General features: G+C 42.5%; 2 protein-coding genes across 3 annotated transcripts; one reads left to right on the top strand and one right to left on the bottom strand.

Moving 5' to 3' along the window:
- Window positions 1-9,283: 9,283 nt before the first annotated feature.
- Window positions 9,284-51,682, top strand: LOC139386450 (zinc finger CCHC domain-containing protein 14-like). Of its 2 annotated transcripts, none has more exons than XM_071132136.1 (13): window positions 9,284-10,667; window positions 18,767-18,893; window positions 36,808-36,878; window positions 37,109-37,180; window positions 37,912-37,997; window positions 38,601-38,707; window positions 39,456-39,492; window positions 39,730-40,009; window positions 40,399-40,487; window positions 43,994-44,106; window positions 46,570-46,719; window positions 46,823-47,980; window positions 49,480-51,682. In XM_071132136.1, the coding sequence occupies exons 1-13, from the start codon at window positions 10,026-10,028 to the stop codon at window positions 49,533-49,535; spliced, it is 2,988 nt and encodes a 995-aa protein (XP_070988237.1). In that variant the 5' UTR covers window positions 9,284-10,025; the 3' UTR covers window positions 49,536-51,682. The 2 variants fall into 2 exon arrangements, with proteins under 2 accessions (XP_070988237.1, XP_070988153.1); XM_071132052.1 differs by having other exon boundaries at window positions 43,991-44,106.
- Window positions 51,683-66,586, bottom strand: LOC139387193 (microtubule-associated proteins 1A/1B light chain 3B). The gene is made up of 4 exons (XM_071133300.1): window positions 66,274-66,586; window positions 54,712-54,767; window positions 53,632-53,738; window positions 51,683-53,484 (listed from the first exon to the last, which is right to left on the bottom strand). The coding sequence occupies exons 1-4, from the start codon at window positions 66,311-66,313 to the stop codon at window positions 53,310-53,312; spliced, it is 378 nt and encodes a 125-aa protein (XP_070989401.1). The 5' UTR covers window positions 66,314-66,586; the 3' UTR covers window positions 51,683-53,309.
- Between the last annotated feature and the right edge of the window lie 485 nt (window positions 66,587-67,071).

Below are 67,071 nucleotides of genomic sequence, written 5' to 3'. Positions count from 1 at the left end.
TCAATGTCAGCAAGACAAAGGAGCTGATCGTGGAATTCAAAAAACGGAGTGCCGAGCACGCCCCCATTCACATCAACAGGGCTGTAGTGGAACGGGAGCTTCAAGTTCCTTGTTGTCCACATCACTATGGACCTAACATGGTCCACACACACCCCGCACAGTCGTGAAGACGGCACAGCAGCGCCTCTTCCCCCTCAAGAGGCAGAAAATATTTGACATGGGCCCTCGGATCCTCAAAAAGCATCACCGCTTGGTATGGCAAATGCACCACCCTTGACTGCAAAGTGCTACAGAGGCTTGGTGCGGACAGCCCAGTACATCGCTGGGACCGAGCTCCCTGCCATCCAGGACTTCTATATCAGGCGGTATCAGAGGAAGTTTCGAAAAATTGCCAAAGACTTCAGCCACCCAAGCCATAAACTGTTCACTCTGCTACTGTCTGGCAAATGGTACCAGAGCATCGACTCTCGGACCAACAGGCTCCAAGACCGCTTTTACCCCGAAGCCATAAGACTGCTAAATAGCCAGACTCCGAAATAGTAAATGAATGGTACCCAAACTATCTGCACTGACCCTACGCACATTCAGTAGACTATATATACAAACCATATACACACTCACTCATACACACTACATTGACACTGCCAAACAAAACCCACCCACCCACATTCACATACACATACACACACATACACAACACACACACGCAGACCGACACAACACAAATGCACAAACATACACATTATACACCCACACTTTTCCACTCATTATTTGCTGCTGCTACTCTGTTCTTTATTTTACTCGCCTAGTCACTACCCTGCCTTCATGTACATACAGTATATACCTCAAATACCTTGTACCTCTGCCCATTGATCTGGTACTGGTATTCCCTGTATACTGGATACTGTAGCTCCATTCTTGTGTATTTTATTTTATTCCTCATGTTACTATTTTATTTTTAGTTTTATACTCTGCATTGTTGGGAAGGGCTCGTAACGGTAAAGTCTACACCAGTTGTATTTGGCCCATGTGCCAAATAAAATTTTACCTCAATTATCTCGTACCCCTGAATATCGAATCGGTAGTGGTACCATGTGTATATAGCCAAGTTATCGTTACTCATTGTGCATTTATTATTATTTATTTTATTATTACGTGCTTTATTTTTCTATTATTTCTTTATTTTCTTTCTCTCTACACTGTTGAGAAGGGCCCGTAAGTAAGCATTTCACTGTTAGTCTACACCTGTTATTTACGAAGCATATGACAAATACAAATTTGATTTGATTCTAGTCTCTCTTCAGGTGCTCTCCCTATCACACGCTCAGCTGGCATGTTGTCGATGTGTTTATCCTGTCAATTACCTGGGATGAGATCAGACTGAGCTGAGCTGGGTATAAATAGAATGAGAGGACTAACACGCTAACCTCACCTCTCTCAGTGTTGTGGGTTGTGCGGTTCCTCTAGTCCAGTGGTTCTCAACCTTTTTTGGTTACTGTACCAATCACATTTTGCGCTGCCTGGAGTACTCCAGAAGTACCCTCTCATTCTTTCTACCAGTAGACCTATGGTTGTATGAGTTTTTTCAAGTACCCCGAGGATAGCCCAAGTATCCTGAGGGGTACACTACCCCTGTTTCCGAACCAATGATCTAGTCTATACTCTGGACCCAGATAGGCAGTGTAGGCGGTATGGGACTCATTACTGGTCCCTCCCCGGAAAAATAGTGTTTTTGTACAGTAGGCCTCTTATCAAATCAATTGTGTGCCCTCTAGCTCACCTATCTCAGGTTCTCGCCTTCATTGGGTGAGTCCCAGCAGATATTATCTCACAATGGCTTCCAGGGCCCATAGGAGCAATTATGTCCCGACACCTTTGTCCTTAGAGCTCCAAAACACACACATACTCAAGTTACAACCCAGCAGCCAAAGTTATTGTCACACCTCCAGTACGCCAAATCAGACACAATGTCCAATAGGTTAACAAATGCCATTAGCAAAATGTGTGTGTGTGGGGCTGTGAGGGAATTTGAGCAATTTGTCAAAGGCATGGAGCGCCTGTGGTTCGGCTGAAGCCACACAGCTGATAGCTACTCTCAATGACCGAATGACAGTCACCATCCTCCATGGGGAAAACATACCATGCTGATTCTTACTCATCCTCATCACCCTCACCGAACATTCTCTCTGAAACATATCCGTGGACCTTTACAAACAGTCAACAGCAAAGAAAGGGTTCCCTATGTTGTTGTCAAGTGAAATAACAGCAAGGATATGTAGACCAGAATTGAACAGAAACCTACTCTCTTGACCTGCCATCTGTTTAAAACGATTATCAAGTGCACATCTTAGTTGTTTATTTTATCTAACCTTTATTTAACTAGGCAAGCCAGTTCAGAACAAATTCTTATTTACAATGACGGCCTACCAAAAGGCAAAATGCCTCCTGTGGGGACGGGGGCTGTGATTAAAAAATACAAATATAGGACAAAACACACATCATGACAAGAGAGACCACAACACTACGTAAAGAGAGACCTATGACAACAACACAGCATGGTAGCAACACAACATGACAACAACATGGTAGCAACACAACATGGCAGCAGCACAAAACAGGGTAAAACCATTATTGGACACAGACAACAGCACAAAGGGCAAGAAGGGAGAGACAAATAAAATAAAATACAATCGTATTGGTCACATACACATGGTTAGCAAATGTTAATGAGGTGTAGCTAAATGCTTGTGCTTCTAGTTCCGACAATGGAGTAATATCTAACAAGTAATCTAAAAAATTCACAACAACTACTATCACGCCCTGTCCGTAGATTGCTTTGTATGTTTCTAATTTCAGTTTGGTCAGGGTGTGATGTGGGTGGGTATTCTATGTTGTATGTCTAGGTGTTGTGTTTCTATGTTTAGGCCTGGTAAGGTTCCCAATCAGAGGCAGCTGGTTATCGTTGTCTCTGATTGAGAACCATACTTAGGCAGCCTGTTTTCCCACTATGGGTGTGGGTAGTTGTTTTCTGTTTTGTGTATTCACCAGACAGAACTGCTTCGGTTTCGTTTCATTCTCTTGTTGTTTTTGTCATTCAGTGTTCTGTTCTATTAAATAATCATGAACACTTACCACGATGCGCTTTGGTCCTCACCTTCTTCCACCTCCAACAGCCATTACAACTATCTTATACACACAAATGTAAAGGGATGAATAAGAATATATACATATAAATATACGGATGAGCGACGGCCGTGTGGCATAGGCAAAATGCAGTAGATGGTATCGAACACAGTATATACATATGAGATGAGTAATGTAGGAAATGTAAACATTATTAAAGTGGCGTTATTTAAAGTGACTAGTGACACCTTTATTAAGTCCATTTATTTAAATAGCCCGAGAGTTGAGTCTGTATGTTGGCAGCAGCCACTCTGTTAGTGATGGCTGTTTAACAGTCTGATGGCCTTGCAGTTTTTCAGTCTCTCGGTCCCAGCTTTGATGCACCTGTACTGATCTCGCCTTCTGGATGATAGTGGGGTGAACAGGCAGTGGCTCGGGTGGTTGTTGTCCTTGATTATATTTTTGGCAATCCTGTGACATTGCGTGCTGTAGGTGTCCTGGAGGGCAGGTAGTTTGCCTCCGGTGATGCGTTCGGCAGACCTCACTACCCTCTGGAGAGCCTTGCGGTTGAGGGAAGTGCAGTTGAGTGAGTGTTTTAGGTGACAAGACAAATTTCCTGAGGTTGAAGAGGCGCTGTTGCACCTTCTTCACCACGCTCTCTGTGTGGGTGGACCATTTCAGTTTGTCCATGATGTGTACGCAGAGGAACTTAAAACCTTCTACCTCCACTACTGTCCCGTCGATGTGGATGGGAGGGTGCTCCCTCTGCTGTTTCCTGAAGTCCACGATCATCTCCTTTGTTTTGTTGACGTTGAGTGAGAGGTTATTTTCCTGACACCACACTCCGAGGGCTCTCACCTCCTCTCTGTAGGCTTTCTCCTTGTCGTTAGTAATCTGGCCTACCACTCTAGTGGTGTCTGCAAACTTGATGATTGAATTGGAAGCGTGCATGGCCACGCAGTCATGGGTGAACAGGGCTCAGGAGAGGCCTGAGAACGCACTCTTGTGGGGCCCCAGTGTTGAGGATCAGCGGGGTGGAGATGTTGTTTCCTACCTTCACCACATAGGGGTGGCCCGTCAGAAAGTCCAGGACCCAGTTGCACAGGGCGGGAACGAGACCCAGGGTTTCGAGCTTAATGACGAGTTTGGAGGGTACTAAGGTGTTAAATGCTGCGCTGTAGTCAATGAACAGCTAGGCCACTCCAGGACCTTGAATTGCTTCTTACGAAGCCACTCCTTCGTTGCCCGGGCGGTGTGTTTGGGATCATTGTCATGCTGAAAGACCCAGCCACGTGTCATCTTCAATGCCCTTGCTGATGGAAGTAGGTTTTCACTCAAAATCTCACGATACATGGCCCCATTCATTCTTTCCTTTACACGGATGAGTCGTCCTGGTCCCTTTGCAGAAAAACAGCCCCAAAGCATGATGTTTCCACCCCCATGCTTCACAGTAGGCATGGTGTTCTTTGGATGCAACTCAGCATTCTTTGTCCTCCAAACACGACGAGTTGAGTTTTTACCAAAAAGTTATATTTTGGTTTCATCTGACCATATGACATTCTCCCAATCTTCTTCTGGATCATCCAAATGCTCTCTAGCAAACTTCAGACGGGCCTGGACATGTGCTGGCTTAAGCAGGGGGACACGTCTGGCACTGCAGGATTTGAGTACCTGGCGTCGTAGTGTGTTACTGATGGTAGGCTTTGTTACTTTTGTCCCAGCTCTCTGCAGGTCATTCAGTAGGTGCCCCTGTGTGGTTCTGGGATTTTTGCTCACCGTTCTTGTGATCATTTTGACCCCACGGGGTGAGATCTTGCATGGAGCCCCAGATCGAGGGAAATTATCAGTGGTCTTGTATGTCTTCCATTTCCTAATAATGGCTCCCACAGTTGATTTCTTCAAACCAAGCTGCTTACCTATTGCAGATTCAGTCTTTCCAGCCTGGTGCAGGTCTACAATTTTGTTTCTGGTGTCCTTTGACAGCTCGTTGGTCTTGGCCATAGAGGAGTTTGGAGTGTGACTGTTTGAAGTTGTGGACAGGTGTCTTTTATACTGATAACAAGTTCAAACAGGTGCCATTAATACAGGTAACGAGTGGAGGACAGCGGAGCCTCTTAAAAAATAATTTACAGTCTGTGAGAGCCAGAAATCTTGCTTGTTTGTAGGTGACCAAATACTTATTTTCCACCATAATTTGCAAATAAATTCATTAAAAATCCTACAATGTGATTTTCTGGATATTTTTCCCTCATTTTGTCTGTCATAGTTGAAATGTACCTATGATGAAAATTACAGGCCTCTCTCATCTTTTTAAGTGGGAGAACTTGCACAATTGGTGGCTGACTAAATACTTTTTTGCCCCACTGTACATCAATGTTATTGTCTGAGGCTATCCGGAATGTATCCCAGTCCACGTGTTCGAAGCAATCTTGAAGCCTGGAATCCGATTGGTCAGACCAGAGTTTTATATACCTTTGCACGGCTGTTTCCTGTTTTAGTTTCTGTCTATAGGCTGGGAGCAACAAAATGGAGTCGTGTTCAGATTTGCTGAATGCAGAGCGGGGGAGAGCTTTGTAAGCATTGCGGAAGTTAGAGTAGCAATGATCCAGAATGCTACCAGCTCGTGTCGCGCATTCGATATGCTGATAGAATTTAGGAAGTCTTGTTCTCAGGTTAGCTTTGTTAAAATCCCCAGCTACAATAAATGCAGCCTCAGGATGTACGGTTTCCAGTTTACATAGAGTCCAGTGAAGTTCTTTCAGGGCCGACGAGGTATCTGCTTGGGGGGTATACACAGCTGTGACTATAATTGAAGAGAATTCTCTTGGAAGATAATGTGGTCGGCATTTGATTGTAAGGAATTCTAGGCCAGGTGAACAAAAGGACTTGAGTTCCTGTATGTTGTTGTGATTACACCATGAGTCGTTAATCATAAGGTTAATCACCCCCGCCCTTCTTCTTACCAGAGAGATGTTTGTTTCTGTCGGCGCGATGCATGAAGAAACCGGGTGGCTGTACCAACACTGACAACATATCCCGAGTGAGCCATGTTTCCGTGAAACAGGGATTGTTACAATCTCTGATGTCTCTCTGGAAGGCAACTTGTGCCCTAATTTGTGCCCTAATGTAAGAAATAATACATAAAAAAAACGAATAACTGCATAGTTTTCTAAGGATCTGAAGCGAGGTGAACTTCTCTGTCAGTGCCATCTTACAATACATCACGCAAAGCAGCCACAACTGTCAGTAACAGTGTCCATGATTGAGTCTTTGAATGAAGAGATTGAGATAAAACTGTCCAGTTTCAGTGTTTGTTGCAGCTCGTTCCAGTCGCTAGCTGCAGCGGACTGAAAAGACGAGCGACCCAAGGATGTGTGTGCTTTGGGGACCTTTAACAGAATGTGACTGGCAGAACGGGTGTTGTATGTGGCAGATGAGGGCTGCAGTAGATATCTCAGATAGGTAGGAGTGAGGGCTAAAAGGGTTTTATAAATAAGTATCAACCAGTGGGTCTTGCGACGGGTATACAGAGATTACCAGTTTACAGAGGAATATAGAGTGAGTGAGAGAGAGAGAGCTTCCTACTGCCTGAGCTATGTTGTTGATGTAAATTGAGAAGAGTGTAGGGCCTAGAATCGAGCCTTGGGGTACACCCTTGGTGACATGCATTGGCTGACAAAGCAGATGTTCAGATGTTCTGAGGTAGTTAGCAAACCAGGCCAAAGACCCCTCAGAGACACCACTACTCCTTAGCCGGTCCACAAGAATAGAATGGTCTACTATATAAAAAGCTTTGGCCAAGTCAATAAAAATAGCAGTACAACATTGCTTAGAATCAAGGGCAATGGTGACATCATTGAGGACCTTTAAGGTTTCAGTGACACATCCATAACCTGAGTGGAAACCAGATTGCATACCAGAGAGGATACTATAGACATCAAGAAAGCCAGTCAGTTGATTATTGACAAGTGTTTCCAACACTTTTGATAAACAGGGCAAAATAGAAATAGGGCTATAACGGTTAGAGATCAGCTTGATCTCCCCCTTTAAATAAAGGACGAAACGTGGCTGCCTTCCAAGCAATGGGAACCTCCCCAGAGAGGAGAGACAGGTTTAAAAGGTCAGAGATGGGCTTGGCGATTATAGGGGCAGCAACCTTAAAGAACAAAGGGTCTAAAACATCTGAACCAGATGTTTTTTTGGGGTCAAGTTTAAGGAGCTCTTTTAGCACCTCGGACTCAGTGACCGCCTGCAGGGAGAAACTTTATAGTGTGGCAGGTGAAAAAGAGGGAGGATCATCAGGGCTAGTCGCATTAGAAGGGGTGGGAGAAGAGGAAATGTTGGACGGGCAAGGAGGCAAACAAATAAATCTAGATCTGTGAATGTTTCTGACCTAAGTGAATTTGTGTTGGGATTTGGATGCTAACAGGGATGGCAGCAGAACAGAATCAGCATGATCGATCAGGGGAAATTGGCTATGCTGCTCTATCTGCTGAACCGAGTGCACTGACATGTGACCTCTGGTAATGTTAACACAGTCACAATTTACACTTCCCACATGTCATCACAGTTATATCATCAGTTAGGCAAACCTCATACTTTTTAGGCCTTCTTTTGTACTTCATCCATAGTTTTATTCAATGTGATATTCAGTCTGATCCAGAGGGGTTGGGTTAAATCCGGAAGACACATTTCGGTTGAATGCATTCAGTTGAGCATCTGACTCAGTATCTCCTTTCCCTTCCCAGTTCATTAACTTTAATATGCAGTGCTTTCATATGATAACATTTGGAATTTGGCATATAATGGAGTTGGAATATCTTTGTGCACTGTGCTCAGCATTTTGAAAATGCTATATTTGAGAATAGATTTTTATTAGCGTGTGTGTGCTGACCCATCAGGTTTTTGGTACTGTAGTGCAAAAAAAGCTTTAACTAATGGTGACATCTACTGTTTTTTTATGGAAAGTGCAAGGCCATATTTTATCGGGGGAAAAGGCCCCACAACAAGCTCAGAAAACTTGAAAATCTCATTAGGTGAAATTCAAGATTACCATATGCAAATAGCCCTTAATGTTTATGATTACCAGTTGTATGAGGTCAAGGAAGGAAATGCCATTAGATAATACTCAAACATCAAACAAGTGCATATTTATCCATATATGAATGCAGAGATTCGAAATATGTGTGCATAATATATTTCTAAAGACGTAGAAGGGTAAGCCTACTTTTTTAGGCCATAGTCCGAACAAGCTACTGTACAGCTCAACTGTATATAAAGGCCATGTTCATGGACCAAACGTACACAGACAGAGTGACGCAATGAAAATGGCAATTCCAGAAATTCACAAACTTCACTCTTCTGCTGCTCCTCTTACACTAATATCAGTTTGAAAAGACATTTGAAGACAAATTATGACATATGTGTCTGTCTTAAAAACAATCAACTTCTTCAACTCATACACTTTAGAGATTGACTTGCGCTTTACAAAGTACATTCTCGTTTACCAAATCGGAGACGTAAATATTATGAGCGCATGTGAAAAAGATGTGTAGGCTAGTGCAGATACTTTTCTGACCAATCACACCAGCAGCTGGGGTTACTGACAAGCTGTAGTACACCCAATCGAAGTGTATGTTTTTAGCTGATGGGTTTAGCTGGCAGTTTGGAATAATGTCACGTTCAAAACAACTGGGAAATCGAATAAAAAACGAGCTTCGACTGGGAAAATATTTTGAACGGTCATCCAATTCGGAATTGCAAGCCGGAAACTCTGGCATCTTGTTAGATCTCAGACTTTACTACCTGAAGATGACTTACATCATGATTTGACCTCGTTTTCCCCTAAATTCATACTTCATTACTTGAATTGCATTTCAAAACAGCTACGGGGTCTTTATAAAAAGGATAGGTCTAAACATTTGTTTTGTTCAAAACCACTGGGAACTCAGAACTCGAAAATCTCCGACTTCAGTGCGTTCAAGAGAACTGGGAAATCTCCAACTGGGAAAAAAGTTTTGAACGGTCATCCAACTCGGAATTCGCTGTCGGAAACTCTGGCATATTTCTAGAGCTCCGGCTTTCCGACCTGAAGATATCTGACGTCATGATTTGACCTCGTTTTTTCCGAGTTCCCAGTTGTTTTGAAAGCACCAATTGTTGTTATTCGTCTGGAACAAATCTGAACGCGTTCCTGGTTAAGTTTACGACCAATAGGATTTAACTGAATCGTTTGCGTTTAAACTTTAACCCCTAGGTTACTGGCTATAGTTTATAGGCTACATGCAGTTTATGGTCTTCTTTATTGGCAGACACTCAGAATTTCAAAGAATACCGTGCGGATTCCCATCGAAAATGATTTTCTTACACTGGAAGTAAATTATCTATGTGTGTAATACTCATATGGTGTTTTTGTTATTTAAATCTACTTCATGTAGTACTTGTTCCATAATCGACTGACGTGGGGACCTCGGAGGGCTGGTCGAGAAAGCCTGGATGACTGGATACTACGCTGAGCCTCGCAGTACAGTAATCCTACTCATGCTTTTGTTTATAGACTTTCAAGTGATTATCGCATTGGTTACATATTTCAACAATGTCGCAACTGGCCTGTAAACAAAGAAAGACGACGTGCTGTAATTTATTTTCCCGAAAACTCATGGTCGTGGATAGTCTACATTGAATACGATTATTGTCAACCAAATAACCAGCGTCATTGACCCAGGTGGACGTTTACTAACTGTTCAGGCAGGTTTCTGCACGCTCTCTGTTTAAAGGTTAGGCTACTTGTACCGTAAATGGAGGTTTGTCTTGACTAATTTTTGTATTGCCATTTTATTATTGTTAGGCCTAATCGCAATCAACAAAATAATCCATGTTTAAACGTGTGAGTCGATTTTAAAATGGTTGAAAATCGATGCTCCGTTCAAAGGGAAGGGGTCTACCGCTGGTTTTCGATATTGAACTCGGCCCAGAGAGCTGAGTTCATTTGTGGGCTTTTGGACCTCTGTGTTCCCATCGAACTACGCTTCCTCGGGTCGTGCTTGGAAGATTTAGCCCGCAAGGACTATCACTCCCTCAGGGATGCCGAGATCAAAGCCAACAACCCCGCTGACCTCTCGAACCTTACCAACATCACGGACGAGGTCGTGAGGAGCAAGCTGCTTATCTCCCTTGCACTTCTCAGCTCCGACAATCGAGAGGCTGCGAGTGTTCTCTTCCGAACGCTCACGCACATCGACAGCATCATAAACAACTACGGCCTGCAGCTCAACGATGGACAAACGGATGAGCAGTTCCTTCTCCTCTTCACCATGGCATCCAATCACCCGGCATTCAGCTTTCATCAGAAGCAGGTGCTAAGACAGGAGCTGACCCAGATCCAGGAGATCCTGCAGGTCACCTGTGGAGAGCAGCAGCCCGGGACTGGTGGCTGCGACGGGACTGGAGCGCTGGACACCCTGTCTCCCGCCACTAACATCCCAACCTACATCACTGCGCCCACCCTCGACTCCTGTCAGGTCGGGTGTCCATGTTCTCATAAGGTAGGTAATATATTGTCCTCCCTGTTGTCACTTGATGGCCAGATATATGAATGGTATTGTGTCACTTACAAGTTTGAGCAACCATCCAAAACACAAAGTTCTAGGATAGCCTACACTTGTAGAAAATAGGTGCTATCTAGATCTTAAAAGGGTTCCCATATGAGAACCCTTTGAAGAACCCTTGTTGGTTCCAGGTAGAACCCCTTTGGTACCAAGTAGAACCGTTTTGGGTTCCATGTAGACCCCAACATGGATCCCAAAATGGTTCTACCTGGAACCAAACATATTTTTTACTTGGAACCAAAAGGCATTCCCCCATGGGGACAGCCGAAGAACCCTTTTGGAACCCTTTTTTCTAAGAGTGTACCTAACAAGCCAAAAAGTTAGTGAGTGTCAGTGCTAGGAGGCTAACCAGAATCATTCAACAGCTCCCTACACTGTTCTGGTTCTGGGAGTGATGCATCTTGTGGTACAGGCAGCTATTGTACCCTCTTTTGGATGAAATGATCAAACAAGGGGAAATTTTTTTGTACATACACTGTTGGCCTACATTATTTATAACTGATTGAGAATAGATTGTTGTTACACTGTAATTACGCTAATACGCCTACACCTTTTACTTGTGTGGGTTTTTCCAAAAGTAGGAAGAGAATGATAACATTCTAGCCCTTCCCCCATTTCTAGGTCATGTTGAGACATACTAGGGCAACTCTACGATAACAGAAATGATGCCGAGACTCAGATAGTTGACTTTAAAATGTGTGTCAAACAAAAACCACTGATTGCAAAGTTAAACAAACCATATAACTTAATGCACAAGGACGACTTAATAATTTCCACAGTAAATTTGACAAAAACACATTTACAATTTTTTTTGTCATTTAGCAGACACTCTTTTCCAGAGCAACTTACAGGAGCAATTTCTTCACCTAGTCAGCTCGGTGAATCGAACCAGCTACCTTTCAGTTACTGGCCCAACACTCTTAACCACAAGGCTACCTGCAGAACAGTGCAGATGCAAAGTTTGGTAACACAATGACTGCACAAACAGCACAAAACGACATTCTGTTATCAAAATGTGCATCTGCGTTGTTCTTCAAGTGTGTTTTTGTTAAGTCTTCATGGACACTTTTTGAAGTGGTCCTGGTGCATAATAGTTGTTTAACTTTGCAATTATTGGTTTTGGTTTGACATACATTTCGACGTGAACTATCTGAGTCTGAGCGTCATTCTGTTATCATGGAATTTCCCACTACTAACAAATGTGACCTAAAAGGAATTAATTGAACTAAACAAACATGCTTTTTTCTGGTCCCCCCAGGGGCATATCTGTCTGTTGTCCTCAACCATTGGTGTCCTGAACATTCACTCATACACTCTGTACATTCAGCATGACTTTTTACCTCTTTGGACAACCAGATGTTAACACAGCAATGTGGGATTATGAAACCTTGTTAACAAAATATACAGCTTTCTTTGCTTTTAGGATTGTGACATTTATTGCAAAAAGTTATAAATGATATTATGCCATTTTAAGGGTCTTTTGTCATGCATCAGGAATATTATTGTTGATAAAATAAACACCTCAAGAAACATCTGGAAATGTCATTACCCTTCTATTTACAATATTACAGTGTGTGTTTTGTGTGTGTGTATATGTATGTGTGTTTGTTTGAGAGAGAAAGAATGAAGAACACATAAAAGGCTAAATGTAATGCTTCAAAAGAAAAGTTAACCTTACTACTTCAATTGGATTTGAATACATTGGCACACAGACACAGGTTAACTTTTTTCTATTCTTAAACAAAGGCAGGATCATTACAAGTGCCTGTTTGTCAATGTGTTGAATCAGAGACACCCAGCAAACACACAGGGCTGTTCAAACATGTGTTTGAGGGGAAAGTACCCTGGCAGCTCAAAGGAAGGCGCTTGGTTGTATTTAGTGTTTTGTTGGTCTTGGCCTCCATTAAGTGCAGGTCAGCACATTTCTCAATGCTGAAATCAATCCTGTGTGAGAGAGACTCAACCCTCCAGTGAATCACCAGGAAGCTCTAGTCTCACTGCTGCTCTCTCTGACTGTTTGGAGAAGCCTTTACGTTAACCCTAACCCCGACCAGACATGAAACATAGCTAAACCACACACACTTCTTAGTGGTGTTTCATCTGCCATGACCTGTGCTACTGCCATGTCCATTTCGGTTCTAAATCTAGCCCAGGCAGCTAGCATCTCTCCTAGCAGCAGGACCTTCCCTTTCCCCTGAGAAAAAGAGCAGATTTGGCAGGAATGGATGCGGATGTGGCAGTAGCACACTGTAAAGAACGCTTAATTGGTTTCAGAGCTCGTCTGTGTGTTGCTGTTGCTGCTTGGTTCAGCACGTGTGCTGTTTTACCTCTGCTCTTATACACATCAGCCTCACCACTTACAGGGCTTCAAAGAGGAAAGATGCAAAATACATACAAAATATTTGGCTGGAATGAAGATATTTGAACTGCACAACCTTAGCTAAGACATTTTTAAAACGTCTCTCCTTTCCAGGAAACTAGTTAGTTATATGTAAAGCCCTGTGTTTTGGTTTATCATGTCACATGACGTAGATTTGATCATTTGACAGAAATTAGAATTGAAACAAAAATGAAAGCAATTATCTGAGGATGGTGCTGGACCATCTGAAAGAAAAAGAAAATAAGACAGTATGTTGAAAAACCTTTAATAAAAATCCAGGTCATGTGACATGATTAACCAAAATACAGGACCCTAGTTCAGAGTGCAGTGGCTATTACTCTCCCCTAGCTGTCTTGACAGCCTTTCATGATACCTAATCACAGAGCAAGCAGCACAGACACCTGCTCAGTGTGTCACAACAATACACCGTCTATGGCCATAACGTATAAATCAATATAGACTATATGATACTGCAACAGAGCTACAATATTGTGAGAATCAGCTGCCGTATTTGTGGTAACATTTTACTAATGACAGCTTTTCTTCACTTAAAGATGCACTCTCAAACTTTTGTACAATTTCAGTTTCAGTTTTTTTGTACTAAGTCATCCACTTGTGTACTACACAGGGCTCAAAAGTGTGTCCAAAATGTTGCTGTGCGAACAGGACTTTTATTTTGGGAGCAAAAAAAAAAATCCAATAAAAAAGCAATGCCTAAAAATATTTAATTGCAATACTCTTCTCTTCACTGCTCAAATAAGACAGACTGAAACATTGTTTACAAATCATAACCAATCATAATGCTACAAATGTTTAAATGCAGCTAATTCAACCAATCAAACACCAGTCACAACCCTTTTCGCAGAATTCTTCCCCCAGAACTGTGCCACCCTTTTCTGTCAGCTAATTAATGGCATTAGCTAGCAAGATAGCTAGCAAGAACAACGCGTGGAATTTTACCTTTATTTAACTAGGCGAGTCAGTTAAGAACAATTGAAGCTTTCTTTAACAAATTATGAAATGATCAATCACAACCAGAAGAAGATGATGATGAGGACAATGTAGCAGATGCTGCTACTGGACCACCTCCTCAGAAAAATAAAAATATCTACATGTTTCTAGAGGGGTTGCTGCACAATGTTCTGTGAGCACAATGTTATGTGAGTACTGTAAAACATGTGGAGTAATAGCAGCAGGGAGGACTTAATTGCCACAACCTAAAACACAAGTTTTTGCTAAAATATAACTTTAAGCCAAAAGCACATCAAGTGCCGGGACAAGTACATCGGGGCAGGGGCTGGAGCAACATACCTATGTCTACCAGCCGTATTTGACAGCCAAGCTGGTCAACAGGCAGAGCTAACTGACCTAGAGATGAAATGTATCACCGTTTACCACATTGCCAAAGAGGAGATGGCCTTCACCAAATTCAGACTGATGTTACTCACCCAGAAAAATAGTGGATTTCAAATCAACCCGACATATGGAACAAGGTTTATTGGCACCATCCTTGGGACGTCCCTAAACTCTAACCCTAAAATAAAGTTGTTTTATAAGGTAGATTCTAGATCAAAGAAATTGATTTGTTCATGTGACTGGAGACTGAACATTTATTTCAGTATCCACGTATCAGTTCATAGTCAGCATGTTACATTACTATTATTAGCTACATAGTTAGAAAAAGAAAAAATTATACAATCAGCTGAATGCAGTATATCATAACAGTTTGTGGTTGGACTTTTAAATACAATAAAGGTTATGTTTTAATCACCTGTATAAATATGTTTGTTGTTTCACTTTTGCACACAATCAATGTTCTGTTTTGTATATTACATTTGTTTGTCCAAAACTAATCACCTATGTAAATATGTTTGCAGTTGCACTTTTGAATACAATAATTAAAATATGTTTTTATTCGAATGTCTTGCCAACTCTCTAGTGATGCGTTCTACATCATCAAAGTAACAACAGATGACAATTAAGAACGATAGGACAGTCATTTGCAGTAAAAAATAAAGTAAAACATTTTCTGGTGCTCCTACCTACCAATGAATTTATTTAGAGCCCTGGTACTACGTCGTCTATTTCATGTGATATGTTTCGAATTTTGCAATTTGTATGATATGTTATGAATCCAAGTTGTGCAATATGACACAAGGTAAAAATCTGTCGTTCTGCCCCTGAACAAGGCAGTTAACCCACTGTTCCTAGGCCGTCATTGAAAATAAGAATTTGTTCTTAACTGACTTGCCTAGTTAAATTAAGGTAGAAAATGAGGTAGTCACCTGGAATGCATTTCAATGAACAGGTGTTCCTTGTTAAAAATGTATTTGTGGAATGTCTTTTCTTCTTAATGCGTTTGAGCCAATCAATTGTGTTGTGACAAGGTAGGGGTACAGAATTTTTACTAGGATTAAATGTCAGGAATTGTGGAAAACTGAGTTTAAATGTATTTGGCTAAGGTGTATGTAAACTTCCGACTTCTACTGTAGATTTTCAAGCAGATTTAAGTCAAAACTGAACCCTGTTTGGTAAAATACCAAGTCCGTATTATGGCAAGAACAGCTGAAATAAGCAAAGAGAAACAACAGTCCATCATTACTTCAAGACATGAAGGTCAGTCAATACAGACATTTTCTGTCGAGTTGTGATGATGTGTGGGTGCTTTGCTGGTCACATTGTCTGTGATTTATATAGAATTCAAGACACACTTAACCAACATGGCTACCACAGCATTCAGCAGCGATACGCCATCCCATCTGGTTTGCGCTTAGTGGGACAATCATTTGTTTTTCAATAGGACAATGACCAAAAACACACCTCCAGGCTGTGTAGGGACTATTTGACCATAGAAGAAGAGTGATGGAGTGCTGCATCAGATGACCTGACCTCCACAATCATCCAACCTCAACCCAATTGAGATTGTTAGGGATGAGTTGGACTGCACAGTGAAGGAAAAGCAGCCATCAAGCACTCATATGTGAAGGGTATCAAGCACACATATGTGGGAACTCCTTCAAGACTGTCGGAAAGTTATTCCTCATGTATAAAGTTATTCCTTATTCCTCAGCTGGTTGAGAGAATTCCAAGTGTGTGCAAAGCTGTCATCAAGACAAAGGGTGGCTAGTTTGAAGAATCTAAAATCTAAATTATATTTAGATTTGTTTAACACTTTTTTGGTTACTACATGATTCCATATGTGTTATTTCATAGTTTTGATGTCTTCACTATTATTCTACAATGTAGAAAATAGTAAAAGTAAAGAAAAACCCTTGAATGAGTAGGTGTGTCCAAACATTTTTTACTGGTACTGTAAGTATTCACACCACTGAGTCAATACTTTGTAGAAGCACCTTTGGTGGTGATTACAGCTTTGAGTCTTGGGTGTGTCTGTATACGTTTTACACATCTGGATTTGGGGATTTTCTTCAATTATTCCTTGCAGATTTTCTCAAGCTCTGTTAAGTTAGATGGGGAGTGGCGGTGAACAGCAATCTTCAAGTCTTTCCACTGATTTTCAACAGGATTCAAGTATGGGCTTTGGTTGGGTGACTCAAGGACTTTCACATTCTTGTTCTGAAGTCATTCCAGTGTTGCGTTGGCTGTATGCTTGGGGTTATTGTCCTGTTGGAACGCAAATCTTCACCCTCCCAGTTTAAGGTCGTTTGCACTCTGAAGCATGTTCTCATCAAGGATGTACCTGTAAAGTGCATTCGGAAAGTATTCGCTTGATCCACATTTTGTTATGTATATAAAAAAAAAATCTGCATCTATTTACAAACAATACCCCATAATTACAAAGCAAAAAAAAGGTTTTTATAAATTTTAGCAAATTTATAAAAAATAAAAAACAGAAATGCCTTATTTACATAAGTATTCAGACCCTTTGCTATGAGACATTAAATTGAGCGCAGGTGCATCCTGTTTCGATTGATCATCCCTGAGAACAAGATTGAACTCTTTTGCCTGAATGCCAAGCGTCACGTCTGGAAGAAACCTGGCACCATCCTTACATTGAAGCATGGTGATGGCAGCATCATACTGTGGAGATGTTTTTCAGCGGCAGGGACTGGGAGACAAGTCAGGATCGAGGGAAGATGAACGGAGCAAAGTACAGAGAGATCCTTGATGAAAACCTGCTCCAGAGCACTCAGGACCTCAGACTAGGGAAAAGGTTTACCTTCCAACAGGACATCGACACTAAGCACACAGTCAAGACAATGCAGGAGTGGCTTTGGGACAAGTCTCTGAATTTCCTTGAGTGGCCCAGCCAGCGCCCGGACTTGAACCCGATCGAACATCTCTGGAGAGACCTGAAAATTACTGTGCAGGAACTCTCCCCATCCAACCTGACAGAGCTTGAGAGGATCTGCAGAGAATAATGGGAGAAACTCCCTAAACACAGGTGTGCCAAGCATGTAGCGTCATACCCAACAAGACTCAAGGCTGTAATCGCTGCCAAAGGTGCTTCAAGAAAGTACAGGGTCTAAATCTTTATGTAAATGGAATTTTTAATACATTTGCAAACATTTCTGAAAACCTGTTTTTGCTTTGTCATTATGGGGTATTGTGTGTACATTGATGAGGGGAAAAAACGATTTAATACATTTTTGAAGAAGGGTGTAACGTAACAAAATGTGGAAAAAGTCAAGGGGTCTGAATACTTTCTGAATGCACTGTATTTTGTGATTTGTTAAGCACATTTTTACTCCTGAACTTATTTAGGCTTGCCATAGCAAAGGGGTTGAATACTTACTGACTCAAGACATTCTCTTTTAATATTTTTTATTTATTTCTAAAATGTTCTACAAACAAAATTCCACTTTGATATTATGGGGTATTGTGTGTAGATCAGTGACACACAATCTCAATTGAATACCTTTTAAATTCAGACTGTGACACAACAAAGGGATGTGGAAAAAGTAAAGGGGTGTGAATACTTTCTGAAGGCACTGTATTCCTCATAACAATTCTATCTCTGAGATCTACAGACTGTTCCTTGGAATTCCAGATAATTGTATTTCTGGGGTGCAGAGATAAAGTAGTCGTTTAATAATTATGTTAAACACTATTATTGCACACCGAGTGAGTCCCTGCAACTTATTCTGTGACTTGTTTAGCACATTTTTACTTGCCATAACAAATGTTGAATACTTATTGACTCAAGACATTTCAGCCTTTCTTTTTAAAATTAATTTGAAAACATAAAAAACAAACATAATTCCACTTTGACTGTACGAGGTATTGTGTGTAAGCCAGTGACAAAAAAAAATCTAAATTGAATACATTTTTAATTCAGGCTGTAACACAACAAATGTGGAAAAAGTCAAAAGGTATAAATACTTTCAGAAGGCACTGTATGTGATGACAATGATTTTCTATGTTTTGTTTTGAAAAAATATAGTGTCCTAAGAAAATTACCCCATAGGATGTCATCAGAGGTCATTTTCAAATAAAGTCAGTGATTTCCATAAGACTGTGAGTGTGATCCTGTCTCTTACCTCTGTAAGGCATAATACATGAGGGAGATGATTATATGACAGTGAGTGAGTAGGGCAGTCTGAATGACAGTCAAGGTGCTGAAGGTTTAGTAATCCCTAACCCTCTGACCATGATATTAATCTACTTGACATGACCTTTGGCCTATGTTTCACAGACACTGCACCGAGACGTCGGGGCAGGGCGAGGGAACGAGGGAATTGTCCCAGAATCCATGCCTCACATGCCATCTCTCTCATGCAAGGAGCTGCCAGTCAAGGTGCACGTTGGGAAACCCAGCAAAGGTGAGAAACATAACTTTTCTCTGTCACGCTTATCCACAGAACTCTCTCACACTAATTTACTCTATATACGAATGAGACAAGGACAGGACATTACAGAGACAGTAAGGGTCAAGGTTCACTCCAACAACGTCACACATGGGAATCTGTAGTACTATGGGATTCTTGAGATCACAGGTGTTGTTGCTCATAAAGTACATGTCTTTGGAGGAAGCAGTTCAGTTACAGATGTAGGATCTTAATTTGATCACTCATTTGTTGCTTAGAATTTTCCTGCACAGCTGGAAATGCAAACTTGTAGTGTATTCAAGGTTTAAAAAGTATTCTAAAGTTTGTAGTTTCCACTTTAAAATGCCAGACTTGCTTTGCCCTAATGAAAAATGTATCAACACCTGCAAAAAATATCCATTAACTATAATCCACATAATAATATCCATTTCCTTTGGCTGCAGGATTATTTTCCTTTTGAAGCAAACTGGCTGAAATTAAGATTTTACATCGGTAGTTGTCAGACAGATCATGCTTTGTAGTTGTGTCAGCCACTCACACATGCACCCAGAACAAGAAACCACATGCTGAAATACCGATATCGACCAATCAGGCTCCCTGAGGAATGTGGAGGCATGATTGCCCTATGGCCCTCCCCCAATCAGAAGGAGAGAGAGAAGGTTGCTCATTAATCTAGTTCTCAACCTGAGGGAGTGCTGGCCGTGTGCCATGAAGGGCATCAGTGTTATGTTTTACACACTGCTACGCTGCTCCAGTCTGGAGGGAGCAGCTGCTGCAGGAATCTCCCATCATCCTCTGTTTCACACTTCTGTACATACTACTGAACCGTTCCACTGCTATGTGGAATGATGTTTAAAACTTTTACTCTACTAGAGTGTCACTTAGGTAATGAGGTAGTTGTTTTGAGGGGGTGTAGCAGATTGTTCTTCTTCTCCTTAGTACAATATTTGTAAATATTTGCTGCCATAGGCCTGAATAGACAACTTATTCGCATGTACAGCCAGAAACAAACAAACTCACAAAAGGCCATGCTTGTTTGGATTTGAATGATACTGTTGCTTGGGATTGTTTTCAGGCCACATACACTACAGCTATAAATATTGTATGTTTCTTAGTTGTCTGCAAGTTTTTTTTTTTTTTTATATATATTTTTTCTTGTTGACTAGACCAAAACCCAGATGTTCACTCCAAGTGTGGTCACGTGTTACGTAATTCACAAGCCACATTTTCTCCTCCAGTTTTGGAAAGCTTTACCTGGAGGTAGGAGTGGCTTGGTGGACAATGATGACCTCAGCAATGTCATTTTTCTCTGAAATCCTGACAATAGTAGGAAGTAGATGTTACTACAGTAGAAGAGATCTAAATCTGTTTTAGATTCTCCTTCTTTTATACACTGTGTCTTATCTTGAGGTCCTTCTTTCTATACTATAGGCACCACTTGACTGGTCAATGAATTGTACAGTAACATTTGCAGCGACGTGTTGTTTTAATGTCATATAAGAAAACAATGTTGAACATCCTTTTACTGTCTGTCTATAAGTTCTTCCAAACTCTCTCGCTCTCTAAGACAAATGGTCATCAAAGTGACCCTTCACACCTAGGTATGATACATTGTTACGTCATAGGACTGCAAAAGGACTCTGCTGTCTCCCATCTCACTCTTTTATCCTGCTGGACTCAAGTTGGACCTCTCTCGAGGAGGGAGGTGAACCTCCATCTTCAGTAGGCTGACCACAGGGCCTGGACCTTAGCCTCTAATGACAAGAACTGGTGAATTTAGCTTAGTGAAAGTACATTTTAGGGAATAGTACCTTTAATCCAGTACAGACATTGGTGCGGAAGAGCCCATGCACTAAACAGTCTCAGAAGGAGACAGTCTTTAAAGAGCTAGTGTAGCCTGAACAGTACATTTAAGCTAACCTTCTTCAAGGAAAGAGGGAGAAAATGATTTAGAGCACAGCCTCTGCAACTCAAAGGAAGAGCCAGCAGACAGAGCCAACAGGGACACAACCCAGAGGAGCAGCCCACGAGGGACCTTCCAAACTCAGAGGAAAGGAGCGAGAAACCACCACCAAGGAACCCCTCAACTCAGGACTAAGGACACACCGCCATCTTTCCTTTGTTCACTTCCATGCGGCCTAACCAGAGCCAAGGACAACAGACTTTGTTCACAGACTGAGTATCACATCTTTAATATTCAGATATCTTGAGGTCTCTTTCTTGTCTTTCGTTCTATTTCCTACCTTTTCATGATCCCTCTCATTATGTTTGTAAATATTTTGATTAGCGTTATTGGCTGTTGATTATACAGTCGTGGCCAAAAGTTTTGAGAATGACACAAATATTAATTTCCACAGAGTTTGCTGCTTCAGTGTCTAGATATTTTTGTCAGATGTTACTATGGAATACTGAAGTATAATTACAAGCATTTCATAAGTATCAAAGGCTTTTATTGACAATTACATGTAGTTCAAATCAAAGTTTATTTGTCACGTGCACCGAATACAACAGGTGTAGTAGACCTTACAGTGAAATGCTTACTTACAGGCTCTAACCAATGGTGCAAAATAAAGGTGTGTGTGTGTAGGTAAGTAAAGAAATAAAGCAACAGTAAAAAGACATTTGAAAAAAGCTTAGCAAGGCTATATACCTGTTAGTCAGGCTTATTGAGGTAGTATGTACATGTAGGTATCGTTAAAGTGACTATGTATATATGATGAACAAAGAGTAGCAGAAGTGTAAAAAGAGGGGTTGGCGGGTGGTGGGACTGTAACGATCTTCTTCATCTGAGGAACAGGAAAGATCGGACCAAAACGCAAGTGTCCATGTTAATTTAATATCACTGAACACGAAATACAAAATAACCAAGGGGAACAACGAAAATCGAAACAATCCTGAAAGGTGACACAACACAAAACAGGAAACAACTACCCACAAACACCAGGTGGGAACAGGGTATGGTTCTTAATCAGAGACAACAATTGACAGCTGCCTCTGATTGGGACCCATACCAGGCCCAACACATAGAACTATAAAACACAGAACAAACATAAAATGCCCACCGCAACTCACGCCCTGACCAAACTAAAATAGAGACAAGAAAAAGGAACTAAGGTCAGGACGTGACAGGGACACAATGCAGATAGCCCGGTAAGCCAATGTGCAGGAGCACTGGTTGGTCGGGCCATTTAGGTAGTATGTACATGAATGTATAGTTAATGTGACTATGCATATAAGATAAACAGAGAGTAGCAGCAGCGTAAAAGAGGGGTGGGGGGTGGCACACAATGCAAATAGTCCGGGTAACCATTGGGTTACCTGTTCAGGAGTCTTGGCTTGGGGGTAAAAACTGTTGAGAAGCCTTTTTGTTCTAGACTTGGCACTCCGGTACCGCTTGTCATGCGGTAGTAAAGAGAACAGTCTATGACTGGGGTGCTTGGGGTCTTTGACAATTTTTAGGGCCTTCCTCTGACACCGCTTGGTGTAGAGGTCCTGGATGGCAGGCAGCTTTGCCCCAGTGATGTACTGGGCCGTATGCACTACCCTCTGAAGTGCCTTGTGGTCGGACGCCGAGCGATTTCCGTTCAGGCAGTGATGCAACCGGTCAGGATGCTCTCGATGTTGCAGCTGTAGAACCTTTTGAGGATCTCAGGACCCATGCCAAATCTTTTTAGTTTCCTGAGGGGGAATAGGCTTTGTTGTGCCCTCTTCACGACTGTCTTGGTGTGTGTGGACCAATCTAGTGTGTTGTTGATGTGGACACCAAGGGATTTGAAGCTCTCAACCTGCTCCACTACAGCCCCGTCAATGAGAATGGGGACGTGGACTCCTGGGTGGCGCAGTGGTTAAGGGCGCTGTACTGCAGCGCCAGCTGTGCCATCAGAGACCCTGGGTTCTCACCCAGGCTCTGTTGTAACTGGCTGCGACCGGGAGGTCCATGGGGCGACGCACAATTGACCTAGTGTCGTCCGGGTTAGGGAGGGTTTAGCCGGTAGGGATATCCTTGTCTCATCGCGCACCAGCGACTCCTGTGGCGGGCTGGGCACAGTGCACGCTAACCAAGGTTGCCAGGTGCATGGTGTTTCCTCTGACACATTGGTGCGGCTGGCTTCCGGGTTGGATGCGGCTTGGTTGGGTTGTGTATCGGAGGATGCATGACTTTCAACCTCCTGAGCCTGTACGGGAATTGTAGCTACTAACAATTGGATATCACGAAATTGGGGAGAAAACGGGGTTAAAAAAAAGAGAGACTGGGGACGTACTCGGTGCTCCTTTTCCTTTAGTCCACAATCATTTCCTTAGTCTTGGTTACGTTGAGGTATAGGTTGTTATTCTGGCACCACCCGGCCAGGTCTCTGACCTCCTCCCTATAGGCTGTCTCGTTGTTGTCGGTGATCAGGCAGCAAACTTAATGATGGTGTTGGAGTCGTGCCTGGCCATGCAGCTGTGGGTGAACAGGGAGTACAGGAGAGGACTGAGCACTCACCCCTGGGGAGCTCCAGTGTTGAGGATCAGCGTGGCAGATGTGTTGCTACCTACCCTCACCACTTGCGGGCGGCCTGTCAGGAAGTCCAGGATCCAGTTGCAGAGGGAGGTGTTTAGTCCCAGGATCCTTAGCTTGGTGATGAGCTTTGAGGGTACTATGGTGTTGAACGCTGAGCTGTAGTCAATGAACAGCATTCTCACATAGGTGTTCCTTTTGTCCAGGTGGGAAAGGGCAGTGTGGAGTGCAATAGAGATTGCATCATCTGTGGATCTGTTTGGGAGATATGCAAATTGGAGTGGGTCTAGGGTTTCTGGGATAATGGTGTTGATGTGAGCCATTACCAGCTTTTCAAAGCACTTCATGGCTACGAACGTGAGTGCTATGGGTCTGTAGTCATTTAGGCAGGTTGCCTTTGTGTTCTTGGGCACAGGGACTATGGTGGTCTGCTTGAAGCATGTTGGTATTACAGACTCAATCAGGGACATGTTGAAAATGTCAGTGAAGACACCTGCCAGTCGTTCAGCACATGCCCAGAGTACACGTCCTGGTAATCCGTCTGGCCCCGCAGCCTTGTGTATGTTGACCTGTTTAAAGGTCTTACTCACACAGTCGTCCGGAACAGCTGATGCTCTCATGCATGCCTCAGTGTTGCTTGCCTCGAATCGAGCATAGAAGTGATTTAGCTCGTCTGGTAGGCTCGTGTCACTGGGCAGCTCGTGGCTGTGCTTCCCTTTGTAGTCTGTAATAGTTTGCAAGCCCTGCCACATCCGACGAGCGTCGGAGCCGGTGTAGTATTATTCAATCTTAGCCCTGTATTGACGCTTTGCCTGTTTGATGGTTCGTCGTAGGGCATAGCGGGATTTCTTGTAAGCTTCCGGGTTGGAGTCCCGCACCTTGAAAGCAGAAGCTCTACCCTTTATCTCAGTGCGAATGTTGCCTGTAATCCATGGCTTCTGGTTGGGGTATGTACGTACAGTCACTGTGGGTACGACGTCCTCAATGCACTTATTGATAAAGCCAGTGACTGATGTGGTGTATTCCTCAATGTCATCGGAAGAGTCCCGGAACATGTTCTAGTCTGTGATAGCAAAGCAGTCCTGTGGTTTAGCATCTGCTTCATCTGACCATTTTTTATAGACCGAGTCACTGGTGCTTCCTGCTTTCATTTTTGCTTGTAAGCAGGAATCAGGAGGATAGAGTTGTGGTCAGATTTACCAAATGGAGGGCGAGGGAGAGCTTTGTACGCGTCTCTGTGTGTGGAGTACAGGTGATCTAGATTATTTTCCCCTCTGGTTGCACATTTAACATGTTGATAGAGATTTGGTAGAACTGATTTAAGTTTCCCTGCATTAAAGTCTCCGGCCACTAGGAGCGCCGCCTCTGGGTGAGTGGTTTCCTGTTTTCTTATTTCCTAATACAGCTGACTGAGTGTGGTCCTAGTTGATGCAAAGAGTCAATATTTGCAGTGTTGACCCTTCTTTTTCAAGACCTCTGCAATCTGCCCTGGCATGCTGTCAATTAACTTCTGGACCACATCCTGACTGATGGCAGCCCATTCTTGTATAATCAATGCTTGGAGTTTGTCAGAATTTGTGGGTTTTTGTTTGTCCACCCGCCTCTTGAGGATGACCACAAGTTCTCAATGGGATTAAGGTCTGGGGAGTTTCCTGGCCATGGACCCAAAATATCGATGTTTTGTTCCCCAAGCCACTTAGTTATAACTTTTTTGCCTTATGGCAAGGTGCTCCATCATGCTGGAAAAGGCATTGTTCGTCACCAAACTGTTCCTGGATGGTTGGGAGAAGTTGCTCTCGGAGGATGTGTTGGTACCCTTCTTTATTCATGGCTGTGTTCTTAGGCAAAATTGTGAGTGACCCCACTCCCTTGGCTGAGAAGCAACCCCACACATGAATGGTCTCAGGAGAATGGTCTCAGGATGCTTTAACCATATCTACATGTACATACTACCTCAATCAGCCTGACTAACTGGTGTCTGTATGTAGCCTCACTACTGTATATGCCTGTCTTTTTACTGTTGTTTTATATCTTTACCTACCTATTGTTCACCAAATACCTTTTTTTGCACTATTGGTTAGATCCTGTAAGTAAGCATTTCACTGTAAGCTCTCACTGTAAGGTATACTACACCTGTTGTATTCAGAGCACGTGACAAATAAACTTTGATTTGATTTAATCCTCCAAAAGTCTTCGCCTCACTATGCGTGCAGATGCACTCACACCTGCCTGCTGCCATTCCTGAGTAAGCTTTGTACTGGTGGTGCCCCGATCCCGCAACTGAATCAACTTTAGGAGACGGTCTTGGCGCTTGCTGGACTTTCTTGGGTGCCTTGAAGCCTTCTTCACAACAACTGAACCGCTCTCCTTGAAGTCCTTGATGATCCGATAAATGGTTGATTTAGGTGTAATTTTGAAATTTAATTTTTATTTAACCTTTATTTAACCAGGAAGGGCTCATTGAGATTAAAATCTATTTTTCAAGAGCGCCCTGGCCAAGATAGGCAGCACCAAGTCATTACAAAGAAATTACAGACAGACAACATGAAAAACTAAGTAATTTAGTAAAAACCATTGAATTCACAAGAGTATAAAACAGCAAATTAAAAACATTGACAGGTCAGGGAATCAGCCTCAACATCCTTCATCAGTGATTTAAAAACACCAATTGGGACAAGTTCTTCCAGTTTAAAAGTATTTTGTAAGGTGTTCCAAGACGGTGGCGCAGAGTACATAAAAGCCCTTTTACCAAATTCATTTCGGACATTTGGAACAGTTAGCAGGATAAAGTCCAGCGAACGAAGAGAGTACCCACCACATTTCTGAACAATAAAAATGCACAAATAAAAAGATAGTAAACCCAAAATGGCTTTGTAAATAAAAGTATACCAGTGACTGAGCCTACGAGTGACTAGAGAAGGCCAGCCAACCCTGGTATACAAAGTGCAGTGGTGCGTAAGGGTTTTGCAGTTTAAAATACATCTCAAAGTGCCATGGTAAAGAGTGTCAATTGATGTCAAACACTGAGCGGAAGCATTCATATATAAAATATCCCCATAGTCTAGTAAAGGCATAAATGTAGCTGATGCTAGCCTCCTTCTGGCTTCAAAAGAAAAACAGGCCTTATTCCTAAAATAAAATCCCAATTTCAGCTTCAATTTTTTTGTAAGTTGTTGAATATGCAATTTAAAAGAGAGGCCATCATCAATTAAAATTCCAAGATAATTATATGAGGTTGCAACCTCAATCTCCTTGCCGTGACAGGTAGTAATAGGTGAAAGGTTCAGAGGTCTATTTCTTGCATTGCAGAGAACACCATTAGTTTAGTTTTGTCAGTATTGAGAATAAGCTTCAATTGACACAAGGTATGTTGAACAGTATAAAAAGCAGTTTGCATGTTCTGGAAAGCTTTTGTAAGAGACGAGGCACAACAGTAAATAACAGTATCATCAGCATAAAAATGAAGTTGAGCATTTTGGACATTTTTGTCTAAATAATTTATATATATATACAGTGCCTTGCGAAAGTATTCGGCCCCCTTGAACTTTGCGACCTTTTGCCACATTTCAGGCTTCAAACATAAAGATATAAAACTGTATTTTTTTGTGAAGAATCAACAAGTGGGACACAATCATGAAGTGGAACGACATTTATTGGATATTTCAAACTTTTTTAACAAATCAAAAACTGAAAAATTGGGCGTGCAAAATTATTCAGCCCCTTTACTTTCAGTGCAGCAAACTCTCTCCAGAAGTTCAGTGAGGATCTCTGAATGATCTAATGTTGACCTAAATGACTAATGATGATAAATACAATCCACCTGTGTGTAATCAAGTCTCCGTATAAATGCACCTGCACTGTGATAGTCTCAGAGGTCCGTTAAAAGCGCAGAGAGCATCATGAAGAACAAGGAACACACCAGGCAGGTCCGAGATACTGTTGTGAAGAAGTTTAAAGCCGGATTTGGATACAAAAAGATTTCCCAAGCTTTAAACATCCCAAGGAGCACTGTGCAAGCGATAATATTGAAATGGAAGGAGTATCAGACCACTGCAAATCTACCAAGACCTGGCCGTCCCTCTAAACTTTCAGCTCATACAAGGAGAAGACTGATCAGAGATGCAGCCAAGAGGCCCATGATCACTCTGGATGAACTGCAGAGATCTACAGCTGAGGTGGGAGACTCTGTCCATAGGACAACAATCAGTCGTATATTGCACAAATCTGGCCTTTATGGAAGAGTGGCAAGAAGAAAGCCATTTCTTAAAGATATCCATAAAAAGTGTTGTTTAAAGTTTGCCACAAGCCACCTGGGAGACACACCAAACATGTGGAAGAAGGTGCTCTGGTCAGATGAAACCAAAATTGGACTTTTTGGCAACAATGCAAAACGTTATGTTTGGCGTAAAAGCAACACAGCTCATCACCCTGAACACACCATCCCCACTGTCAAACATGGTGGTGGCAGCATCATGGTTTGGGCCTGCTTTTATTCAGCAGGGACAGGGAAGATGGTTAAAATTGATGGGAAGATGGATGGAGCCAAATACAGGACCATTCTGGAAGAAAACCTGATGGAGTCTGCAAAAGACCTGAGACTGGGACGGAGATGTGTCTTCCAACAAGACAATGATCCAAAACATAAAGCAAAATCTACAATGGAATGGTTCAAAAATAAACATATCCAGGTGTTAGAATGGCCAAGTCAAAGTCCAGACCTGAATCCAATCGAGAATCTGTGGAAAGAACTGAAAACTGCTGTTCACAAATGCTCTCCATCCAACCTCACTGAGCTCGAGCTGTTTTGCAAGGAGGAATGGGAAACAATTTCAGTCTCTCAATGTGCAAAACTGATAGACATACCCCAAGCGACTTACAGCTGTAATCGCAGCAAAAGGTGGCGCTACAAAGTATTAACTTAAGGGGGCTGAATAATTTTGCACGCCCAATTTTTCTGTTTTTGATTTGTTAAAAAAGTTTGAAATATCCAATATATGTCGTTCCACTTCATGATTGTGTCCCACTTGTTGATTCTTCACAAAAAAAATACAGTTTTATATCTTTATGATTGAAGCCTGAAATGTGGCAAAAGGTCGCAAAGTTCAAGGGGGCCGAATACTTTCGCAAGGCACTGTATATAGTGAATAAGAGAGGACCAAGTACAGAGCCTTGGGGCACACCATTCAAGACAGACAATTTAATAGACATAAGCCCATCAAATTGAGTGCACTGAGTTTTATCAGACAGATAGTTAGCAAACCATGCAACTGCATGCTCCGAAAGACCTACACTGGACATTCTCTGCCTTAGAATAGCATGATCAGCTGTATCAAAAGCCTTAGAGATCAATAAAAAGTGAGACACAGTGCTGTTGTTTGTCAATGGCTTCAGTGATATAATTTAAAACCTTCATGGCTGCTGTAATTGTGCTATGCTTCTTCCTGAAGCCCGATTGGTATATTGATAAAATAGAGTTAGTAAATAAAAACTATTTTAGCTGTTCACTTACAAGGGTTTCAAGTATTTTCACCATGGGTGACAGCTTTGAGATTGGCCTATAATTATTTAAAAGAGTTGGATCTCCCCCTTTTGAAAGTGGTAGGACAAATGCTGATTTCCAGATCTTTGGAATTTCATTACATTCCAGGGTTAGAGTGAACAGAGATGTAAGTGGTTCAGCTATGAAATCAGCTGCCAAAATTAAAAAGCAGGGATCCAAAAAATCAGGACCTGCAGATCTAAGGATTTCAGGGCTTTATGTACCACCTGCACTGATGGCAAAAAGCTAAAAGTTTGACCAGCTCTCAGTGGTTCATACACACAGTGTTGTACAGAGACAGAGGACAGTGCTCATTGAAACAATTCAGCATTTCAGTTTTGTCATATATAGCAACAGAGTCCTTCAAAACACATGACGGTAATTCATTAACATTACTGTTACCAGACATAGACTTAATAGCCTTCCAAAACTTCAGGTTGTCAGTGGTAACAGACAGAAAATATTCAGACTTGGCCTTCCTGAGAAGAAAAGAACACTTGTTTCGTAACTGCCTAAAAATAAGCCAATCAGCATCAGAACATGATTTCCTTGCTTTAGCCCAGACTAGATTACAGTTGTGAATAATACAAGACAGCTCAGAAGAAAACCATGGATTATCCCGCCCTTTAACCTTGAACCTGCATGTTTGTTTACTCTTTGGGAAAAACCATCATGAAAGAATTTCCAGGCAGTTTCCACATCAGGGATAAACTCAATCTTGCTCCAGTCAAAATAAAACAAATCATGAAAGAAAGCCTGCTCATTAAAACACTTCAAATTTCTCTTATGAATAAAACGTGGGTTTGTCTTTGGAACCTTAGTATTTCTAACAGCAATAACAGCACAATGGTCACTTAAATCCTTACAAAAAACACCAACCGCAGAATATTTATGTGGAACATTTGTCAATATCAAATCAATCAGGGTAGATTTATCTGGGCATTTAAGATTTGGGCGAGTGGGTAAGTTAATCAACAGGGTAAGATTAATAGAATTACAAAACATTTTTAAATAATCAGACACCAGCTTTAACCAACACCAGTTGAGATCACCAATCAAGATCATTTCACTGTAAAGAAGTTTAGACATAAGGTGCGTCAAAGAAGAAAATGCATCACCGAGAGCAGAGGGGGGTCTATAACAGCCAATCGCAGTGATAGAGAGGCCCTTTGAAACCTCAACATTCAAAGCAAGAAATTCCAACTGTTTACAAATAGTTTCAGACTTTGCCACACTTACATGGAATTTAGATTTTTCATATATAGCCACACCCCACCTTTCTTAACACGATCAGTGCGATAAACATTGTAACTGTCAGGGTTTTCCTGTGGTGAAGGAGAGGCGGACCAAAATGCGGCGTGGTGGTTATTCATGTTTTTAATAAAGACGACTATAAATGAACAGACTAAACAAAACAAGAAAAGTGAAAACCTAAACAGTCCTATCTGGTGCAAACACAGAGACAGGAACAATCACCCACAAACACACAGTCAAACCCAGGCTACCTAAATATGGTTCCCAATCAGAGACAATGACTAACACCTGCCTCTGATTGAGAACCATATCATGCCAGACATAGAAATAGACAAACAAGACATCCAACATAGAATGCCCACTCAGATCACACCCTGACCAACCAAAACATAGAAACATACAAAGCAAACTATGGTCAGGGTGTGACAGTAACCATTTATACAAATATCCTTTTCAAAAACAGACTTGCTGAGCCTGGTTTCAGAAAACACATCAGCATCAGTTGATTTAGCCCAAATCCTAACCACATCAATTTTTGACAACAAATTACATTTAAATGAAAAATACCAAAACCAGATCTTGATTTAAAATCAGAGGGGGTTTGGAGACATTGCATATCAGGGCAGCAATATCCTTGCCTGTGAAGCCCTTTTCGTGCAAAGCAATGATGACGGCACGTGTTTCCTTGCAGGTAACCATGGTTGACAGAGGAAGAACAATGATTCCAAGCACCACCCTCCTGAAGCTTCCAGTCTGTTATTTGAACTCAATCAGCATGACAGAGTGATCTCCAGCCTTGTCCTCATTAACACTCACACCTGTGGTAACGAGAGAATCACTGACATGATGTCAGCTGGTCCTTTTGTGGCAGGGCTGAAATGCAGTGGAAATGTTTTTGGGGGATTCAGTTCATTTGCATAGCAAAGAGGGACTTTGCAATTAATTGCAATTCATCTGATCACTCATCATAACATTCTGGAGTATATGCAAATTGCCATCATACAAACTGAGGTAGGAGACTGTGAAAATGAATATTTGTGTCATTCTCAAAACTTTTGGGCACGACTGTATAAAGAACTTGTATTTGTCTAGTTATTTTGGGAAAGAACTCCAATTGATTCTCAAAGAATTCATACCTTCATATTCATCAATTTATGAATTTATTACTATTATTCAAGTTTTAGTCTTATAGAGTTATTGTAAATAACTCACAAGTCAGGCCTACTTAGATTACCAATTTTGTCCAAGAAAGGACTGGTACCCCATTAATAATTTAGATACTACCTTACATGTAACATTTTGAACTCAGGTTACACAAACTGTATAATGGTATAATGAGTCAGTGTGTAGGAATGTCTTCTATCTGAGGGGAGTTTAAGTATGGGTTGATAGTTAAGGGTGTTAGAGGATTAAGGAGTTGATTGTTAGAGGAACAGATTAAGATGAGGGCTGATATTGCTTTGAAAGGAGCAGGTCTCTCCATTACTCAGTAGGATTGGCCTCTCCCCTCTCTGGTAACCCAATGCTGGGCTAGCTACACTTCCTCATGGCTAGGGCTGCATGCCTGTCATCACACAGCACAAAGCAGGACGAACATACCTCCACACACTCACACACACAGCAGCGAGGGTGCACTTGTTATTCAAACATGTAGATAGTGAATTACTTACTTTGTAATGCCATCTTGGTTTTGGTGTCATTTTCATACTACACACACCACATGAAATGTGCTGATAATGTAAAAATACAAACATTGTCACTGTTGATTAGTCACTTTGTGGATCTCTGTGTGCCAGTGTATTGCACAGGGTATAGGTATAGTATGTAACCAGATCTGTTAGAATGGTAGTATGCCCTGGATTAATGAGTCTGGCACCAGGCATATGGAGACTCTTGCACCTACTACCTACTGAGAACAGGCAGGGTGCTGAGGGAGAGGCTGGGTGGCATGGCAGAGGGTACAGGTCACCTGATTGGCAGGGTAGGGGGCTGATGGAGGGGCACGGTGCTGAGGGAGTGGGGCCACCTGATGGGGCAGGGTGGCAGAGCAGGGGACTGAGGGAGAGGGACAACCTGACGGGGCAGGGTGGCAGAGCAGGGGACTGAGGGAGAGGGACAACCTGACAGGGCAGGGTGGCAGAGCAGGGGACTGAGGGAGAGGGACAACCTGACAGGGGGCAGGGTGGCAGAGCAGGGGACTGAGGGAGAGGGATGACCTGGTTCAGGGTGGCTTGGTATGCGACAGGGTGCTGAGGGAGATGGACTGCCTGGGTGGGTGAGAAGGACCGGGACATGACTAGGTTACATGTGAGTACATGGCTTGGGTTACTACTGTGTAGTACAGGATGTGGTTGAGAGGAGATGTACTCTGTTCCTTAGGTTGAGGATGTGTGTGTTGGAGGAGGTTGGAGATCTGTGGGCTCAGCTTTGGCTGAGTGGTGGGTGGAGGGAGGAGTTAGTGTGTGGTAGATAATCTGAGTTTGCACATTAAGAGGTATGATTTTTGGGTTAAGATGGTGTATTTTGAAAGACTAGCGCTGTGAGAAAGGGCAGAAAGGTGCATAGATGTTTAAATCTTACAAGCTGTCCCCAGATCTGTTCCTGGACTGATGTCAGTTGGCCGTCCTTATTTTCCTCAGTGCTCGTAATATGTTTAATTTCACTTTAGTGGGTTTTTAGACTACAGACTTAGGAAATCCCTAGAAACATTTTATCACAGTTCAATTCAAATAGGAAATCTGGCCCATTATCAGTACTGGAATAAGTTTTTGGATGAAGTTGGTCCTACGCATCAGTTTGGACCAGAGAGAATCTCTTGGCTGAAGTGGTTGTTGTTGGTTTAGGAGTTAACTCACATACTTGTCCTCAGGGGATTATTAGGTTATTTTAGCTATGAGATGTGAATAGCAGTCAATGTCTTTTTCTTTCTCATCACTTCGCCTTCACTCTGTTTTCGGAGAGTGATGCTTTAACACAGATAATAATACACACTGCCCTCCTGTCTACACCAGACAGTCATGGGAAAAATGACTAGCATGTTTTAGAAACCTCAAATAAGTCCATGTAACTAAGCGATTTAAACAGTGAAAGAAGAGCAATTCTTGCCAGTAGGTCACCTGTAGTGCAATGCTCTGAATCTGGAAAGATACTAAGATAGCAGCACACAGTTTGTCTGTGAGAATATAGGCCTAACAGATAACAGGTGAATGTGCATGGGCAATGCTCCACAGGCAGGCTTTGGCTATGTATGTTCAGACTATACCAACTCATCTCAATTAAGTCAACTAACCATTTGTTTTCAGGGTGTAGATTAATTTTCAGTTGCCTCACATGGGTGATATGCTAAACTAAACTAAGGATGGGATTGTGTCTGTGTAAACTCTGCTGTGAGTGAGAGTGATATTAGGTCAGTGCTATTATCTCTGGCTACTGTCTGGTTCTGTATGGTCTGAATATGGGCAGGGTAAGGAGCCCACACAGGAGAGAGGGTTCAGCACAGACAGCATGACATACAGAACTGTAGTTCCTCCTCTGTCCACACTCCAGAAGCACACACGTCAAGTTCACTTTCCCCACTTACTCACTCACCTTTCTACACACTGTCCCTACTCTCTCTTTCACTTACTCACTCACTTTTCTACACACTGTCCCTACTCTCTCTTTCACTCACTCACTTTTCTTTTCTACACACTGTCCCTACTCTCTCTTTCACTCACTCACTTTTCTACACACTGTCCCTACTCTCTCTTTCACTCACTCACTTTTCTTTTCTACACACTGTCCCTACTCTCTCTTTCACTCACTCACTTTTCTACACACTGTCCCTACTCTCTCTTTCACTCACTCACTTTTCTACACACTGTCCCTACTCTCTCTTTCACTCACTCACTTTTCTACACACTGTCCCTACTCTCTCTTTCACTTACTCACCTTTCTACACACTGTCCCTACTCTCTCTTTCACTTACTCACTTTTCTACACACTGTCCCTACTCTCTCTTTCACTTACTCACCTTTCTTTTCTACACACTGTCCCTACTCTCTCTTTCACTCACTCACTCACATTTCTACACACTGTCCCTACACTCTCTTTCACTTACTCACCTTTCTTTTCTACACACTGTCCCTACTCTCTCTTTCACTCACTCACTTTTCTACACACTGTCCCTACACTCTCTTTCATTCACTCACTTTTCTACACACTGTCCCTACTCTCTCTTTCACTCACTCACTTTTCTACACACTGTCCCTACACTCTCTTTCACTCACTCACCTTTCTACACACTGTCCCTACACTCTCTTTCACTCACTCACCTTTCTACACACTGTCCCTACTCTCTCTTTCACTCACTCACTCACTTTTCTACACACTGTCCCTACTCTCTCTTTCACTTACTCACCTTTCTACACACTGTCCCTACTCTCTCTTTCACTTACTCACCTTTCTTTTCTACACACTGTCCCTACTCTCTCTTTCACTCACTCACTTTTATACACACTGTCCCTACACTCTCTTTCACTCACTCACCTTTCTACACACTGTCCCTACACTCTCTTTCACTTACTCACATTTCTACACACTGTCCCTACTCTCTCTTTCACTCACTCACTCACTTTTCTACACACTGTCCCTACTCTCTCTTTCACTCACTCACTTTTCTACACACTGTCCCTACTCTCTCTTTCACTCACTCACCTTTCTACACACTGTCCCTACTCTCTCTTTCACTCACTCACTTTTCTACACACTGTCCCTACTCTCTCTTTCACTTACTCACCTTTCTACACACTGTCCCTACTCTCTCTTTCACTTACTCACCTTTCTACACACTGTCCCTACTCTCTCTTTCACTTACTCACTTTTCTACACACTGTCCCTACACTCTCTTTCACTCACTCACCTTTCTACACACTGTCCCTACACTCTCTTTCACTTACTCACCTTTCTACACACTGTCCCTACACTCTCTTTCACTCACTCACTTTTCTACACACTGTCCCTACTCTCTCTTTCACTTACTCACCTTTCTTTTCTACACACTGTCCCTACTCTCTCTTTCACTCACTCACTTTTCTACACACTGTCCCTACTCTCTCTTTCACTTACTCACCTTTCTTTTCTACACACTGTCCCTACTCTCTCTTTCACTCACTCACTCACTCACTCACTTTTCTACACACTGTCCCTACTCTCTCTTTCACTTACTCACCTTTCTTTTCTACACACTGTCCCTACTCTCTCTTTCACTTACTCACCTTTCTTTTCTACACACTGTCCCTACTCTCTCTTTCACTTACTCACCTTTCTTTTCTACACACTGTCCCTACTCTCTCTTTCACTCACTCACTCACTCACTCACTTTTCTACACACTGTCCCTACTCTCTCTTTCACTTACTCACTCACTCACTCACTTTTCTACACACTGTCCCTACTCTCTCTTTCACTCACTCACTCACTCACTCACTCACTCACTCACTCACTCACTCACTCACTCACTCACTCACTTTTCTACACACTGTCCCTACTCTCTCTTTCACTCACTCACTTTTCTTTTCTACACACTGTTCATACCCTCTTTCACTTACACACTCACGTGTACATGTGTACACACGTACACACACACACACAATGGGTTTGACCCTGCTGCTTCTGTATTGATCTTGATGGAAGTTCTCGAGAGTAATGAAGGTTTGAGTGGGTGGTTAGGTAGGAGCAGGCAGACAAGCAGTCTTACAATGAGGAGGCCTATAGACTTTCTGCTCTGCTCCTCAAAACATTCCAGATAAGTTCACACTTGCCCGCCAGGGGAGAGGCCCTTTCCTGGCCTGACTGAGACCCAACCCTCTGGGGAAGTAGTGACGGGGGAGGTTTTTCACAATATTTAGTCATTTCTGATCCCCTTAGATAGGAGGCTTTCAGCACAGAGCTTCATTCAGCTAGCTAGCACCTCTCCCAATGCTAATACACAACAGAGGAAGTGCTGAGTCTGCAGGGTATATTTAACACACAGACCTGTGTGTGTGTGTGTAATCTACTGTGTGTGTGTTTATGAGTGTTGTGTATGTGATTTCAGAGGGTGTGTGTGTTCTCTGAATCTCTCTCCAAAATGTCACTGGCAGGATCCCTGAAATGTGCCATTAATCCAACCATAAATCTAGATGATCCTCCTGTCACTGTTTCTCTCCATTGCTCTCTCTTTCTATCTAGTTTCTCTATCTGTATGCTCCCTCTAGTCTTTTTTTGTTCTTTCTTTCTGTCTTCCTCTGAACTCTTTCCAATTTTCCTGTGGTTCTATGAGATTGCCAGTTTCAAGTGTTTAATGTGTTTAAATGAACACCAGGTGATATCGTTCCCTGTGATTTTCCCTCTCTGAACTCAGACATTTGATTTAATTACATATATTTGGTGCCAAAACAACATGTGTCTGTGGCTGAATCAGCCTTGAAGGCACAACCTACAGCAGAGCTAATAGTACCACTAATCACTCAATTTCGTCTAGCATGTGCTACCATACTCTAGCATGGTATAATGTAGGACTCTAAAGCACATGATGCTCTTAGTTTGTTAGACAGTGTTATCAGATAATGAGAATGATCATTTGTTTGTATTTCAGTGAACATAGAGAGGATAGAGCTGAGGGGAGTAACCAACAAGGGGGGGAAACCAAGTGAATATATGCTAGAGGTGAGTACACACACGCACGCACGCACGCACTCACTCACTCACTCACGCACGCACGCACGCACGCACGCACGCACGCACGCACACACACACACACACACACACACACACACACACACACACACACACACACACACACACACACACACACACACACACACATAGTTACGTATGTACTGTATGTTCGTTGTCATGTCCTGTTGCCATCTACTCTCTCTCTCCTCATCCCGCAGGTCAAATGGTCAGACTCCTCTGTGTCCACTGTGAGCAGGACTCACCAGGAGGTGCTGGACTTTCTCTCCCAGGTAAGAGAGTGGCCGAAGCAGAGAGAGGGGACTGAACGCACGTGTCTCTTATTTACTTTAGGTGAGGCAGATGAACCTGTTGACATATTACTTCAACGGTATTTAACATTAGATCGTCTCTAATGTGGTTCTGAATATAGACCGCAACAACGCCTCCGTTGGCATTTCTGTCTTTTCGGTACATGTTATAACCATGTATTGCTACCACTGTATCATCAAAGGTATTATCTAAGTGAGTTTCAGAGATAGTCAGAATATGAATGTCATCAGTTACAAGCAAGTTATTGACCTCATGGATCTTGTTTCTCAGGCTGCATATGTTAATATGGACTATTTTTAGCACTTTTCTGGTTTGCTTGATTGTTTTTAATGCTTTACTGGGAAGCTTATCAGAAGTACACTTGGACATTTTATTTATATTGGAGCTGATAGTGCACGGTGAGCTGCACAAAATGGACTTCCTACTAGGGCACTCCGCCTCAGTGCTAACAGTGAAACTCTGGTTTATAGGCTCATGATTACTGCATACAATAGCTGTATGATAAACAGAAGTATTCGGTGCAATTAGGGGCACATAAATGAAGGTACTTACATTGTGTTTGCCAATGCCCCTAAGATCATGTACATTTGATGCAGCATTATGACGACTCATTGTCACAACGGTAGGGATTAACTGAGCTGGTCTTGGATCATTGATGTGATGGTCACTATCTATCTTGTGTTTCTCCCAGGTCTCCCAGCTTTTCTCTGATGAAGGTTTAGAGAAGTTCCTGCCTCAGTCCCCTGGCCTTGATCAGACCTCTGAGCTGGACCCCAGGTAAGGTCCATCAGCATTGTGTCACTGACCAATGTAGCCCACGTAAATATGTTCACTTGATAACAGTGGTGCATAGTTAATACTGTATGTGTTGTGATATATAATATGTTCACTTGATAACAGTGGTACATAGTTAATACTGTATGTGTTGTGATATATAATATGTTCACTTGATAACCGTGGTACATAGTTAATACTGTATGTGTTGTGATATATAATATGTTCACTTGATAACAGTGGTACATAGTTAATACTGTATGTGTTGTGATATATAATATGTTCACTTGATAGCAGTGGTACATAGGTAATACTGTATGTGTTGTGATATATAATATGTTCACTTGATAACCGTGGTACATAGTTAATACTGTATGTGTTGTGATATATAATATGTTCATACTGTATATGTATGATAAGGAGTAACAGCCAAGGAGTTACTGTAAATGAGAAAACATGCCATGCTGTTGTAATGTTGTTGTTGACCTAGTTCTTGGTGTTACTGGCTCTGAGTCAAAGACAACAGATAAGGAGGGAATGAATCATGCCAAGCATTGAATTTAATGTTATCTCATATGTTCACATTTTAACCCTCTCCCTGTGCAGGTGCCTAACAGCGCTTCCAGTTCACATTCTCAAACACTACCGGTCCAGACTCTTCTTCAGCACTACTGCCCCCACCGCCACCGTCCCCTCCTTTCTCCCCACTGCAAGTAAGACTCCTGTCCTAACCCTAATCAGAGTTCATGGGACGTATGTGTCCCCCTCTCTGATTGGGGTAAAGTAGGGACACTTCATCTTTGGGGTTTGAGGGGTGTTGGGATTTCTATTTTAGTGTTGTGTGTGAATTTGGGCTGGCATGTTTGTGTTGGTAGGCATGGCGACTGCTACCCTGTATATACATGTAGCTTCATTCTTGAATATTTGTATTCCTTGTGTTATTTTATTTTTCATTGGAAAAGGGCTTGTAAGTAAGCATTTCCCAGTAAAGTCTACACCTGTGGTATTCGGCAAATGTGACAAATAAAATTTGATATGATTCGATTTGGTGACCTCATCCTAGAGTGTATTTATAGTTCCGTCCCCCAGGCGGGCAGGGACGTGGGAGACCTGGATGTGTGTCTGTAGCAGCCAGCTATTCCCCCCTTGGCAGATATTAAGAGACCCTTGGGATGCAGTGAAATAAAAATGGCTCTTACTCTGCTGTAATGTGGTACCACCGGCCCCGTGGCTGTACAGACACTGCTGCAATGTCACACTGCTCTCAAATTAACCTGGACAAACTGGCGACACTCAACTGATATTTAGCTTGTTGCAACTTGCAAAGAGGTCAAGAAGTCAAGAGACAAGAGATTATTACATACATTTTGTAAACAGTATCTAGCTATTTATAGTATGCTAATTTAGAAGTTGTTCAATATGTGAATGACTGTGGATCTATGTTTCTTTCTTGTGCTACAGATCTTGGGTGCCTGCTTCAATACAGAGGAGCCAACAGGTGGTCTCTCCTCTCTAATACGCAACGTACTCTTTCACTATGTCTCAAATAGACTGTTGCTGCCTATCCAAATCTGCAAATGATGATGTATAATGATCTAAATATTGGAATTACAATCTTTCCATCCTTTGCAATATTTGTCTCTTCACTGTCCATTTTCTGTCATGAACTTTTCCTTCTTTTCCCTCCATGTTTCCACTCGTCTTTCATCCCTCCTTTCTCCCTAATTTGTCTCAGGGCTGTGTGTGGTGTGGCCAGTATCCAGCCAGTTATGAGCATTCACAACTCCATTCCGCCTTGCTCTCCAAACCAGCTGCTCCCCCAGGGCACAGTGCCCACCCTTCCCCCTGGCAGGGTGGGGGTATCAGGGGGGGACAACGCGCCCTCTCCCGGGCACCTCCAGAACCCTGGCCCTCCACAGATGAGTAGCCCAGAACAGAATGGCATCCTGGACTGGCTGAGGAAACTCCGCCTGCACAAGTACTACCCAGTCTTCAAACAGCTGACCATGGAGGAGGTGGGTGGGATCTGGGGAAGGGGGGAGTTTAGGTTACAGCGGATGAGTGGCATTTAAGACACCTATGGAGCTGTAGACATTAGGGCATAAGGAAAAGTGTGTTTGTTTTGGCTTCTCAAAGAGGCAATTAATTTTGCAGCAATCACAATACAGATTAAATCACATATTAACAAACAACAACATCAAAACAGCAAAGGATATTTAGAAGCAAGTAGGTGGGACAAGTGCAATATCAATGACACAATTTCATAGTAAGGCTACATGTCAAAGGCTACGTCTAATATTAGAAAGCCCCAACAGTAAGACATTAGAGTAGATCAAACAACAGCTGCTGTTTTTCCCTATCAGACTCATTCTCCCTCTCTTCAACCTGCTCTCCTTTCCCACAGTTCCTTGGACTCACAGAGGAGGATCTGAACAGGTATGACCTCACCCAGGGAGCCAAGAAAAAGCTGAAGACGCAGCTGGAACTGCAGAAGTGAGTCTGAACCTTGAACTCTGAACCCCCACATCAAGCTCTCTGTCCCTCAGCTCAATAAAAACAGTGACAATCCCAACATACTTCTGTTTAGAAACAGGTAGTTCAGAGGGTAATGACATAGATAGATACACAAAAAGGTGCTCTCTAGAACCTAAAAGGGTTATTTGGCTGTCCCAATAGGAGAACTCTTTGAAGGACCCTTTTTGGTTCCAGGTAGATCTCTTTACACAGAGGGTTCTACATGGAACCCAAAATAGTTCTACCTGGAACCAAAAATTGTTAAACCTGGAACCTTATTTTCTAAGAGTGTAGATAGATAGATAGATAGATAGATAGATAGATAGATAGATAGATAGATAGATAGATAGATAGATAGATAGATAGATAGATAGATAGATAGATAGATAGATAGATAGATAGATAGATAGATAGATTAGATAGATAGATAGATAGATAGATAGATAGATAGATAGATAGATAGATAGATAGATAGATAGATAGATCGATCAAATCAGGTCATTTTTATACAACGGTGCAAAATACACAGAATTAGGCCAACATTACCTACTATGTCTATTTACAACTAATGTTTAATCTTTTTATTTATTTAAATAGTCATAATTTATCATTTGTGTAGCATGTGTAAAATGTTAATCTGTTGATGGTATATTTTATTAAACATTAACAAAGGAGATTGATCAATTATGTTTTTGTCAGTGGTTAAGGGCGCTGTACTGCAGCGCCAGCTGTGCCATCAGAGTCCCTGGGTTCGCGCTCAGGCTCGGTCGTAACCGGCCGCGACCGGGAGGTCCGTGGGGCGACGCACAATTGGCCTAGCGTCGTCCGGGTTAGGGAGGGCTTGGTCGGTAGGGATGTCCTTGTCTCATCGCGCACCAGCGACTCCTGTGGCGGGCCGGGCGCAGTGCACGCTAACCAAGGTTGCCAGGTGCACGGTGTAGCCTCCGACACATTGGTGCGGCTGGCTTCCGGGTTGGATGCGCGCTGTGTTAAGAAGCAGTGCGGCTGGTTGGGTTGTGTATCGGAGGACGCATGACATTCAACCTTCGTCTCTCCCGAGCCCGTACGGGAGTTGTAGCGATGAGACAGGATAGTAGCTACTACAACAATTGGATACCACGAAATTGGGGAGAAAAAAGGGGTAAAAAAAAAAAAAAAAAAAAAAAAAAAAAAAAATTAAAAATGTTTTTGTGTGAGGGAATATAGAGGAATAATGGCCATTTGGTTATCAATGGTTAACTAGCATGCCAGTGGGGCAGATTGGTTAGCCCAGATAAGTTTACCTAAAGGGGAGATAGAAATAATCACTCCCCTGGAAAAAACAGTCACCTTTTGTAGCATAGGTGTGGTACTGAGAGAAAACATTATCACTAAGTCTGTTTCCACTGCTAATATCAACACGTTTCCACTAGCCAGGTTTAGCCAGGTACGACCATTTGATTACATGAAGCGGAAAGTTCCTCAGGTGCTTTTCCATAGGTGTGTCTGACAGAGAGCTAAATGGGAGCTTATTCAGGATCACTATTTCTACTGTCAAGTCTGATTTTCCTTCACCTGGTGCTGCAGCTAAATGAACACTATTTTCCCTCTGTAGGCCTATATGGTTGTCCAAAAAACACTCATGTGTCATGTCTTCCTCCGTGTGTACCATATCTGGAAGACACACGGACTGCTAACAAAAGTGCTTTTCTATATCAATTCTCTATTGCACCAGGGACAGCAGAAATGAATCTCAGATAACTATTTATCACACATATATCTCCATCTCTCTCCCTGATCATACCATGTATATAACCAAATATGAAATATGTCCCAAGGTTGATATGGTATACAGTGCATTCGGGAAGGTTTCAGACCCCTTGACTTTTTCCACATTTTGTTACATTACAGCCTTATTCTAAAATGTATTAAATAGTTTTTTTCCTTCATCAATCTACACACAATACCCCGTAATGACATAGCAAAAACAGGTTGCTGGAATTTTTTGCAAATGTATTACAAATAAAAAAACATATCACATTTACATAAGTATTGAGACCCACAGCTATTTTCAGGTCTCTCCACAGATGTTCGATCGGGTTCAAGTCTGGACTCTGGCTGGGCCACTCAAGAACATTCAGAGACTTGTCCCGAAACCACTGGAAGGTGACCCTTCGCCCCAGTCTGAGGTCCTGAGTGTTCTGGAGCAGGTTTTCATCAAGGATCTCTCTGTACTTTCCTCAGTTCATCTTTCCCTTGATCCTGACTAGTCTCATAGTCCCTGCCACTGAACAACATCCCCACAGTATGATGCTGCCACAACCATGCTTCACCATAAGGATGGTGCCAGGTTTCCGCCAGACGTGACACCTGGCATTCAGGCCAAAGAGTTAAATCTTGGTTCTATCAGACCAAAGAACCTTTTGGCAAACTCCAAACGCGCTGTCATGTCCCTTTTACTGAGGAGTGGCTTCCGTCTGGCCACTCTACCATAATGGCCTGATTGGTGGAGTGCTGCGGAGATGGTTGTCCTTCTGGAAAGTTCTCCCATCTCTACAGAGGAACTCTGGAGCTCTGTCAGAGTGACCATCAGGTTCTTGGTCACCTCCCTGACCAAGGCCCTTCTCCCCTGATTTCTCAGTTTGGCCGGGTGGCCAGCTCTGGGAAAAGTCTTTGTGGTTCCAAACTTGTTTAATTTAAGAATTATGTGTTCTTGGGGACCTTTAATGCCACAGAACTTTTTCGATACCTTTCCCCAGATCTGTGCCTCGACACAATCCTGTCTAAGTACAATTCCTTCCACCTCATGGCTTGGTTTTTGCTTTGACATACACTGTTAACTGTGGGACCCTATATAGACAGGTGTGTGCCTTTCCAAGTCATGTCTAGTCAATTGAATTTATGACAGGTGGATTCCAATCAAGTTGTAGAAAAATCTCAAGAATGATCAATGGAAACAGGATGCACCTGAGCTCAATTTCGAGTCTCATATCAAAGGGTCTGAATACTTATGTAAATAAGGTATTTAAAAAAAAAAACAATTTATATCAATGTGCAGAAATTTCTACAAAACTGTTTTCACTTTGTCATTATGGGGTATTGTGTGTAGATTTATGAGGAACATTTATTATTTAATCCATTTTAGAATAAGGCTGTAAGTACCAAAATGTGGAAAAAGGGAAGGGGTCTGAATTCTTTCCGAATATGTACTTTATAGTTCAATTAGTGTGACGTGAAGACTGGGGTAGACACATATTACTGCATGTCAGACCCTGGTGTGCTTGTGCAATGTTGACTAGACTAGAGAATCCTCTAGGGTTTCAGGAGTGCTAGTGAAAGACCATCTCAAATATCTCTCCAGCTGATTTCTTCACCTTATATAGTAGCTGTCTGGCGCCTGCTTGTGTACTTTATAATTATTTTGATTGGCTGTGATGATATTCCCCTCAGTTATGCTGTTTTGTGTCTGTGTGATGACTGACTGTGTGTGTTTGTGTTGTCAGTAGGGAGAAGAGGTATATGATGTCCCAGTTCCCTGTGTCCTGTAGTGGCATCGCCAGGGTTACTCCATCCAGCCACATTGGTCCAGTGGCACAAGTCCACTCCAGCAACAACACAGGTAACTCTTCTAACATGCTGACTACACCAGCATCGTGCGCGGGGCGGCAGGGTAGCCTAGTGGTTAGAGCATTGGACTAGTAACCGAAAGGTTGCAAGTTCAAATCCCCGAGCTGACAAGGTACAAAATCTGTCGTTCTGCCCCTGAACAGGCAGTTAACCCACTGTTCCTAGGCCGTCATTGAAAATAAGAATTTGTTCTTAACTGACTTGCCTAGTAAAATAAAGGAAAAAAAAAAAAAAAATGTTGATTTTGTCTGTCCCCACCAGACGCGATCATGACACGAAGGTTAGGTTAAAATGCCAAAATCAGCTTTGAATCAATGATATTAATTTTGGGGCAGGTCAATGCGCGTATGAAACATTCATGGATATTTGTCCTGGGAGATTGACATTGGGTTATTTTACTTGACATGCATGTGGTCCTCTTTTTAGCTGGTTCATTGTAGAATTTTGACCCGGAGTCATACAAAATTGTGTGTTTCTTTACTCCGATGATAAATCCACAGATAAAACGGGAAACCTAGTTAGTTTTTAGTTAGTTATCTTGAATTAATATCTCCTCGTTGGCCTTTCGAGCATCCATGTGGGATTGTATCTTCCTGATATCCAATAAGAAGTGGACTTGCAGCGCGTGTTGCCTCTCCAATAGAGCCAAGTTATATTTTAGTGCTTTGACTACGCTGACGGCAGATGGTGTGAGCGGTGTGGGTGAAATGATTGAATAGCATTAACGTGTAAATGTATTTTGCAACGTGGCTGATATGGTTTGTATGTGACTCCTCTGGCATTGTACACTTTCAATACAAGTAAACTAGACACTTGATACAGGTCATTCAAAGGCATCTGTTCTGTACTGTGCTCCATGAACATGTAAACTGTACACAAAGACTTAAATAAAGGTTCATTACAAAGGTAATCGTCCAAAGTACACCTTCTCCACGTTATCTATAGAACGTGATACTGCAGGTAACCTGTACGCCAGGGTTCCCCAACGGATTTTATTTGCCTCCACACAAAAAAAAGAAGAGAAATGTCATATTTGTTTTTTTATTGTTGGACAGCTCCAAGTGATTTTAAGTTGGGAAATCTTTTCCAAAGTATTCCCACGCATAATAGCGATATATATACTGTGCATTCGGAAAGTATTCAGACCCCTTGACTTTTTCCATATTTTGTTACCTTCCCTAAGCAATCCACACACAATGCCCCATAATGACAAAGCAAAAACAGCTTTTAAAAAACTGAAATATCACATTTAAATCATTATTCAGACAAATATTCAGACCCTTTACTCAGTGCTTTGTTGAAGCACCTTTGGCAACGATTACAGCCTTGAGTCTTCTTGGGTATGACGCTACAAGCTTGGCATACCTGTATTTGGGGAGTTTATCCCATGCTTCTCTGCAGATCCTCTCAAGCTCTGTCAGGTTGGATGGGGAGCGTCGCTGCACAGCTATTTTCAGGTCTCTCCAGAGATGTTTGATCGGGTTCAAGTCCGGGCTCTGGCTGGACCACTCAAGGACATTCACAGTCCCTGCCACTGAAAAACATCCCCACAGCATGATGCTGCCACCACCATGCTTCACCGTAGGGATGGTGCCAGGTTTCATCAAGACATGACGCTTGGCATTCAGGCCAAATAGTTCAATTTTGGTTTCATCAGACCAAATCATATTTTTTCTCATGGTCTGAGAGTCCTTTAGGTGCCTTTTGGCAAACTCCAAGCGGGCTGTCAGGTGCCTTTTACTGAGGAGTGGCTTCTGTCCGGCCACTCTACCATAAAGGCCTGATTGGTGGAGTGCTGCGGAGATGGTTGTCCTTCTGGAAAGTTCTCCCATCTCCACAGAGGAACTCTGAAGCTCAGTCAGAGCGACCATCGGGTTCTTGGTCACCTCTCTGATCAAGGCTCTTCTCCCCCGATTACTCAGTTTGGGCAGGCAGTCAGCTCTGGGAAGAGTCTTGATGGTTTCAAACTTGTTCCATTTAAGAATTATGGAGGCCACTGTGTTCTTGGGGACCTTCAATGCTGCAGAAATGTTTTGTTACCCTTCCCCAGATCGGAGCTCTACGGACAATTTATTCTACCTAAATTGTAAAAATGCCTACAAACCTGTTTTCTCTTCATCATTATGGAGTATTGTGTGTAGATTGATGAGGGAAAAAATATTATTTTATCAATTTTAGAATATGGCTGTAACATAACAAAATGTGGAAAAAGTCAAGGGGTCTGAATACTTTCCGTATGTGATCGTATAGAAATATAAGCATGGTTTGAAATTATTATGCTTTAGTCAAATATTATATCTGCTCGTGGTCAATTTGCAGTCTACAATTTATTTGTAATTATGTTCCTGTCCCCTGACCATCCGCTCATGAAGAAATCAGCCCACATGTGAATCTGGTTGATGATCCCTGCTCTACACTTCAGCTTCATTTAGCCTACATGTGTTTCTGTGTTCAGAGCTACGTGTGGAGGTAGAGACAGGCATGCACCCTCTCCCCCGGGACAGCAGCTCCTCCTCGGGTTATTCCAGCTCTTCCTCCAGCCCCATTACCCCTCTGTCTCTGTCTCGGGAAGGGGCCTTCGACAGGGCCAAGGAGCCACACAGACGTGAGTCCCCATCCCTCTTTCAGCAGTCATTAATTATATACCCTGCTTTTAAATTAGCATAACATTTTATCTCTGATAACAGTTTGTTCTGTCTCCCATCCAGGTATGGGGTCAGGACTAGACCTCGGAGAGAAGGACAGGACATGTGTTCCCCTGAACCCCACCGTTACAACAGGTCCTAGTCGGCCCACTGCTCAGGTTCTTCCCGTGCAGAATGATCCTACTCCCTGCCCCTCCCACATTGGCCTTCCTCCACCCTCCTTGCCCCTACTGTCACCAAGACGCATGCTGGGCTCCCCCCGTAAGTCCCGGCCCCCTCCCCTTTGCCCTAATGAGCGGGCCAAACCCCTGGGTTCAGGCGTAGCTGTTGGGGTGCGGCTTGAGAGCCTGTTCCCTGGCCTGAGTGTGGACAGTGTGGGGTTCCCTCCCCTCCACCAGGATTCTGCTGGGCCCCGGGGGCCCTCTGGGGTCACCATGCTGCGCTCCCTTCCAGGCCTGATGGTGGAGACCAGCACCGCCCTCACCACCACCTCTAACACCCTGCACCACGTCTCACACCCCCCTCTACACCTACAGGTGTCCCCCTCCTTACCCCGTGCTGGACACTACCCTTACCCGTCTTCCTCCGCCTCCTCTTCCTCATTATCTCCCTCCTTTAAGTCAGCCTTCCCATCTGTGAGTGGCATTTCCATGGGAACCGGGAGCAGCGTTCCCATAGCAGCGGTGCCAGGCAACACCTATTGTGTCAACAGTAGCGCTGCTGTCCTGCCAAGCTCCAGTCCCACTTCCACAGAGAACAGTGGCTACACCATCGCCTCTGGCTCCACCCCAAGCCCATCTGTGTGCGTGTGCAGCTCCTGTGGTTGCAGTGGGAACTGTGGTTCCTACGGGGCCCTCCCGGCCAGCTACGCAGGGTACTTCCAGCACCCCTTCTCAGGGACGTCAGTGTTCACCCTGGGTCCCCTGCTTCACCTCAGTCCCCTGCTGGCTGGGAGCAGTACTGCCTTCCCCTACCCCCTGGTGGCACCGCCCCTCTACAACAGCAGCATGTCTCACAGCCATGACACACAGGGGCAGCAGGGGCTGGTCCTGCCCCCCATGCAGGGATTTCTGGGTGCCGGGGCCAACATGTACCAGCCTCATGGAGTGGTGGGGAACGGAGGGCACAAGAAGCCAGAAAGCCTGTCCTGCTACAACTGTGGGGTCATCGGCCATCGGGCACAGGAATGCAAGCAGCCACCCATGGATGCTGCTCAGCAAGGTATAAAGTATAAACCGTACAGCTACTGCAAGAAATATTGTAATTCTATGATTAAAAATATGTACAGTACCAGTCAAAAGTTTGGACACACCTACTCATTCAAGCCTTTTTCTTAACTTTTACTATTTTCTACATTGTAGAATAATAGTGAAGACATCAAAACTATGAAATAACACATATGGAATCGTGTAGTAACCAAGAAAGTGTTTAAACATTGTTTTTTTAAAGATATATTTGAGATTCTTCAAAGTAGCAACCCTTTGCCTTGATGTCAGCTTTGCACACTCTTGGCCTTCTCTCAACCAGCTTCATATGGAATGCTTTTCCGACAGTCTTGATGGAGTTCCACATATGCCGGGCACTTGTTGGCTGCTTTTCCTTCGCTCTGCGGTACAACTCATCCCAAACCATCTCAATTGGGTTTAGGTTGGTTGATTGTGGAGGCCAGGTCATCTGATGCAGCACTCCATCACTCTCCTTCTTGGTCAAATAGCCCTTACACAGCCTTGAGGTGTGTTTTGGGTCACCAGATGGGATGGCGTATTGCTGCAGAATGCTGTGGTAGCCATGCTGGTTAAGTGTGCCTTGAATTCTAAATAAATCACAGACAATGTCACCAGCAAAGCACCCCCACACCATCACACCTCCTCCATTCTTCACGGTGGGAACCACATGCAGAGATCATCCGTTCACCTACTCTGCGTCTAACAAAGACACGGTGGTTAGAACCAAAAATCTCAAATTTGGACTCATTGGACAAAATAACATATTTCCACCGGTCTAATGTCCATTGCTTGTGTTTCTTGGCCCAAGCAAGTCTCTTCTTATTGCTGTCATTTAGTAGTGGTTTCTTTGTAGCAATTCGACCATGAATAACTTGATTCACACAGTCTCCTCTGAACAGTTGATGTTGAGATGTGTCTGTTTCTTGAACTCTGTGTAACATTTATTTGGACTGCAATCTGAGGCTGGTAACTCTAATGAACGTATCCTCTGCAGCAGAGGTAATTCTCGATCTTCCTTTCCTGTGGCGGTCCTCATGAGAGCCAGTTTCACCATAGCGCTTGATGGTTTTTGCTACTGCACTTGAAGAAACTTTCAAAGTTCTTGAAATTTCCGGATTGACTGACCTTCATTTCTTAAAGTAATGATGGACTGTCGCTTCTCTTTGCTTATTTGAGCTGTTCATGCCGTAATATGGACTTGGTCTTTTACCAAACAGGACTGTCTTCTGTATACCACCCCTACCTTGTCACAACACAACTGATTGGGTCAAATGCATTAAGAAGGAAAGAAATTCCACAAATTAACTTTTAACAAGGCACACATGTTAATTGAAATGAATTCCAGTTGACTATCTCATAAAGCTGGTTGAGAGAATGCCAGAGCTGTCATCAAGGTGTGTCCGAACGTTTTACTGGTACTGTATATTTTTTATATCCACAGAAACCTCTTAGGGAACTTGACATATTGACCGTAATTGGTATTTTGTTTTTCAGGCACATTTCGGCTGAAGTATGCTCCTAAATCAGACAGCCAGGACTCAGGGGACTAAGAAAAACTCCTGTGATCTCACACCTGGGCACATCAGCACCTTATGTTCCTCAGATTGGAGGAGCTCCTTTCATTGACGTGACTCTTTGAACACCAGTCACAGTTTTGATGGTAGGCTGGTGAATGGTGGCCACTCAACTCAACTTAGATTCTTGCTTGAGACCATGAAGAAAGTGAAATTATAGAGTAAATTTGGAGGGTGCTATTTTTTATTTTTTTAAATATATTTTTTTACCTTTATTTAACTAGGCAAGTCAGTTAAGAACCAATTCTTGTTTTCTATGACGGCCTAGGAATAGTGGGTTAACTGCCTTGTTCAGGGGCAGAACAACAGATTTGTATTAGTTCCAGTCCATCTATAACAGATGATTTTGGTCAAAGGAAAAAATAAAAATATGACAAAACTCCTCACGCTACTCAGGTCACACCTCAGTGTCACTCAGTTCTGTAGCCAGACCCAACCCTTTCAAAACAAGTCATGTACTGTTCTAAGACAAGATGGCCTTTTAAATTGCTCTGGAGAAGAAAGTTGGATGTATATCTGAGAGGATGATGAAGTGTGAATGTAAAGACATAAGATGACTGCCAAATAATGCACATTGACTGACTGTCTGCCAAATCCTCCTCCTCTGGAACAAAGCATGTCTCTGAGGAAACAAGGAAGTACTTCTGTAATTTCCCTTTGTGTTGCCAGACAGCACAGGGGAAGAGGAAGTGAAACAAACAAGTGCTTTATTCAACAAATCATTCACTGTGGGTACAGTGCAGGTATTAATGATGAAAAGAAACAGATGGTGCCAGCATTACTAAGATGTGCCATTGATTTTGTTTTGTGTCGAACTGCCTGGAAATGATTCCAAACTTGTTTAATAATTAAGAAGTTTAGAAGTTGGAGCAGTCTAATTGTTATAATCACCACCCAAAATGGGTGGTGGTGAAATGTAAGAGGATCCTTTTTGAGAAAGATTAGATATTGAATGTGTCAGTGAATGTCTCCTTAAGTTGCCACCATGGTGTGGCATGTGAAGCACTTTTATGAGACTGGCTGGTCCCAGGCCATTGGATGTGAGTGTGACATGAGGACAGTGGTCTTCAAGGATGGACAAGTTATTATAGGTTTGTTGTGTTGCACTGGAGTGTCCCTAGCCAGTTATGGAGGACACAATTCAGTCATAAGGGACATTTCTTTGATAATGATCATATGTACCAATAAACACTTGCACCTATTGCTTCCAATAGATAGTCAAGACTTTGACTAAATCAGGATCCACTTGGAGTTCCATTCTGGTGGATGTGGTATTTGTAGGTAAGGATCAGGAAGTGGTCACTGAAGATCAAGGAATTGTAGGACAATCCAGGATTGTATCTTGACTATCTGTACAGTATTGCATGTCAGGGACTGTTGTCAAAAATGTTTTGACCACATCCATGCTGTTTATGGTCTAGGTCTCATGGGAGTAAGAGAGTTTACAGTAGGCACATTATGGCTGCAGAGCAAACATGATTCTCTGGTGGATCATTTGTTTTTACACTGTTCTGTAACATTGTGCTTAGTTAATACACCCAGGTTCATGCTGCAAACATTTTGTGTAAACAAATTAGATTTATAATCATGTCTTTATATCATTAAAATGAAATAGTGAAATTATTGACCATAGGAAATCACGTTTGTGCACAAAGCTGTGCATCCTAGATGCCTTAGCAACCCTGCATGGTACAATCATTTACTAAAGAAAATGTATGGCCATAATAAAATGATACTGTATTTTTGCTTCTGGAACGGTTTCAGCTTACTTGGTTCCAATGAGATTCTTGTCAAACATATAATGACATCTAATTAGCTGGTATTATTTGACTGTAACGTAGCAGTTTTCTTAGTCAATAGCTATGCATGTTTGATTTAAAAGGTGTTTTAAAACATTTGGTATTATTGTGAAGCAGATTTGAACTTGAAGGTCAGATCCTGTTTTATTTTTTTATGTCAGATTTTTGTATCGTATGGTGTAGTGTGTTTTAAGATTTACTTGTTTTATATACTGCATGAAAAACATTGTAAAAAGCATTTTGTTTTCTGATTTCATAGGCAACACCGTGTCTAATACCAGCATAGGCGTTCTAGATGGGGAACACTCCACAGAAACTTTTACATCGTTTACATTTTTTTTTATTCATAAAATACGAACATAAATACAAGAAAAGGTTGTAATACTGCTGTAAATATGAAGAATGAGTGGCAAACACAGGAGAATGCAGAGGAACATTGGGTTGATAACTGTACCATTCCTCTGTTATTAAACCCTCAATCAAACTGATCATAGAATCATTCTTATTCATTATGCACAAGTATAGCATATGGACATTTGTACAACGAAGCAAAATCACATTGAATGAAAACAAAATAAAGATGGAACTGCCAAAAATGCTGACATAAAAAGGCATCTAACATTTTAAACAGTTGAGGACAGCGAGAGGGAAGAGGACAGCGAGAGGGAAGAGGACAGCGAGAGGGAAGAGGACAGCAAAAGGGAAGAGGACACAAGCACACATTATAAAGGCGTAAATAACCCTCTATAAAACAAATTGAATATTCTAAAAGTGTGATGCCACCCAGAGATGAGCTCTGTCCGGAGCCCTAGGGCAGGTCTAGGTGGGGGAGAGATGGACAGACCCAGCCCATGATGCCCACCCAGTCCTAACTGGCCACCAACCCCACATCAGTGACCCTTTCAACACACGTGCAATTCCATCATCATGTCCTATCATAGTGATCAAGGTCAGTTTATTATTCCTTTCATTTGTCCAATATCTGTACACACAGAGGCAAATCTCTTATTACAATCATCAAAGCAGGTTTTCGGTAGCATAGCATTTAAAAAAAAACTTTTTTTTTTTTTTAAACAAGAGTCCCTCACATCTCTTCTATGTGAAGACATTTACGACAAAGGCAGGGAAATAAAAACATATTTGAAAAAGGACCTTCGTTTTCATTAAGGAAAGAATTGTACTTATCGCTGAACCCATAACCATTATAAAGACAGGGGGAGGTGAATGCTAAACTGAACAGACATTAACATGTAAGCCTTAAAAACTATAGTTCGCCTAGAATTGGCCAAAGTAAAGACTAAAAAGGAAATTGAAACAGTAATTTTGTCACAGCGGTTAAGACTATTGGCCTAAGTCACCCATCACAGGAGACTTTACCACATGATGACATGTTGTGGCAGTAATGTCCCATGTCAGTCAAACTGGATTCAACTAAACTGTTACAAAATTCCTCAGCAGCTGTTGTGATTGAAGCTTCATCCAAAAGACTGAGCTCATTCAAGTTTTGCAAACCCAACCAGTGGAAAAGAAAAGATGGGGTTTGCTGTATCTGAACTCAACCGTGATGGACTCAAGCAGGGATTTAACATGTAACATGTTTGAAATGAGCGAACTCAAGCTGAACTGGCAATCATCTCTGCTACACTAATCCATCCTATACAACAAAACTCAAACAAACTATTTAATCCCTTTCCCTAAACACATGGCTGAATGTATGGGTAAGGGGCAGAGTATGAGAAGGTGCAGGATAGGGCTTTTAATAACTATATGGGGCCCTTTAGCGCATGGGAGAAGAGGTTGGCTGGTTCCTATGGTCTTGGCTAAGGTTGTAAAGCAAGCATGGGTTGGAGGGAAGACAGGGGGATAGGTCTGTATTTAGGAACGAAGGATCAGGTAGGGGGGGTGGTAGATAGTATCAATGTCCGAGTGCTGGCGTGGTGGTGGGAGGCTGTTACTGGGGGGCCATGGTTCCGAAGGTCTCCTGCGAGGCGTACACCATGTAGAGGAAGCCATCGTCGTCCTTCTCGCGCTCGTATACCTCAGCGATGGCTGCCGACACGGACACCATGCTGTGGCCGTTCACCAGCAGGAAAAAGGCCTGGTTGGAGTTCAGCTGGAGGCGCCTCCTGGTGGGACAAAGATACATGGACAAAGAGTTCAGCACATCAGATCCACACATTGGTAGAAGTACATTTGCTGTAGTGAGTGCCTGATAAATGTATGTAAGTAAATACAGAGAAGGTTGAAGATAACGTAACATCATGAAAGAGCACCTGATGATTTTGATCAGTTCACTCATGTTGACATGGTCAGGAACCAGGAACTTGGTTTTATCCAGGATGGGCAGCTGCTTCTCTCCCTTGTATCTCTCAATGATGACCTTAAAGGAAGCAGAGGAAACATCTTGTTATAGAGCTCACTGTCCCCACAGCACACCATGCTAGAAGGAGTCACATTACCAAGACCATAGAAATAGAATGGGCTCCAGAACCTCTAACCCTGGCGATTTGACTGGTAAACTCAGGTGTACACCCGCGATGGCTGCCTGGTATTGTAATGTATTTTTTGTAATGTCAGTTGAGTCAACAAATCACAGAACATATTGATGGATACACTTCCTGCTTTCATTTCCAGCTTTGCTCATCGCAATGACTGCCATCATTGACTTGAATGGGGACGCCCGTTCCATTTATTATATTTCTATGACCAAGACACAGCTAGTGTCAATCAGAGGGGGAGGGGCATTACTCAGGATTTTGGGGCCCCTGGACAGACTGGTAAGGATCAGGAAGTGGTCATGTACTGTAACTGAGGCCCTTTCAGTCAGTCAGTCAGTCAGAGTGTGTGTGTGTGGAGGAGAGAGGCAGCAGATGGAAGGTTAGAGAGATATTCAATCTGATATGTGGTCTGTTTGGGTCCTGACACATGGCTAACACCGAGACGGTTCCATACCCTTCTACCTATTCTTCATGAGAATATCATGAATGTTAGGAAGGATAACCTCTGTTGAGGAAAGCATTGGATGGGTCTGTATTTAGGAATACTCTCTATCCCAATTTATAAACTGGGTGGTTCGAGCTCTGAATCCTGATTGGCTGACAGCCGTGGTATATCAGACCATATACCACGACAAAACATGTATTTTTACTGCTCTAATTAAGTTGGTAACCAGTTTATAATAGCAATAAGGCACCTCTGGGGTTTGTGGTAATAGCTGTATCTGGGCACTCTGCGTTGCGTCGTACATAAGAACAGCCCTTAGCCGTGGTATATTGGCCACATCCCCTCATGCCTTATCGCTTAAGTATATTATATCTTTGCATGGTTGTGGTGGTAATAGATCTGATACTAACCGGAATCTTGTTGGGGTGCTGCTCTCGGATCAGTCGTACATCATCTACTCTCTGCTCTGTGGACACAAGGAAGAAAGAACAGGTGAGATGACAAAACAACTATCAGACTATATCTGTTCTATATCCCATCTGCCTTTCACACAGGTAACTCAAAGGAAAAATATATATTGCCCATTTATCTCAAACCCCCTATGGTTATAGACAATACAATTAGCGCAGCAAACCAGGTAATGAATCAACTCCGACCATAAATGAAACAGCAAGTGAACATAATATTTTCTAAACTAGTCCCATCCTGCTGAACTTTGCAACTCGGTGGCCATTTGCAACAAGGCCAAAACAACGGTTTCCATGGCACCAGATAAGGCCTTGGGCCCCTTTGTTTACACACAAACCCTGGGTCAGTTTTGACTGATGGACAGAAGAAACAACACCACAAGTGCCTGGAAGGATGGACCTCTTGATCCCAATTGCTCCACTAAAATGTTCATATTTAGGCAATTCTATCCAGAAATACACAAGAGATTTTTACAGGAATAATAATTCACGTTGCTCTTAAGTAAATACAATAGACTTAAAGAGACAGTTCAGACAAATTGTTTTCTCAAAGGAGTCTTTTATAGTTGAATATTGTATATAAATTCATTCATATGATTATATAAAGGCTGAGGGCTTAAAAACAGCCTTTACTATATCTATCTAGACCTACACTGAGTGTACAAACAATAGGAACACATTCATAATATTGAGTTGGACCCCCTATTGCCCTCAGAACAGCCTCAATTCTTCAGGGCATGGACTCTACAAGGTGTTGAAAATGCTCCACAGGGATGCTTGTCCATTGTTGACTCCAATGCTTCCCACAGTTGTGTCAAGTTAGCTGGACCATTCTTGATACACACTGTTGAGAGTGAAAAACCCAGCAGCGTTGCAGTTCTTGACACACTCAAAACGGTTCGCCTGGCACCTACTACCATACCCTGTTCAAAGGCACTGAAATATTTTGTCTTGCCCATTCACCCTCTGAATGGCACACATACACAATCCATGTCTCAAGGCTTAATACTCTTTCTTTAACCCATCTCCTCCCTTTCATCTACACTGATTGAAGTGGATTTTACCAGTTAAATGTAATTAAATGTCATCTACGTAATCCCCAAAAGTAATTATTTATCATGAGAGGGCCATAATGCTGCATACTCAAAGAACGGTTAAAATCTCACATTTCTGGCAAAAAATAGTTATAAATTGCTGAGATGTAGTCACTTTTGAGGACACAAGCTCAAGTACACTTTTTTTTTTTTTTACATTAGGAAATTAAATATTTTATGATGTATTCCATATTCAACAAAACTGTATGAATAAGGAAGGTGAAATCTTATAGTTAGTCGTTTCATAATTTGATTATGCTATATTTAGAAAGTATATAAGTCATTTCCACTGTTAAATACATATTTATATGTTTAGTGTTAGAGAAAATTTACATATTTTCTAAAGGTCTCTCTTGATCAAAACGTCTGCCAGCATCGCTGTGAACGTCTCAGTTCTAGCTTGGCTTCCTGAACTCGTTAGGAACTCGCCTCATATTAATCTTATGTGTCTAGGACAAACAATGCTATAAATCGATCATTGAATGTGCTACTGTAGGGCTGGGCGGTATACCGTATTTTACTATATACCGGAATTTATGAACGGACCGGTTTGGGTTTTTACTTTACCTTCTATAACGGTATTTTAAATGTTTGGTTTGTTAAATGTGTTATGCCGTATGTAATATAAATGTTTATAGTTTACTCAGCTACTTGAGTCATCCCTCTCTCCATGCCGCTTTCCACAGACCTAGTCCCACCCCGTCACTCAAGGGGTGCATATTTGTTGTTGCTTGACCACGATACTTTCGTTCAGTCTGCATGGCCAATGCAGCACATGCAACAATGTTGATGACGATGTTGTTTACACTTTGATCTTAATGTAAATCCACAAGCGTTCTATAATTACAATATTAGTTTGTGTTTCTTACATCTGCAAACAGCTAGTTTATTTTCTTAGCAAGTTAAGCTAAACCGTGTTAGCCACTAATGCTAATCGCTAGGCAGCTGGCTAGCTAATAAAAGTACGGCGTCAGAGCAAACGTAGCTAGCTAATGCAGCCTGATACCAGTACTGGTGGAGGCTTAAATCCGCATGTTGTTTGTGCAACCGTATCTTCTAAATCAAAGAGGAATAGGAGAAGCATGAATATGTTGGCTATATGAATAAAGATGTCATGTAACCAAAGATTATAGGGTCCCCAAGGAAACACTGAACATCAATTTGGTTCTTACCCTGTCACAATAACTCGTCCATGGCATTTTCATTCGTCGTCATGTCAAACACTGTATTCAAAGAACCTACTATTATTTATATTCAAACTATAGAATTACAATAAACATTCTATTTCCATGATTCCAAAAATTCACCCAGGTGTTTTGATCTAAATCGCAATTGCAACATTTGGTTAAAAATAAGGCCTAGTATTTTTGCCATATCGTGGCAGTTTGGAAATGATCTCAAATGAGTGCAGGAAATTCAGAAATAGGTTGAAGTTGAATTGAGCAGTATAAAACAAATCAGAATGGAAAAATAATTTAGAATATATATGTATTGCCACCCTAGGGTCACGCACTACTCAAAGCAAATGTATAATTTTTATTAATCAAAAACATAAAATATTGTTAAATAGTCATTCCGTTAAAAAAATGAAAAATACCATATGATATATTTTGGCCATATCGCCCAGCTACCATAGTAAAACCACTCCCTACAGCTGCGCTACAATGTAACGATTGCAGGCATGTGAATTGTCAGTGGTTGTGAGGAAAGAGTTGGACAGTTGTAAGAGCAAATGAGATATTAAAAATCAAATCAAATTTTATTTGTCACATACACATGGTTAGCAGATGTTAATGCGAGTGTAGCGAAATGCTTGTGCTTCTAGTTCCGACAATGCAGTAATAACCAACAAGTAATCTAGCTAACAATTCCAAAACTACGTGTAAGGGGATAAAGAATATGTACATGAAGATATATGAATGAGTGATGGTACAGAGCGGCATAGGCAAGATACAGTAGATGGTATTGAGTGCAGTATATACATATGAGATGAGTATGTAAACAAAGTGGCATAGTTAAAGTGGCTAGTGATACATGTATTATATAAAGATGCAGTAGATGATATAGAGTACAGTATATACATATACATATGAGATGAATAATGTAGGGTATGTAAACATTATATTAGGTAGCATTGTTTAAAGTGGCTAGTGATATATTTTACATCATTTCCCATCAATTCCCATTATTAAAGTGGCTGGAGTTGAGTCAGTGTGTTGGCAGCAGCCACTCAATGTTAGTGGTGGCTGTTTAACAGTCTGATGGACTTGAGATAGAAGCTGTTTTTCAGTCTCTCGATCCCAGCTTTGATGCACCTGTACTGACCTCGCCTTCTGGATGATAGCGGGGTGAACAGGCAGTGGCTCGGGTGGTTGTTGTCCTTGATGTAAACATCAGTGACATCAGGTGGTGTAGGTGTCCTGGAGGGCAGGTAGTTTGCCCCCGGTGATGCGTTGTGCCGACCTCACTACCGTCTGGAGAGCCTTACGGTTGTGGGCGGAGCAGTTGCCGTACCAGGCGGTGATACAGCCCGACAGGATGCTCTCGATTGTGCATCTGTAGAAGTTTGTGAGTGCTTTTGGTGACAAGCCAAATTTCTTCAGCCTCCTGAGGTTGCGCTGCTGCGCCTTCTTCACGATGAATTGGTGGACCAATTCAGTTTGTCTGTGATGTGTACGCCGAGGAACTTAAAACTTACTACCCTCTCCACTACTGTTCCATCAATGTGGATAGGGGGGTGTTCCCTCTGCTGTTTCCTGAAGTCCACAATCATCTCCTTAGTTTTGTTGACGTTGAGTGTGAGGTTATTTTCCTGACACCACACTCCGAGGGCCCTCACCTCCTCCCTGTAGGCCGTCTCGTCGTTGTTGGTAATCAAGCCTACCACTGTTGTGTCGTCCGCAAACTTGATGATTGAGTTGGAGGCGTGCGTGGCCACGCAGTCGTGGGTGAACAGGGAGTACAGGAGAGGGCTCAGAACGCACCCTTGTGGGGCCCCAGTGTTGAGGATCAGCGGGGTGGAAATGTTGTTGCCTACCCTCACCACCTGGGGGCGGCCCGTCAGGAAGTCCAGTACCCAGTTGCACAGGGCGGGGTCGAGACCCAGGGTCTTGAGCTTGATGACGAGCTTGGAGGGCACTATGGTGTTAAATGCCGAGCTGTAGTCGATGAACAGCATTCTCACATAGGTATTCCTCTTGTCCAGATGGGTTAGGGCAGTGTGCCATGTGGTTGAGATTGCATCGTCTGTGGACCTATTTGGGCGTTAAGCAAATTGGAGTGGGTTTAGGGTGTCAGGTAGGGTGGAGGTGATATGGTCCTTGACTAGTCTCTCAAAGCACTTCATGATGACGGAAGTGAGTGCTACGGGGCGGTAGTCGTTTAGCTCAGTTACCTTAGCTTTCTTGGGAACAGGAACAATGGTGGCCCTCTTGAAGCATGTGGGAACAACAGACTGGGGTAGGGATTGATTGAATATGTCCGTAAACACACGGTTTCTGGTTTGGGAATGCCAACTCTGTCGGCGCCGGAAGTCTCAATGAAGGACATCCCAGATTCAAGTGGTTTTAGATTTCACATTCCACTTCACACAGGCACAGAAGAAATGCTACGGTGTCTGTGGGAACCATGGCTTTCGCTCAATGCGAGCCATTTTGATCTACGGTGTACACAGATCGATTTATAAGCGAAAATGTCGGTCGGTACCAGTACCAGAACCATGCACATCTAAGAGGTTTTAAAAAGTGACATCTCTTAGGGATCAAAGATTGGGGATCAAACCTACGTATTCCCCCCCCCCCCCCCCGCATTGTTTGAAACTCATTTGGTACATAATGTTGCTGCTTCCGTCTCTTATGACCAAAAAGAGCTTCTGGACATCAGAACAGTGATTACCCACCTCGAAACGTACAAAGATTTTTCTTTAATGAGTCAGATGCGAAGGATATACTGCTTTGTCAAGACAAGGCCCAAATCCCTGTCATCCGCGTGTAGAAAAGACAGAGGAAAAAGTGGGAGAAGGGCGGGGTGCCTTGTAAAAATTTGCCGGCGAGTAGGTAAACCACCACCACCCTCCGTATTATTGGCCAACGTGCAACCACTTAAAAAAAACTGGCCAATCTACGATTAAGACTATCCTACCAACGGGATTTAAAAAACTGTAATATCTTATGTTTCACCAAGACATGGTTAAATGACGACAAAGATAATATAGAGCTGGCTGGCTTCTTCATTCATCGGCAGGACAGATCAGCGACAGTGGGGAGAACAAGTACTTGACACACTGCCGATTTTGCAGGTTTTGGTACTTACAAAGCATGTAGAGGTCTGTAATTTTTGATCATAGGTACACTTCAACTGTGAGACAGAATGTAAAACAAAAATCCAGAAAATCACATTGTATGATTTTTAAGTAATTAATTTAGCATTTTATTGCATGACATAAGTATTTGATACATCAGAAAAGCAGAACTTATTTTTGGTACAGAAAGCTTTGTTTGCAATAACAGAAATCATACGTTTCCTGTAGTTCTTGACCAGGTTTGCACACACTGCAACAGGGATTTTGGCCCACTCCTCCATACAGACCTTCTCCAGATCCTTCAGGTTTCAGGGCTGTCGCTGGGCAATACGGACTTTCAGCTCCCTCCAAAGATTTTCTATTGGGTTCAGGTCTGGAGACTGGCTAGGCCACTCCAGGACCTTGAGATGCTTCTTACGGAGCCACTCCTTAGTTGTCCTGGCTGTGTGTTTCGGGTCGTTGTCATGCTGGAAGACCCAGCCACGACCAATCTTCAATGCTCTTACTAAGGGAAGGAGGTTGTTGGCCAAGATCTCGCGATACATGGCCCCATCCACCCTCCCCTCAATACGGTGCAGTCGCCCTGTCCCCTTTGCAGAAAAGCATCCCCAAAGAATGATGTTTCCACCTCCATGCTTCACGGTTGGGATGGTGTTCTTGGGGTTGTACTCATCCTTCTTCTTCCTCCAAACACGGCGAGTGGAGTTTAGACCAAAAAGCTATATTTTTGTCTCATCAGACCACATGATCTCCCATTCCTCCTCTGGATCATCCAGATGGTCATTGGCAAACTTCAGACGGGCCTGGACATGCGCTGGCTTGAGCAGGATGACCTCATGGATTTTAATCCATGACGGCGTAGTGTGTTACTAATGGTTTTCTTTGAGACTGTGGTCCCAGCTCTCTTCTGTTCATTGACCAGGTCCTGCCGTGTAGTTCTGGGCTGATCCCTCGCCTTCCTCGTGATCATTGATGCCCCATGAGGTGAGATCTTGCATGGAACTCCAGACCGAGGGTGATTGACCGTCATCTTGAACTCCTTCCATTTTCTAATAATTGCACCAACAGTTGTTGCCTTCTCACCAAGCTGCTTGCCTATTGTCCTGTAGCCGATCCCAGGCTTGTACAGGTCTACAATTTTATCCCTGATGTCCTTACACAGCTCTCTGGTCTTGGCCATTGTGGAGAGGTTGGAGTCTGTTTGATTGAGTGTGTGGACAGGTGTCTTTTATACAGGTAACGAGTTCAAACAGGTGCAGTTAATACAGGTAATGAGTGGAGAACAGGAGGGATTCTTAAAGAAAAACTAACAGGTCTGTGAGAGCCGGAATTCTTACTGGTTGGTAGGTGATCAAATACTTATGTCATGCAATAAAATGAAAATTAATTACTTAAAAATCATACAATATGATTTTCTGGATTTTTGTTTTAGATTCCGTCTCTCACAGTTGAAGTGTACCTATGATAAATGACATATCTCTACATGCTATGTAAGTAGGAAAACCTGCAAAATCAGCAGCAATACTTGTTCTCCCCACTGTATGTCTACTAAGACGAGGGGCGGGAGTGTGTGTCTATTTGTCAATAACTGCTGGTGTGCAATGTCTAATATTAAAGAAGTCTCGAGGTATTGCTCGCCTGAGGTAGAATATCACATGATATGCTGTAGACCACACTATCTACCAAGAGAGTTCTCATCTATATTACTCATAGCAGTCTATTTACCACCACAAACCGATGCTGGCACTAAGACCGCACTCAACGAACTTAAATCCGTTTTAACCTCATTTCTACCAGCATGTCACATGTGCAACCAGAAGGAGAAAAAAAACTCTAGACCACCTTGACACCACACACAGTGACCGTACATACATATCCCAACCAGAAGCCATGGAATACAGGCAAGATCCGCACCGAGCTAAAGGCTAGTGCTGCCGCTTTCAACGAGGGGGACACTAATCCGGATGCTTGTAAGAAATCCCACCATTCCCTCAGACAAACCAAACAGGCAAAGTGTCAATACAGGATTAATTTTGAATCCTACCACACTGGATCTGGCAGGGCTTGAAAAAAACTGACTACAAAGGGAAACCCAGCCGCAAGCTGCCCAGTGACATGAGCCCAGTGACATGAGATAAATGTCTTTTATGCTCACTTCGAGGCAATCAACACTGAAGCATGCATGAGAGCACCAGCTGTTCTGGTCGACTGTGTGATCACGCTCTCCTTAGCCAATGTGAGCAAGACCTTTAAACAGGTCAACATTCAAAGCCGCGGGGCCAGACGGATACCACGACGTGTATTCAAAGCATGCACGAACCTAGCAAGTATCTTCACTGACATTTTCCGTGATTGAGTCTGTAATACCTACATGTTTCAAACAAAGTTAACCTGCCTAAATTATTACCGCCCCGTAGCACTCACGTCAGTAGCCATGAAGTGCTTTGAAAGGCTGGTCATGGCTCACATCAACACCATCATGCCGGAAACCCTAGACCCACCACAATTCGCATACCGCCCCAACAGATCCACAGATGACACAATCTCAAATTGAACTCCACACTGCTCTTTCCCACCTGGATAAAATAAACACCTATGTGAGAATGCTGTTCCCTGACTACAGCTCAGCATTCAACACCAGTGCCCACAAAGCTCATCACTAAGCTAAGGACCCTCGGACTAAACACCTCCCTCTGCAACTGGATCCTGGACTTCCTGACGGGCTGCCCCCAGGTGGTAAGGGAGGCAACAACACATCTGCCACACTGATTCTCAACATTGGGGCCACTCAGGAGTGTATGCTTAGTCCCCTCCTGTACTCCCAAGACTGCTTGGCCAAGCACGACTCCAACACCATCATTAAGTTTGCTGACGACACAACGGTGGTAGGCCTGATCACCGACAACGATAAGACAGCCTATAGGGAGGTGGTCAGAGAACTGGCAGTGTAGTGCCAAGACAACAACCTCTCCCTCAATGTGAACATGACAAAGGAGCTGATCGTGGACTATGGGAAAAGGAGGGCCGAACAGGCCCCCATTAATATTGATGGGCTGAAGTGGAGCGGGTTGAGAGTTAAGTTCCTTGGTGTCCACATCGCCAAAGAACTATCCTGGTCCAAACTCACCAAGACAGTTGTGAAGAGGGCACGACAACACCTTTCCCCCTCAGGAGAGTGAAAAGATTTTACATGGGTCCCCAGATCCTCAGAAAGTTCTACAGCTACACAATCGAGAGCATCCTGACCAGTTGCATCACCGCCTGGTATGGCAACTGCTCGGTGTCTGACCGTAAGGCGCGGTATCGGTCTCGCTATTGTTATGTCATTTTCTTGTGTTACATTTTTATTTTTTATATATTTATATATATTTTTTTACTTGAGTTTATTTATAAAATACTTTCTTAAATCCATTTCTTGAACTGCATTGTTGGATAAGGGCTTGTAAGTAATAATTTCATGGTAAGGTCTACCTACACCTGCTGTATTCGGCGCATGTGACAAATACAATTTGATTAAAATACTGTCAAAAGTACTGGCAGACTGATTTGTAATAGACTGCCATAGCCACAATTAATAAAGTAAACATTGGCCGTTGATTACATCACCTTTTTCACCACATGGGGTACCGCCCATGTTCTCAGATAACACATGAACTAGAGTGATGCTGTGAAGTCAGCACGTTCCTAGTGTGGAGGACAACATCCCTAAAATGTGGTTTTGAGCGATGTAAGTAAAGAAAACTGACCCAGAAGTGTTTTTCTGTTGTAGAGCTGTGCATAGTTGTTTAAGGTTCCAGTTACAAAAACACGAAATTATGGCTGATAGTACAGCTAAAACAGATATTGTGCACTTCTCGCCCAGCGTGTTCTCAGATCAGACATAACATAGTTACTGTGAATCCGGGACACACAAATTAGTATGATATATTTGGTATGGTTAGGCTGCGATTTAGGTAATATTCTGAATGGAGTTATTTTTAACTGTAGTATGTGAAAGCGCATGCAGCCTCAATTAGCCTAGCTAGATAACGCTAGCTAGCTTAACTAGCTTCTCCCGGTTTGATGCAGTCAAGACAGGTACTACTTAATCATTTTTGATAAATAACCTAGCTATGGCAGCTATTAGTCTACTATAGCTGTGAGTAGGCCCCACTTGCTAGAGCGGCACCTCTCTGCCTTGTCTCGCGCATTATCAGCTCCGCTTAATAAAGTAGCTTTAAAAAGGTACTTTTCTGTTGCTTTCCTCACTCAGATTGGACCGGGTCTGGATCCAATCAGGTCCATACGGAATGAGTCTAGTTGTCCTCGGGTCCGTTTGGAACAGGTTTAAATAAATGAATCAGTAATAAGTTACGAATTCTAGCTAGGTGGCTAACGTTGGCTAGGTGGAGTTAATTAAAAGAAAACAATAAAATAAAAAATTAAACCTTCAGTTAAGAACAAATTCTTATTTAACTGACGACCTAGGAACAGTTTGTTAACTGCCTTGTTCAGGGGCAGAACAACAGATTTTTTACCTTGTCAGCTCGGGGATTCAATCTAGCAACCTTTTGGTTACTTGCCCAACACTCTAACCACTAGGCTACCTGCTGACATTGGCTAGCTGGCTAACGTCGGCTGGGTTAGCGTTAAGGAGTTAAGTTAAAGGGTTATAGGGGAAGGGTTAGCTAAAAGGGTTAACTAGGCAAGCCAGTTAAGAACAAATTCTTATTTACATTGACAGCCTTCCCAGGCCAAACCCAGACGACACTGAGCTAATTATGAACCGCCCTATTCCAATCACGGCCAGATGTGATGCAACATGGATTCAAACCGAAAGAGGCAGTGACACCTCTTGCACTGAGAGGCAGTGTCTTAGACCACTGCACCACTTGGGAGTCCAGTGGTTAGAGCATTGGGCCAGTAACCGAAAAGTTGCTAGATCGAATCCCAGAGCTGACAAGGTAAAAATCTGTCGTTCTGCCCACAAGTCAAAATACAAAACTTAACATATCATACTGAATGCACCCCCCTCGGCAGGTACAAAAGTAACATTGCAGTAGTTCAGTTCTAGGTCTATTTAATTTCAACTAATTTGCTCTAGAAATGAAATTACAGGTAGAGGACACAAACTGTCGGAGTAAAAAACTAAAAGTGTTACTTTCGTCCAGGTTCTCCCTACTGTGGCAACAACAAAAAAAAAGATTTCAAAATGGGGTCGCGGGCCCAAAAAGTTTGGGAATCCCCGAGTTAGGATAATTGGGTTAAGAAAGGGGTTAGGGTTCGCTGAAAAGCTCTCCTAACCTGCTACGAAAACTAACGTCCGGTTGTAGCTGTACGCCATCTAGTCACATCACAACCCTAAACAAGGAACCTCATCTCAGACGCAACACTGTATTGAACATAAAGGCCTATTGACAGAAAGCGAAATTAACATGACAATCCATATTTGGTTTGTTATCTGGGTCTACATGATATAATGTTACAGTTAGCCTACAGACATTTGTTTTTGGCCCCTTCCCCCAAGGCCCTCTTTTCACCTCCGCAATCCGTCCCATCCCATCCCCCAATTTTGCGCACTTCCCTGCATTTCGAGAAGAGCAATAGGCCTATGTAGCCTACTTGTTTATTTTTTTAAACATCCCTTTCCCAAACAAATTGAGCTCAACAGAATCCGATTATCGTTTCGCTGTCATTGACATACATTTTACAGAGACAGACATTGTAGGCTAAAGCCTACCAACTAAACACAACACCAATATTTGCTCAGTCTATTCGGATTGCATAACATGACCCACTGAGGATATAACCTTTTTTATTTGCCTAGATACAGCCACCACACTTAATTATCACGAATTTGTCGCTTTGAAAAGCCAAGTGTAGGCCTATATTATATCAAATTAATTATCTTCCAAATTTGTACCTAGACTGTTTATTGCCTTTTGCGTCTGGTCGAAGTTGAACTGATGAACTATTCAGACACTAGGGGCAATTGGGAAACCATCTGTTTTCCACATAAAAGATGACATTACGAAATAAGGATCCATCAAATGTGAACAGTTACTAATTGAAATAACGACATAATCTATAAAATCAGATTCCAATGTTAAAATGTGTGGTGTTAGTACATACCAAATGTCCTCCTTTGTTTGAATGTCTTCTCTGAAGGCATATTTCACGCAGGTCAAACTGTTTCGTAAATGAGGCAAAAGATGCCTGTAAGAATGGTAAATATATTTTCAACCGTAGGCGATTTAAACTGTTGGGCGATCCAAGACCAATTTTTTGTAAGAATAACAAATTATTTTACTCCTTTGATGTCGTTCGACTCCTTCCTTGCTATCTGCTGCGGAGTCTACAGCAAAACAAACCAGTCAGCTGATACTTGACGTCATTGAGAGAGAGAGAGAGAGAGAGATTACCCTGGTTCAGGCCTGGAGTGAATAATCTGAAAACCTGGCTAACGAACAATTCGACTCAAATTTGGCACAGATACAATTAGATAAGGCTTACTAAACTAATGCGTTATTAGTTGTTAGGAACATGTAGGAGCCCTTATAATGTCTTATTGAAATATGTAAAAGGTCCTGTAATATGTTAAACATGTCCATGCACATTTTTCAAAAGACAGAAAATAGTTGTTATTTAGACAGGGCTGCTATGAAAGTAGTAAATAAGTAAATCAACTTCAGCAGTGAGTGAGTCACTACAATATTTTTTTGCTTACAGATAGACAAACCCATTGTCCAAATAGACAAACCTGTTGTCTCAATCTCACACAACATAATTATTATTTGTTGTTTCAATAGAGTGAAAGCTTAAATGTGTTACACAGGATTTAAAAAGGCTGTTTTTACTTTGTGGCTGTTTTATCTAGTGGAAATCGGGTTAAGTGGCCAATGTAGAAATCGCTGTTTGCTCAATTTAAGT

This window comes from Oncorhynchus clarkii, chromosome 1 (genome assembly GCF_045791955.1).
Source record: "Oncorhynchus clarkii lewisi isolate Uvic-CL-2024 chromosome 1, UVic_Ocla_1.0, whole genome shotgun sequence".
Classification (NCBI taxonomy): domain Eukaryota; kingdom Metazoa; phylum Chordata; class Actinopteri; order Salmoniformes; family Salmonidae; genus Oncorhynchus; species Oncorhynchus clarkii.
The sequence above is the reverse complement of the archived record's forward strand: the minus strand, read 5'-3'. Positions and strand labels throughout refer to the sequence as shown.

What these genes read in the sequence shown, in the direction of transcription:
- LOC139386450 (XM_071132052.1), top strand. Translation starts at nt 10,026, where the DNA reads ATGGTTGAAAATCGATGCTCCGTTCAAAGGGAAGGGGTCTACCGCTGG. An exon ending in TGCTGGACTTTCTCTCCCAG is followed by an intron (nt 37,181 to 37,911) that starts GTAAGAGAGTGG and finishes TGTTTCTCCCAG; the next exon opens with GTCTCCCAGCTTTTCTCTGA. An exon ending in ACCTCTGAGCTGGACCCCAG is followed by an intron (nt 37,998 to 38,600) that starts GTAAGGTCCATC and finishes CTCCCTGTGCAG; the next exon opens with GTGCCTAACAGCGCTTCCAG.
- LOC139387193 (XM_071133300.1), bottom strand. Translation starts at nt 66,313, where the DNA reads ATGCCTTCAGAGAAGACATTCAAACAAAGGAGGACATTTG. An exon ending in CAAACAAAGGAGGACATTTG is followed by an intron (nt 54,768 to 66,273) that starts GTATGTACTAAC and finishes TTGTGTCCACAG; the next exon opens with AGCAGAGAGTAGATGATGTA. An exon ending in GAACTGATCAAAATCATCAG is followed by an intron (nt 53,485 to 53,631) that starts GTGCTCTTTCAT and finishes TTGTCCCACCAG; the next exon opens with GAGGCGCCTCCAGCTGAACT.